Source organism: Puma concolor, chromosome B3 (assembly GCF_028749965.1).
Source record: "Puma concolor isolate L17-30 chromosome B3, mPumCon1.1.hap2, whole genome shotgun sequence".
NCBI classification, from domain to species: Eukaryota; Metazoa; Chordata; class Mammalia; order Carnivora; family Felidae; genus Puma; species Puma concolor.
In genome coordinates, this window is record NC_141672.1 from 56,308,146 (window position 1) to 56,380,234 (window position 72,089).

General features: G+C 36.0%; 1 long non-coding RNA gene across 1 annotated transcript; it reads left to right on the forward strand.

Moving 5' to 3' along the window:
• The first annotated feature begins 10,480 nt into the window (after window positions 1-10,480).
• Window positions 10,481-41,558, forward strand: LOC147579986 (uncharacterized). The gene is made up of 3 exons (XR_015251859.1): window positions 10,481-10,566; window positions 11,182-11,253; window positions 41,447-41,558. It is a non-coding gene; the product is annotated as an uncharacterized LOC147579986 (long non-coding RNA).
• Window positions 41,559-72,089: the final 30,531 nt, after the last annotated feature.

Consider the following 72,089-nt stretch of genomic DNA (forward strand, 5'->3'; position numbering starts at 1 on the left):
TTTATTATTTTCCTCCTTCTGCTGATTTTGGGTTTTCTTTTTTTTCTATGTGTAGCTTGTTTAGGTATAAGCGTAAGCTGTTTATTTGCAATTTTTCTTGCTTCTTGGTGTAGACCTATATTGCTATAATCTTCCCTCATAGAAGTGCTTTTACTACATCCTAAAGGTTTGGGGTAATTATGATTTCATTTGTTTCCATGCAATTTTTTATTTCTTCTTTGATTTCTTGGTTCACCCATTCATTGTTTAGTAGCATGTTATTTAACCCCCATGTATTTGTGCTTCTTCCAGATTTTTTCTTATGGTTGATTTCTATTTTCATAGTATGTGGCCAGAAAAGATGCATGGTATAACTTCGATCTTTTTGAATTTGTTGAGACTTGTTTTGTAACCTGATGTGCAGGCTATTCTGGAGAATGCTCCATGTGCACTGGAAAAGAATGTATATTCTTGCTGATTTAGGGTGGAATATTCTGAACATATCTGTTAAATTCATCTGGTCCACTGTGTAATTCAAAGCCACTGTTTCCTTGTTGATTTTCAGTTTGAATGATCTGTTCATTGATATAAGTGGGGTGTTAAAGTCCCATACTACTACTGTCTGATTTCCCTTATGTTTGTTATTAACAGTTTTATGTACAGTAAAACCTTGGTTTGTGAGCGTATCTCATTCCAGAAATATGCTTGTAATCCAAAGCACTTGTATATCAAAGCGAATTTCAAGAACCATTGCCTCAATTGTGATCATGTGACATTTGGCATCATGTACTACTCATATTGCAAGTCATCACTCCTTTATCAAGTTAAAATTTATTATAAATGTTTACTTGTCTTGTGTAACACTCAGAACACGTTACTTGCAATCCAGGGTTTTACTGTATTTGGGGTTTCTATGTTGGGTGCATAAATATTTACAATTATTATATCTTCGTATTGGATTGTCCCATTTATTATTACAGTGTCCTTTTTTTTGTATCTTGTTATAGTCTTTGTTTTAAAGTCTATTTTTTTTCTATATAAGTATTGTTACTTGCCTTTTTTTTTTTGACGTCCATTTGCAGTATAAATATCTCCATTCCCTCACTTTCAATCTGCCTGTATCTTTAGGTCTGAAATGAGTCTCCTGTAGGCAGTGTATATATGGATCTTTTTTTTAATCCATTCTGTCACCTTATGTCTTTTGATTAGGGTATTTAGTCCATTTGCATTCAAAGTAATTATTGATTATATATGTATTTATTTCCAGTTTGTTACTTCTTTGATCGTTTGTAGTTTTTGTTTGATTTTTGCTCTTTTACATGGTTTGTTGGCTTTCTTTAATGATATACTTGGATTCCTTTCTCTTTATTCTTTACAAATGTATTACTGGTTTTTGATTTGTGTTTGCCATTTGGTTTGTATATAGCCTCTTAGGCATCTGGCACTCCATATTAAGTTAATGGTTGCTTATGTTTGAACCCATTCTTTACTCCTCTTCCCATCCCCCTACATTTTAGGTTTATGGTGTCATATTTTCCTTCTTTTATTTGTGAATTCCTCAGCTGATTTTTATAAATATACGTATTTTTAATGCGTTTGCACTTCCAATTTTTTACAATCTCACTTATGGTCTTTACTTTCTACTCAAAGAGTCCCCTTTAATGTATCTTGTAAGACTGGTTTACTGGTGTGAACTCTTTGTTTTTATTTGTCTGAGAAACTCTATCTCTCCTTCTATTCTGAATGATAGCCTTGCTGGATAGAGTATTCTTGGCTGCAGATTTGCTTTCTTTTAGCACTTTGAATATATCATGCCATTCCCTTCTGATGTGCAAAGTTTCTGCTGAAAAATCTGCTGATATCCCTATGGATTTTCCTTTGTATGCACCTCTCTGCTTTTCTCTTATTTTTTCTTTCTTTCTTTCTTTCTTTCTTGTTTTCTTTTCCTTCTTTTCCTTCTTTTCTTTCTTTCTTTCTTCCTTCTTTCACTTATCAGTACTTTTTCTTTCTTATCAGTACTTTTTGCCATTTTAATTACTATGTATCTAGGTGTGGACCTCATTGGGTTGATTTTGTTGTGGGATCTCTATGCTTCCTGGATCTAGATATCTGTTTCTTTCCCAAGATTAGAGAAGTTTTCAGCTATTGTTTCTACAAATAAATTTTCTTCTCCTCTTTGTCTCTCTCCTTCTTTTGGTATCCCTATAATGCAAAAGTTAATATGCTCATTGGAGTCACTGAGTTCCCTAAGTCTATTCTAATTTGGCATAATTCTTTTTTCTCTCATTTGCTCAGCTTGATTACTTTCCATTACTGTGTTTTTCTGGTAGCTCCTTTGCTCCTCTGTTTCCTCTGGCCTGCTATTTTTTTCCATCTGGTATATTTTTAATTTCATTTATTGTTTTATCTCTGATTGGTTCTTTTTTTCAATCTTTTTTAAAAGGTCTCACTGATGTCTTGCACTCTTTCCTCATGTCCAGTGAGTATTTTTATGATGATTACTTTACACTTTCTATCCAACATATTACTTATGTCCATTACACATAGGTCTCTTACCGTGGTTTTGTTCTGTTCTTTCATTTAGGACACATTCCTCTGTCTCCTCATTTTGTCTATCTTTCTGTAGCTCTTTCTCTGTGTTAGGAAGACCAGTTACATCTCCTGTTCCATGAAGATAATGACTTTATGAAGAAGAGGTCCTATAGTGCCCTGTTTCCCCCACAGAACCTAGTGCTTCTGTGAGTTCTTGTAGGTGTGTTTGTGTGTATCCTGCTGTTGAGTCCTTGTCACTTGTTCCTTCAGAGCAGTTATCTGTAGAGTCTCTCTTTGCATGTTATGGGCAGTGTTTTATACCCAGCTGGGTGGGGCGATTTAACAAGATGTGTGCTGCTCTGCTTGCAGAATGAAACCTACCACTGCTGGAACTGAGGTCCCACAAATATTTGGATTGGGAGACAATTTGTTGGTGGGGGTTGCGCTGGTCTTTTCATGGAGGAGGTCTGCAGCACAGGGACTGAGGCAACAATAACTGGGAAGGGTGGATCCTTGGGCATATGGGGCTTGGTGAAAGCAAGTTAGGTTGTGAGTGTTGGCACAAAGCTAGTTCTTGAAGGTGGCCTCATGTTTATGCTGGGTGGCAAGGGAGGGAGATGGCATCTGCCACCTTCTTTGTTCCTGGAGGGGTCTCCCTGTAATCCCTGCCTCTCTGGGCCACACTCTGAGATGAGTAAATAACTTTCTCTCTATCTTCCCCTGGCAGACATATTTTAAACTGATGCTTCCATGCTATGTCTCTGGTGGCTGTTTGTTCTGTTTCTTTAAAGGTAGGGACTCAGCTTCCTAAAGTCCTCCACACTCTCCCAGTGCCAAACCAATGGATTTTTAAAATTCCAAGCTTTAAGTCCTGCTAGATGTAAAAAACTCACAAGATTTGACCCCTCTTGCTTTCAAAACATATGTTAGGAGGATTCATCTTCCCTACGTGGGCTCCCCAGTGTGATAGTTTGTTTTTCACCCTTCTCCATGCCATCAGCTCACTCCCAACCATAGATAGACAATCCATTTTGTCCCCAAACTGTGTCTTTGCCCTTCCTACCTATTTTGGTGTGGCCTCTTCTCTAGTGGAGTTTGTTCCTCCAGTCTTAGGATTATTTTCGGAGTTATTTATGCTAATTTGACTGTTACCTAGTTGTATCATAGGATGAGGTAAGCTTACGGTCCTCCTACTCCTCCATCTTTCCAGCCTCTCCATTTAAATAATTATTGATAGATAAGGACTTGCTATTGCTATTCTGTTTCCTTTCCCTTTTTTACTTCCATGGTTCTTTCTTATGCCATTACCTTTTTTGTTGTTGTTTGCTGTTTTTTGGGCTATGATGTCTTTTGTTATCACTTTGCTCTGATTTCTTTATCATGTTCTTCCATGTAATTAGTACAGGTTTATCCCTTTTGGTTACAATGAGGCTTCCATAAAATGTCTTAAAATTATAGTACCCTTTTTAGCAATGCTATTGAAATTATAATTTTTAAAGTGTACACTTTTACTGCCTCCCTTCACATTTTAGGTTATCAATGTTACAGTTTACATATTTTATACTATATATTTTCTAACAGATTATTGTATTTATGCTTATTTTTCCATTTTGTACAATTAATATGCAGTGCTATATTTGTTTTAGGTATATAGTAATTCAACAATTCTATGTATTACTCAAGGTTTATCATAATAAGTGTACACTAAATCCCCTTCACCTATCTTACCTGTCCCCTTCACCTTCCCACTGGTAACCACCAGTTTGTTCTGTATATTTGAAGGTGTCTGTCTCTTTTATTCTTTGTTCATTTGTTAATTTCTACATATGAATGAAATCATAGGACTTATTCACTTAGTATTACACTCTTTAGATTCATCCATGCTGTTGCAAATGGCACAATTGTATTTATTTTTTATAATTGAGTAATATTTAATTTGGGATCTGGGTATGTGTCATATGTATATATATGTGCATATATGTATATGAATAATGCATAGAATTTTTGAATCGTATACCTGAAACAGAGCACTGTATGTTAATTATAGAAAACCATGTTGTAAAAATAAGCACAGCTATAATTATATATATATAATATATATTAAATATATATCCATACATGAATGGATAAAGAAAAAGTGCAATATATATATATATATATATATATATATATATATATATAGTATATATTTGGGTTACTTCCATATCTTGGCTATTGTAAATAATGCTGCTACAAATGTGGGGCTACGTATATCTTTTCAAAATAATGTTTTCATTTTCTTTGGGTAAATACATACTATTTGAATTACTAGATCATAAAGTAATCCTAAATTTTTTGAGGAAACTTCATAATGTTTTCCACAGTGGCTGTATCAGTTGTATTCCCATCAACAGCATACAAAGTTTCCTTTTTCTCCCCATCTTTGCCACCACTGTTGTTTCTTGTGTTTTTGATTCTAGCCATTTTAGCAGTGGTATCTGTCACTTTGGTGTCTACCACTTTGACAGTGTGAAGTGGTATCTCATTGTGGTTTTGATTTGCATTTCCTTGATAACAACGAGTGACTTTAAGCATCTTTTCAAGTCTGTTGGCCATCTATAGGTCTTCTTTGGAAAACTGTTATTCAGGTCTTTTGCCCATTTTTTAATCACATAATTTGTTTCTCAGGTGTTGAGATGTATACATTATATATTTTGGATATTAACCCCTTATTGGACACATCATTTGCAAATATCTTCTACCCTTCAGTAGGTTATATTTTTCGTATTTTGATTGTTTCCTTCACTGTGCAAATGCGTGAGGTTTTTTTGCTTGTTTTGTTTGTTTTTGGTGTAGTCCCAGTAGTTTAATTTTGCTTTTGTTTCCCTTGCCAATGGAGATATGACTAGAAAAATGGCATAGACATACCTATGGCTGATGGCAAAGATATTACTGCCTATGTTTTCTTCTAGGAGTATCACAGTTTCAGGTTTCACATTTATGTCTTTAATTTTGGTTTATTTTTGTATATGCAGTAAGAATGTGGTCCAATTCCAGTTTTTACAAGTATATGTTGCTGTCCAGTTTTCCCAGCACCATTTGTTGATGAAACTATCTTTTACCCATTCTATATTCTTGCCTCTTTTGTAAAGGATTAATTGACCATAAAAGAGAATTAAAAGCCATCAGAACTGAAAAATGCAGTAGTTTTGATATATTTGCAGATATATATTCAAAATACTGAAAGAAATAACCAGCCAAGCCCAAATAGAAATGGAAGAAACTTAAATGCATATTACTAAGTGAAAGAAACCAATCTGAGGCAGCTACATACTGTATCATTCCAAGTCTATGACATTCTGGAAGAAGAAAAACTATGAAGACAGTAAGATATTAGGGGCTGTATGATGAGTAAACAACTTGATTTTTCTAAGAGTATGATAACCTTGCTCACACCCACAGTCTGACCATTTAGATAAGGACCTGACCATAGGATTCCCCAATAAATTCCTACTTTGCTTTTCTCAGGCAGCTTTTAAAAGTACCATTTAGGAGTTAAGCTGGAAAACTTGAATTCTACCCCAACCATCTTATTTTTTTTTTTTAATTTTTTTTTTCAACATTTATTTATTTTTTGGGACAGAGAGAGACAGAGCATGAACGGGTGAGGAGCAGAGAGAGAGGGAGACACAGAATCGGAAACAGGCTCCAGGCTCTGAGCCATCAGCCCAGAGCCTGACGCGGGGCTCGAACTCACGGACCGCGAGATCCTGACCTGGCTGAAGTCGGACACTTAACCGACTGCGCCACCCAGGCGCCACTACCCCAACCATCTTATAAGTAATAGGTGCTTGCTACCCTGCTCTGTATTTCCTCACTGGTGACCTGGGATGGAAGATTGTCTTACCTCCAGGTCAGTTGGATACCCTCACTTCTGGGATCTGTAAGTAATAAATCTAATGACTCTACTTTCTTTGTGTAAGTGGACTGATAATCAAAATAATACTGTGAATTTCACCTCCCTAAAGTGGGAGCTTGGATGCTGAGTAAGCTACCTACTACCCTCTGATGGGTGGCTTGTGTCTACTCATTGAGTAGCTCATATTCTGCATATTCTTTTTTTCAACGTTTTTATTTATTTTTGGGGGGACAGAGAGAGACAGAGCATGAATGGGGGAGGGGCAGAGAGAGAGGGCGACACAGAATCGGAAACAGGCTCCAGGCTCTGAGCCATCAGCTCAGAGCCTGACGCGGGGTTCGAACTCCCAGACCGCGAGATCGTGACCTGGCTGAAGTCAGACGCTTAACCGACTGCGCCACCCAGGCGCCCCATATTCTGCATATTCTTAATTTGATATACCAGCTCCACTTTCTCAATACAATTGGCAATGAGGAAGATAGAACTGTGGGTGCAGTTTGTACCCTTGTACAATTCCTTAAGGCTTCAAAAGGCTTAAAAACTTCGTTTACTAGACTGCTTAGTTTCTCTGACAAGAAACTGCTTATTGGCAGGCTATGGAATTGCTTTCTGCTGCTGCTGCCAGATGTTGCCATGAATCTCCACCCTAAATTGTCAGTTCTGTAAAAGGTCAAACTCTTCCAGAGACTAGCCAGCCAGTCCTAGTCAGAGGTAGGTATACATCCCATCAGTCTCTAAACAAGACCCTGTAAGGCGTCGGGTCTAGAGTTGATGGTTTTGATCATATGCAAAGGTCCTGGTATTGAGTCAAGGTGAGCAAACTGAGGTGATAGGACTCTGCCCTTTTCCCCTAGGTAGAGAATGGGAGCATAGGCTATCAGGTCCTGGGAGTCAAGGAAAGCTGCCCTTAGAATAGTCCCAGAAGAAGAAATTGGTTATTAGGTCCACAGTGTTGATGGTTAGGACCAGGTAGTTGAGCTGGGGGAGCCAGCCCTAACCCATAACAGAGGCAACACTACTCAGGGCAGCATGGCACCCCAGATGGGCAAATGGGGCCAAGGCATTTGTGGGGGGGTGCAGAGATCAGGAGTCCCACACCTGGCATAGTGCAAATAAACAAATTCTATTTAAAAGTGGGGGCCCTTGAGCATGTAATACCAGCTCTTCCCAATCCCAAGAGGAGGTTAAAAAGAAATAACTAGATTCTCAAAAGACTCATGTTCAAATGGCTTGGGCTATACTGAGCATCATGGCATATTAATGTGACAAATCAATGATGCTATGTTCTCATGTATTTTGGGAAATCCCCCAAGCCCTAAATTTACATTGTACTGGAAGAAGTGGATTATAATCCCTTGGAAGTTGATTGGGACACCCTAGAACCAGGGGCTACAGCATATGGATCTGGGAGGAGGCAACCTTTCTTCAAGGTGTCCTTGTTACTATCCATTGTACCAAAATGTTTGCTGATGGCTAGTCTGAATGAGCAATGGAGACATAGAATTAAACTAATAGAAATGCAAAGTTTGCTAGAATAGTTTGTATGAAGGGAAGGGGGAAAAGGGTGATAATCATCTCCTACAGGTCTTTGGAACTGGCTCTGAGCTGTTGCTTACAGTAGCTGAGATGTGCTAGCAAAGGGTGCTCCCAAATGTGTCAAGCCACCAAGGTATAAGAAACAGACATGGGGCACCTGGGTGGCTCAGTCAGTTAAGTATTTTAACTTTGGCTCAGCTCATGATCTCATGGCCCATGGATTCGAGCCCTGCATTGAGCTCTGTGCTAACAGCTCAGAGCCTGGAGCCTACTTCAGATTCTGTCTCTGTCTCTCTCTGAAAAATAAATAAAACATTAAAAAAAAAAAACAGACTCTGAGAAAGAGACTTCCTAAGCCTTCTGACTCAGAGGGATTAGGAGGAAGGAGCTCTGCTTGTCCTGACTTGGATTTTTATGACTTGGTCCCAGGCCCATATGTCCATCACATTTATTACAGCCAGAGCTCTCTGTAAATTGACAACCTTGGATAAAGTGCACTTCCTCTTATGTAAAATTAGGATGGTTCAATGTATATACCTTTTCGCTGAGCATCATGCTTCCACAGACCCTCAACCATTTCTAACTGAGAGGAGGCACCCTTGGGACCAGAATATAAACAGTTCTTCTTAAAGGGTACCCCTCCCCTAATTGTAAGGCCATGCTGTTATAATTCATAGAAATGTCAGATATTGTATAACAAACATTAGACTGCATAAATGCTATAGTTAGACATCAAAAAGAGACTTTTCATGAAGTCCAAATCTTCTTTGCTTATATAGGAAAATGGGCCCCATTGTCCCCTTAGCCAGGAACCCAACAGAGGGACCCTATACCATTTATCAGTCCCCACCAAGTGGTGGCATCTCAAACCAGCACCCTTCCTCATGAGATCATCAAAACTCTCTGTTTTGGCACTTCTAGAGATCAGAGGTCCCTAATGACTTAACCTCTGGATACCCCAAATACAAATTAGATGTTGTTCAGGCTCTGCAAGCAGTTCAGGAGACTGATGGCTCCTTTCCAAAGCTGGATACCATCACCCCTCCAGATGCACCAGCCTCAGCAACAGGATCTGGGATCCTCTACCCTTACTGAGAGACGTAGCTTCCAAGACCCCTGCCCTAGGGACTCAGCAGTGTTCTGAAACTTGTCCCTCCTTCTACAATCACCTATATACTTCCAATTATCCATTAGGACACACAGAGTAGATATTTTACTGCTCTCATTGACACTGGAAACTAAATTATATTGCTTCCTGGCAATCCTTCCAAACATAAACAAGTGGCACCCTTTAAATTACAAGGTATAACAGGTAGGATAGTAGAAGGCATTCAACTTCCCTTAACTGTCACTTTTGGAAGTCTTTATTAAAAATCTTTGAATGGTGGTGGCCCCTTTGACCCTACCTTTTCTGTTATAGGTATGGATGCCTTGATATACCTCCTTGCTATCTGGAACAAACCCAAATTTCCTGGCCTTGCCTGTGGGAACTGTACATTGAGAGTCCAGAAGACTTCTGCTCCTGATTAAGATGGTAAATATCCCCCAGTATTGCTTGCAACAAGGGACTAAAGGACCACAGCCCATAGGCCCATAATTAAAGGAAGGAGTCATAAACATACCATTTCTCCTTTGAATCCCTCCATTTGGCCAGTATTAAAGCCTGCCAACTGGTGCCTTACAGTCAACTACTGAGATGTAAATACACAAGGTACCTTTATTAAGGCTCCCATACTCAACATTGTCCGGTTGAGGATATGGATGGCAGCACCAGAACCAAACACAGTGGAGCCTACTGGAGAGCAGCAGCATGCCATCTTGCCAGCAGCTTCATGCTATTCAAAGATGGCAAGTCAGGACCAGCCTAGTTTTCTGAGCTTATGGCAGTACAATGGCTGTGCACAGTGCCTTTACCCATGACAGGCCGCTGGTCCATATTTTTACTGACTCATGGGTGGGAACTAATGGGCTAGCAGTATGGTCAGGTCAATGGCAGTGGGATGATTTTTACCTTCTAGGCAGACCCATTTGGGGTGCTGCAATTTGGAAGGATATTGCCCTGGCACCAGTCACAATTAAGGTTACCTGGTTTTTAGCACACACAAACACTTACACTGTCAGAGGCTGTCTTTAACCACAAGGTAGATTTCCTTGCTTCACTACTTGCTCCAACCACCTATTTGGGGCTCTCAGACAACCTCCGTGTCTGCTCCCACCACTACCACAGAACCACAGCCCATTACCACCCCTAGAATCAATCTATACTCAACTCCACCATTCCAGCCTTATACCGCTTACTCCATGCTGAATGGTCCCATATCTCTTTGGGCCATGGGGAACTGTTGCCATAATGGCCTGGACCCACAGCAGGGTCATTTTGCTTAAGGAAGCCCTTGCAAAATGTATTGTTTTGAGTTATAAATTAGGCTTCCAAACCCAATACTAGAAACTGCCTCTTCATTTTTTTGTTCCATTAATGCACCACTGTTTAGTTGATGGAAGGGTGATTTCATAGTGGCTCTTTTTTCATCAGCAGGTATTACCACTTTACCATTACATGTGTGGATATTTTCACCAGCCTATTGCTTGGTACACCCATCAGGAATACCTATGAGATCCAGGTAATCTAAGTGTATACTACCTCCATTTTGTCCTCCTGACATCATTGACTCATATCAAGGAACTTATTTTACTGTCCATGTAACAGCACTGGGCTCTCTTATAGAGCACCTGATGGAACTTTCATCTCTCATACTATACACAGGCCTCTGGCATTATTAAATGGCTCAATAATCTTTTAAAATCCTTGTTCCTTAAGTAGATTGACTCCTTGATGGACTTTCCTCGCTGCCGGAGGCAACTATCACTTTTAACTCTTGGCCCTATGGCCACCAATCTCCCTGCACCAACTGGCTTCATCTGGCCATGATGCCTATGATTATTATCATGGGATATCTGATGCCTTTATTTTATAGGATAATGTTATTTACATTTTCCCCAACAATTAATTTAAAATGCCTATCAGTTTACCTTCCAATATTCATTGCAACACAATCGAGGATGGGTGATAGGCTATGGCCCCATGGTCATAGATAGAGTCCTGGTCCATTAGAAAAACACAGGCCCGCTATGCTGCTGCTGGACCACACTTACCCACTTGATATGTTCCAGGTGAAATTTCAATGTATAGTGGCTTTAGTAGATAGTTCATTTCTCCTGACCTTATCTTCCCATAGAGAGTGGAATAATTGCAGCTGGCCCCACTGAAGGAATGGTGTGGATCTCTAAAAGGAAGAAGAGACACTCAGGTTTGTTGATACCAATAACATTAGAAGATGACAGCATGGTGATACAATTGCAAAACTTGGTCCTACTCCACTTTGGAGGAGGCCACCAATGAGCTGCAGACCCACCACAGCCCCATAATCACATGGAGTGGTCAAGAGGAAGGTACACAACTATAAAAATGAAGATGCTTGCTGCTGCTGGCCTTACTCTGTGACTTTTGTGCCATCTGGGTCATGGGGCTTCTCCTCGTACCCAGAGAAGCAACACTAGAAAATTATTGGAATCACACAGCACTTAGCTGCAACTTCACCCCAAGACTGGGGGATGGCCAGTGTAGGAGCCCAGCCATAGAGGGGCTGCACCTGATATGACACCAAGCGTGGATACTACCTGGACAATTTTAAATGGAACCAATGGCACAAATGCTTAAAGACCACCAGTCCTGTTCAAATGGTCACTGACTGACCTCTAGGCACTGGCCATTATATTGCTCTAATTGCAACCCTAATTGGCTGATAGGCTTATGTATTTCAGACTTATCTCTGCTAATAGAGAGCCAAATATTAGATTGTCAGGAAAATATAAATAACTTTTCTTTAAAACAGGACTGCACATGTGCTTCCAACCTTTACTATTTATGGATAGAAACCTATGTCATAGAGTAGAGCACTATCTAATCATTTGTGAGGTGAACACCTGAGGACCCCAAAATTACTTGGAATTTTACATACCAGAAAATGCTCTTAATGGTGCAAGGAAACCTTAATCAGGGCATCCCACATAGTAAATGCTCCATCATTTTTAGTTATTATCAATATCATAACTGTTAGACTCATCTACAGAAAAGACTTAGAGAAGTAAAGTAACTTGACCAAGTTACTTTACTGTGACCCTGTTAAACCCCTTGATCCCTCCCTGGGAGAGCTATCCCTCTCTGGGATGGCTTCCTCCACCTGTGATAATGCTGGAGATGACAGCAGGACATAGCAACACGGATAACACAGGACACAAAGATTTAGAGAGATGACAATACCCTGGCCCACAACATCATAAGACACATCCACATCCACATGCTGCCTCTACAGCTTTCTGCAGTAACAGAAGTGACATGGTGGTTGATGATTGCTGGACTAAATGCTTGTCTATCTAAATTCTCTGCTGATGACCCCTTTGATTGGCATTTCGCAGAGTTGACTATGTGTTTACCCCAGAACTCCCTTGTTAACAGTAGGTCTTTCGGCTTGAGTGTGGGGCTGTACCATGATTGCCAAACTGCTCTGGGCTATACCTTTGAGCTTTGGAAGGCCAAGGGATGTGTTCAGTCTCACAACATTATGCGGCCCCTTTGAACATTCCACTTAGCTGTTTGACTTCATCACATTCCAGTAGATTGGCCTACAATATGCATCCTACTCCAAGTTAGTAAATTTAATTTCTGGTGGGAGGATCCTTCCTTGGCAGTGTATGCTACCACTACCACAGCATAACATCCTCCAGGATCACAACAATAAGGTCACTTCCCTACACCACCCTTCCCTCTGGTCACTAATCATGATTCCACAATCCTCCCATTCAACCACTTAAATAGTCTTAATATTTTTATACAATGGGCAGATATCGAAGCTCATTTTGGGAGCCATAGTAATTACTGGGGATGTTAGCAAGTTCAACAAATGCCATTTCCTGAGTTAGTGGCCCACACAGCTTAATTTACTGACCTTGTCCCCATTTGCCCCAAAGAAGGCAATCCATGCATTTCTGCAGTTTGCCTGGTCACTAGGTATGGTGCTCAACTGCTTTTATGTGGACACTTTGCAATACAGTACGTGGCACCTGGAGGGAACCCCCACATGCCATTCATAATCTTCCATATCTGCCCAGGCACCAAACCACATGGATGAATATAGCCTACACCTCATCCCAAGGAGCATAATCTCTATGGTCCTGGGCATCCAAGCCTAGCCATCTTGTGGTAACCCCAACTTATTTTGGCTTCCCTAATCACACTGTCCAGTGCTTTGGGGCTGTCACACATGTATAATTCACCACATGTATATGTTTGCTTCTGTGCCAGGCCCCAGAGAGTCCTGCCTGTTCATAGCAATATACTTTAGTTTTTCTGAGACTACCCATAAAAGCCACTGAACATAACCTCCAGCCCATCTCGCTTTCTGACCCCTCATGTCAAATGCATGCAGTATTCATCTTCATTATACTAGGAGTAGGTCTGCTAGTATCTCTTACAGGGACAGCAAATCCACCAACAAATCATGAAAACAAACACCAACCTGTCAGCCATCCTGGCTGAACATATTGGGCTGTTACACCAAAACTTAGCCTTAATGCAACAACATGACCCTTTGCACAGACACTTTTGGATAACTGTTTAGCTTTATATTACTTATTGGCCTAGGAAGAAGGTGTATGTGCTGTAAAGTGTACCCCGTGCCACAAGCATATTAATGATAACGTACAAATTAGGACATATTTACAAAAGATGTCCTAACAGGGGAAAGTATTCCATGATCTTACACAAATACCTACCATAACCTTATCTTTGTGTCTAGACCTCAGCAAGTGGAGAGATGGTTACAGACAGCATTTTATAGTCATTTTTTACTTTCCTCAAATGTTTCTTGTGCTGGGTGACCAAAACTCTGCCAGTGTCTTTTAATATATCCACCAGAGAGTGCCTATGATTTTCCATAAAGATTAATGACTAGGCTGAGTTGCTGCATTTTACCGTATAATAACCCTGTTCACACCCAGAGTCTGGACAGTTAGTTAAGGATGCTCCCTGTAAGTTCCTGCTTTACTTTTCCTGGGCACCTATTAAAATAATCACTTAAAGTCAAGCCTATGAAAAATTAGTGACCTCCAGAGAGGAGAGTTCAAGATGGCAATGAGGAAGACCCTGAACTTACCTCCTCCATGGATACACCAAATCTATACCTATTTATAGAGCCCTTCTTCCAGAAAAAGTAAAAGCTTACTGAACAGCTCCTGCACAACAAAAGATAGGGAACACATAAGGAACAGCAAGAGAGATGGAGACACAGTAATGAAAGGAATCCCCATCCCCAGTGCTTTGAGCTAAAGTGGGGAGGGATAGTACTAAGGGATTATGAGATTTGTCTGAAGCCATAGTTTAAAAGGACAACTGGAATATAAAAGAACCAGCCCTAAAACCCTGCCAAATGGTGGAACTCGCTCTGTGTTAAAGGGCTGGCAAGTGCCATGGTTTACGTTCCCCTTCAGCCATGCCCTAGGCACTGATAGAAGAACACAGCTGAGCCTGCAGTGCCTTGCCTGGGCCCCACAGCCTCTTCCTCCTTCAGCCCAGTGGTGGTCCCATCTGCCCCCTGCGGGCATTCCTCAGAGGTGTCTGTCCATCTGGGCCTGACATTTGGTCAGCAACTTCAGCACAAACAGGTGCCCTGCTAGCTGCCTTCCTGAGGGCAAGTTTAGGGGAAGGACGGAAGAGCCAAGCCCCTGCCCAGGCTGCTAATCCACATTCCTCGTAGATGTAAAAATCCTCAACAAACGATTAGCAAACCAAATCCAACAAAACATTTAAAAAAATTCACTACAATCAAATGATTTACTCCAGGGATGTAAGGGTGGTTCAGTATTCACAAACCAATATCAGCGTAATGAACAAGAGGACATTAACAAGTCATTTTTACTTTACTCAAATGGACAAAAACAGAATAGACAAAAAGACATTAACAAGAAGAAGGACAAAACCATATGGGCATTTCAATAAATGCAGAAAAAGCATTTGACAAAATTCAACATCTGTTCATGATCAAAACTCTCAAAGTAGGTTTAGAAGGAGCACACCTCAACACAATAAAGGCTATATGTAAAAACAAAAACAAACAAACAAAAAAAAAAACCCACAGCAAACATCATAATAATGAAACTCTGAGAGATTTCCCCTGATAAGGAACAAGACAAGGATATCCACTCTCACCACTTATATTCAACATAGTACTAAGAGTCTAAGCCACAGCAATCAGACAAATTGGTGAGAAAGTAAAACAGTCATTATTTGCAGACACCAAAAAAACTATTAGAATTAAGTGAAATGGCAGGATACAAAAATCAATGTATAGAAATCTGTTGCAGTTCTATACACTAATAATAAAGTAGCAGAAAGAGAAATCCACTTACAATTGCCACATGAATTCTAAAATGTGTAAGGAACTGCAAAAGACCCTGAAGAACCACAGCAGTCTTGAAAAAGAGCAAAGCTGGACGCATCACAATCCCAGATTTAAAAATATAACGCAAACCTCTAGCAATCAAAACAATATGGTACTGGCAGAAAAACAGACATGTAGGTCAATAGAACAGAATAGAGAGCCCTGAAATTAACCCATGCTTACATGGTCAATTAATCCACAACAAAGAAGGAATACAATGGGGAATATACAATGGGGAAAAGAAATCCTCTGTAATAATTGGTGCTTAGAAAGCTAGACTACTTTCTGACACCATGCACAAAAACTTAAAGACCTAAATGTGACCTGAAGCCATAAAATTCCTAAAAGGAAACATAGGCAGTAATCTCTTAGACATTATATTTATGAATATAGTAATATATTTATGAATATTTCTCCTTAAGCAAGGAGGTAAAAAAGCAAAAATAAACTATTGGGAAACACAATTTGAACAGTGAAGAAAATCTATGGAATGGGAGAAGATATTTGCAAAGGATATATCCAATAAGAGGTTAATATCCAAAACATACAAGAACTTATACAATTCTACATGAAAAAAATAACTGATTTAAAAATGGGCAGAGGACCTGAATAGATACTTTTCTAAAAAAGACATACAGATGGCTAATAGACACATGAAAAGATGCTCGACATCACTCATCATCAGGGAAATGCAAATCAAAACCATAATCAGATATCACCTAACACCTCTCAGAATAGCTAATATAAAAATTATAAGAAATAACAAATGTTGGTGAGAATGTGAATAAAAAAAAAGAACCCTCATGCACTGTCAGCAGGAATGGAAATTGGTGTAGCCACTCGAAAATAGTATGGAGACTCCTCAAAAAATTAAAAAAGAAATAACATATGATCCAGTAATTCCACTGTTGTTATTTACCCAAAGAAAATGAAAATATTAATTTGAAAAGATATGCTACTCCCATTTTAATAGCAGCATTATATACAATAGCCAAGATAGGAAAGCAATTTAAGTGTCAAGCCATAGATGAGTGGATAAAGAAGTGGTACGTACATGTATGTATACATATACACATATACAAACACAATAGGATATTAGCCATAAAAAGATGAAATCTTGCCATTTGTGACAACATGGATAAACCTAGAGAGTATTATGCTAAATGAAATAATGTCAGACAAATACCATATGATTTCACTTATATGTGGAATCTAAATAACATAACAAATCAACAAAAAGACCAAATAAAAGCAGAAATAAACCCATAAATACAAAGAATAAACTGGTGGTTGCCAGAGAGGAGTGGGGTGGGGGAAGTATAGGCTTCCAGTTATGGAATGAATAAATCACAGAGATGAAAGTTACAGCATTGGAGACATAGTCAATAGTATTGTAATATCATCACATGGTGATTGATGGTAGCTACACTTATGGTGAGCATGGCTTAACATACAGAGTTGTTGAATCACTGTTGTACATCTGAAATGAATGTAACATTGTGCATCAACTATACTTCAATAATAAAAATAAATTCACTTTGCCCTAACTACCTTACAAGTGATATGTGTGTGCCACCTCATGCTATAGCTCCCGTTTTCTCCAGGCCTGGGATGGAGGATTGCCCTTCCCCCAGTTAATTTGTGCCCTTTCAATTCTGGGATCTGTGAGTAATAAGTCTTGTGACTCTACTTCCTTTGTGTGAACATATTGAAACTGTATCTTCAATCCAAAAGACCCTGTGGGTTTCACTTCCACAAAGTGGGAGCTTGGGTGCTGAGGGGGGCTACCTGCTGCATCCTTGTGGGTCGCTTGTATCTACTCATGATCTGCATATTCTTAATTTAATATACCAGCTTCAACTTCTCAACATAGGTCGCCAGGGGTTGGAGGGGGTAGGAAAAATAGAGCACAGAGAATGTTTAGAACATAAAAACTCATCTGTATAATACTGCAATGGTGGATACATATTTGCACAAATCCAATGAATGTACAACTCCAATAATGAGCCCTAATGTAAACTAGGGACTTGATGAGATAATGACAGGTCAGTGTAGATTCATCAGTTATAACAAATGTAACAGTGTGGCATGGGATGTCAGTATTGAGAAAAAGTAAGCATGTGCAGGCACAACAGGCAAACTCACTGTAATTTCCACCAAATGTTTCTGTGATCCTAAAACTGCTCTAAAAATAGATTTTGATCACTTAAAAAATTAAGGGATAGAAAAATACATACTATGCTAACACCAATAAGGAGAAAGAGTAGTTATATCAATTATAGAAAAAACCAACTTCAGAATAAAAAAAAATATATTAGCAATAAAGAGACGCGTTCTAAATGATAATTCTCCCCAAATCATAACAACCCTTAATGTGTTTATACCTCACCACAGAGTATCAAAATTTGTGAGGCAAAAGCTGATAAAACTGCAAGGAGAAATAGAGGTTAACACTATTACAGTTGAGATATCCACATCTCTCTTTTAGTAAGTGATAGATAAGCACTCAGAAAAATCAGTAAGGAACGAATTGACCTAATCTAAACAGCAGTCTTAACTAACTTGATCTGATTGATATTTATAGAATACTCCATCCAACAACAGAATACACATTCTTCTCAAGCTCCTGTGGAACATTCATCAAGATACAATGTAGTGGGCCAGAAAACACATCCTAACATATTTAACAAAACAGAAATCATATAATGTATGTTGAAGACCACATGGAATTAAACTAGAAATCAATAAGAAATAAGAAATCAAGCTAAAAATCCCCAAATGTTTAAAAATTTAACAGCACAATTCTAAATAACACATAGGTTAAAGTCTCAAGAGAAATTAAAAGTATTTTAATCTACATGAAAATGAAAATATAACTTACCTATATTTGTGGAATGCAGTGAAATTGCTGCTGAGGGAGAAAGTTATAGTGTTAAACACATATTTAAGGAAAGGAGAAACATCTAAAATCAATAATCTCAGTTTTCCCCTAAAGAAAAGAGACAAATAGGGTGGCTCAGTGGTTAAGCATCCTACTCTTGATTTCAGCTCAGGTCATGAACTCGAGATCTATCATGGGATAGACCCATGCGTTGGGCTCTGCACTGAAAGAGTGGAGCCCTCTTGGGATTCTCTATCTCCCTCTCTCTTTCTCTCTCTGCTCCTCCCCTGCTAGCACTCTCTCTCAAAATAAGTAAATAAACATTTTTTAAAAATAGGAAAAAAAAAACCAAAAATACAGTAAGCCTAATTATAAGAAAGTAAGCCATATTACAAGAAAGGGAAACTACAGGCCAATATTTCTCAAGAATATAGATGTAAAAAAAACCTCAACAAAATATTAGCAGGTCAAATCCAAGAATGTATAAAAATTTATACATCATGATTAGCTGATCTTTATTCCAGGTTTACAAGACTGTTTCAAAATTTGAAAATCAAACCACACAGTACATCAGACTAAAGAAAAAAAATATATGCTCGTATCGATAGATGCAGAAAAAGCATTTGACAAAATCCAACACCCATTCATAATAAAAACTGTGAACAAGCTAGGAATCGAGGGTAACTTCCTAAACTTGATAAGTAACATTAAAAAAAAAAAAACACTATAGCTAAGGTCACATTTAATTGTAAGAAACGACACTTTTTCTTTAAGATTGGCATTAAAGCAAGGTTATCCTTTCCCAACACCCCTATTCAAAATTGCACTGGAAGTCCTAGTTAGTGAATGAGACAAAAAGTAATTGGAATTTATGGATTTGAAAGTTTGACATAAAGCTACCACAGATGACATGATTATCCATGAAGAAAATACCAAAGAATCAGTAAAGAAAACTTCCTGGAACTATTAAGGGCATATCACAAGGCTGCAAGATACAAGGATAACAACAAAGTCAATTGTCCTATATCCCAACAATTAACAATATGAGCCACCAAATAAAGCAGTATGGATTATAACCAGAAGTATAAAATTAATATCCATGAGGGAATTAAAAGCAAAAGTGAATTACTGGGACCTTATGAAGATCAAAAGCTTCTGCACAGCAAAGGAAACAACCAACAAAACTAAAAGGCAACCAACGGAATGGGAAAAGATATTTGCAAATGACATATCAGACAAAGGGCTAGTATCCAAAATCTATAAAGAGCTCACCAAACTCCACACCCGAAAAGCAAATAACCCAGTGAAGAAATGGGCAGAAAACATGAATAGACACTTCTCTAAAGAAGACATCCGGATGGCCAACAGGCACATGAAAAGATGTTCAGCGTCGCTCCTTATCAGGGAAATACAAATCAAAACCACACTCAGATATCACCTCACGCCAGTCAGAGTGGCCAAAATGAACAAATCAGGAGACTATAGATGCTGGAGAGGATGTGGAGAAACGGGAACCCTCTTGCACTGTTGGTGGGAATGCAAATTGGTGCAGCCGCTCTGGAAAGCAGTGTGGAGGTTCCTCAGAAAATTAAAAATAGACCTACCCTATGACCCAGCAATAGCACTGCTAGGAATTTATCCAAGGAACACAGGAGTACTGATGCATAGGGGCACTTGTACCCCAATGTTCATAGCAGCACTCTCAACAATAGCCAAATTATGGAAAGAGCCTAAATGTCCATCAACTGATGAATGGATAAAGAAATTGTGGTTTATATACACAATGGAGTACTACGTGGCAATGAGAAAAAATGAAATATGGCCTTTTGTAGCAACGTGGATGGAACTGGAGAGTGTGATGCTAAGTGAAATAAGCCATACAGAGAAAGACAGATACCATATGGTTTCACTCTTATGTGGATCCTGAGAAACTTAAGAGAAACCCATGGGGGAGGGGAACAAAAAAAAAAAAAAAAAAAAGAGGTTAGAGTGGGAGAGAGCCAAAGCATAAGAGACTGTTGAGAACTGAGAACAAACTAAGGGTTGATGGGGGGTGGGAGGGAGGAGAGGGTGGGTGATGGGTATTGAGGAGGGCACCTTTTGGGATGAGCACTGGGTGTTGTATGGAAACCAATTTGACAATAAATTTCATATATAAATAAAAAAAAAAAAAAAAAGGAAAAAAAAAAAATATCCATGAGTCCGTATTGAAACATTTTTTGTAAAATAGATACTTGGAAGAAAAGAGATAAATTTCTTATGTGGAATAATTTTTAATAATTTATGCAGATATTCTGCCCTCAAGGAGGTGGAGTTTAACCCTGTAACCCTTAAGTGTACATTCTACATACTGACTTCATTTTTTTTAAATTTTTTTTTTTTTTTATTTTTTATTATATGAAATTTATTGTCAAAATGGTTTCCATACAACACCCAGTGCTCATCCCAGTGCCCTCCTCAATACCTATCACCCACCTCCCCTCCCTCCCACCCCCCATCAACGTCAGTTCTCAGTTTTTAAGAGTCTCTTATGCTTTGGCTCTCTCCCACTCTAACCTCTTTTTTTTTTTCCTTGCCCTCCCCCATGGGTTTCTGTTAAGTTTCTCAGGATCCACATAAGAGTGAAAACATATGGTATCTGTCTTTCTCTGTATGGCTTATTTCCCTTAGCATAACACTCTCCAGTTCCATCCATGTTGCTACAAAGGGCCATATTTCATTCTTTCTCATTGCCACATCATACTGACTTCATTTTAAACAGTATGGTATGAAAAAGGAGAAAAAATAAACTTGAGGTGTGGAAACCTGGAAAATAGTGCTTTAGTCAGAAGATCAAAGTAAACATCTATAGTATTAAGTCACAGTGATCATATGCACTCATGATATGCTGTGATGAAATGGCACTTTTTCTCTGTGGTTCTCTTTCCCAAAACCTATAACCCTTCTAATTATGGAAAAAAAAAAAAGAATCAGACAAATTTCAGAGAAAACCTAAAATTAAATAAATAAATAAATAATCTTCTTCATGTTTATTGTAAAAACTCTAGTACGTCTACATGCCAAAAGTGCAAGCCAATGTTATGGTTCCTGTATTAATTTCATAACTATTCCCTGTATTATTGGAAGCTTAACTGTTTAAAAAGTCCCATAAAAATCTAATTTGGCAGTGTTGAGGGGCTCTATATGTTTAGAATTAGAAAGCTTTAACATAGTACCCCAGTTATGGCTGTATTTTTGATTACCTAAAGTACCTACACTGTAAAACTACTGTATATAATACACTTCTGGTTACTTTCTAAAGCATTAAAATATTTTGGAATATAATTTATGTTAATAGAATTTTGAAGCCCTTCACTTGTATTTGCTTAAAATCAATGAGTTGTTACTGTCTGGGTGATAATTTGGACATATTCTTGTATATAGATTATTTCTAATAGATGAAACAATTTATTACTATATTACACTATTTTTTATTTTCTTTACTGTTCAAAATAACGTGATTTTTTATACTAGTACCATTTATTTCCTTTTATGTCAACATTTTCCCCAAAATGATTTAGCACCGTTTAAGCATTTATACTTCAGGTTAGGTTGCTCAGTTTAGTTATATGCTTTAAGGAAAAATATTTTTTAAATAATATTTTATAAAATGCATTTTCCTTTGTTCCATAAATTATTTAAACCTTGTTCTAACATTTCTAGAAACTGAATGTTATTTAAATGTGTAAACTTTAAACTTCGTTTGAATGTGTATTCACAGCATATTTGTATCACTTCTCAAGTGATATTTTATAACACATTTTGTTTTTCTGTGACGTCATTAGAGATAACATTTCTCCTACCTATATTATATTTAATGCTATGATTATGTGTATTTTGACAAGAAATATGTTTTTGCTCAGGAATAACGATTTGTTTAAAAAATAAAAACACTTTAACTGACTTAGATATCCATCAAAATTTATTTCACTGATGAATACTACTCTCACATTTTCTTAAGTCTTTCATCCTTATACTTCAGATGATTTGTCAAGTCTTTATAGGGGTTACCATTCATGCCGTCAACATGTGAACTCATAGAAGTAGGGTCTTAATTGCTAATTCTTCCCTGAATTGTTTAGGTTTGAATCCAGCTTTAAGTACCCCATTGTAAGTCATTTCCTAAGAGCCCACATTGACACACCATGCTCAACAGAAAAATGAGATCTTTAGGGCTTAATATTACTGTTTGAAACATACTAGTTTAAATTCCATTTAAAGAATAAAATAAGGATTAAAGATCATTGCTCTATCCATATGAAACGTGTTAAGTCAAAGGTTTCATCCTCTTGAGCTCTAATCAAAATATTTAGTGGTGTCCAGGAAATTAATTTTCATCCTTCCTGAAAATATTTTCATGCTCAAAGCTTAAAATCAATTGAATGATGCCAGTAAGCCATTTTGAAAACTCTGCTTAGAGAGACTCAATATGTTTCATTTTTAAAACAGCAGAGATTTTTAAGCATAGTTAAAAAATACAGATACAATTCTGTCTCAAAGATACCTTAAACTCAATTATTCTTTTGTAGGCACAATAATGCTTCCTAACCTCCAGTTTGTCCACAACCTAATTTCTGGGAGTTGTGACTATGTTACCTTACACTGTGAAAGAACTTTGCAGATGTGATTATGTTGATGACATTGATATGGGGAGATTACTCTGGATTCATCCAGATGGGTCCAATGTAATCGCATGAATACTTAAAAGCTGAGAAGCTTTTCTGACTATGGTATGATTATGGAGAAATGGACAGAGAGATGCAATGTTGCTAGCTTTGAAGATAGAGGAAGGGGATCACCATGGAATATAAGGTGTCGCTTAAAAATTGTAAAGTTCATGGAAATGGATTCTGCACTAGAGCCTCCAGAAAGGAACATGGCCCTGTCAGTACCTTGACTTTAGCCTACTATGACTTGTGCTGAACTTTTAACCCACAAGACTTTCAAAAATAAATTTGCATTGTGTTAGGACATGCAGTTTATATAATGTTTTAAATCACTAGTAGTAAAGTACCACACAGCCCAAAATAGGATTTATGTCTCTACATCAAACTGCATCCTTTCATACCGTTCTTTTCCTTATCAAGGGTATTTCTATATATTTGATATTTATTTCCTCCACTATCTTGTAAACTTCATGAGGGCATGACCAATTTGATCAACAGTTTTCCCTAGATGACCTTGTGTAAGTCACACAGTATTGCACAGACCTCATTTGCCTTATCAATATATCTTATCTGTGTGAAATCATGAGCCTGAAAATAAAAGTTTCTTTAAAACCTAAGCTATTTGTTTACCTATTAGGGAAATTTACTGAGGTAAGAATGTATATTTCTGTATTTCTCCCTATTCCCTACTCCTTCTCATTTCCAAGCGTATACCCATGCCTTCTGCATTTATGTTAGGCATTTTTGGCAGAGCAGAAAGCAGTAGTTGCCTGGAGTTTTTCTTCCTGATTTTTGTAGAAATCTAAACTTACCAAGGGGGGTGTTCTGGAATATATTCTTGTACTTCCAAGGGCAACAGGATAGGGAAAGAATAAAATTTCCAGAGATAACAGAGAAGTAAAAAATTGAGAAGGGGGATAGAGGTGATGGGAGAGAGAGACTAATGTACACATACTGTGGCACATATTTGGGGGAGCATAACACTTGGGAGGAAACAGAGGGATGACTGTGTGATGTGTCTTCAGAGGCTGAATTGTGGGCACTGAAGTCCAGAAGTCGGCCAGGAAATGACAGAGCTTATAGCCTAGATGGTTTTACAGACTGTACAATGGACATCTCAGTAGGAGCCAAGGTGGACTACTATCCAGCACAGATTCTTCCTTGTTACCATGGCTCTATGTCAAATACTACAACTTTAGGAGAATCTCGGTTAACAGATTGAATATCTCACCCATCTGGCAGAACAAGGACTCAGAATTAGAATTAAACTGATATCAAGAAAATAACAATATATCTAAGACACCTGAGCAGCTGTATTAAAAATCTATATTAAATGGAGGATTGCTACATACTGGCTATGAAGTATTTCAGCACTCAACTTGCATATCTATAAGTGATAACTCTGATGAAATATATTGTAATGACCTCATTTTCCTCTAAAAAGATGACTAAAATATATCTAAGGATCCGGTCAACTAAACTAGACTATAGAAGGTCACCTGGGTGGCACAGTAGACTGAGTGCTGGACTCTTAATATCAGCTCAGGTCATGATTCCAGGGTCGTGAGATCGAGCCCTGCATCAGGCTCTGCGCTGAGTGTGGAGACTGCTTAAGATTCTCAGTCTCTCTCTCTCTCTAGCTTTCTTTCTCTCTCTCTCTCTCTCTCTCTCTCTCTCTCTCATTTTCTCTTTCCCTCTGCTTCTCTCCCCTGCTGGTGCTCTCTCTTTAAAATAACTATCTAACTAACTAACTAAATAACATAGACAATAGGAAACTACTACATATAGTAAAGAGTTAAGGAATGAGATTTTGAATAAGCAGGATGCTAGAGTCAGGTAAACTTGTAAATGTAGGTAATAATTGTGAATGAAATAAAACACTTATTGGAGAGAATAAAGAAATAGCAACTGTAGTAGCTGTATCCCATTCACTTTGAGGGCAGGAACTAGGATCTGGGTTAGCTGGATTGTGTTAAATACTTTGAAGAAAATGTTATTAATAATGTGTAAATCAGGTTCTTAGGGAGATGGATAAAATAAAGGAGACACATAAGGTAGGACTTTCATAGAGAAGTATTGCTACTCTCTAAACATTTCAGAAAAAAATTACTGAATTTAGTAAATAAAAATTTTTGTGATAGTATATATATATATTATTTTTTAAAAACTGAAGCAATATTTAGAAATATTTAATTTTAAAGGAAAAAAATTAAAAGCTCTCTGTGGTAGCACACCAGCAAAGATATTAGCCTGTAATGATTTCTCCTTCCAAATTGATTTTTATGTATTCATGCTTCATAGCTTCCGTTGTTGCCTGAGATATCCAATTCTAGTTGATTACCCACTATCAAAAAGTGTTTTCCAATAATTCCCATATGATCTAAACTTTCATTAACTTCAAATATAGTTTTTATTCTTGAATGTTGCCCTTTAAAAAAGAGTTGTCCAATTCATCTCCTTCATAACTTTGAGAAGCATATTCTTCTGATTCTCCCTATCCACTGCCACTTCTGAATGAAAAGCCCTAAAGAGTTTCCAGGAGCATAACACTTGGCTATTTATTCAGGGATGGCAGGTGTTTCTTGTGATGGTCTGGGTTCATATCCTTATGATTCACTCCAAATATGAGCATTTCCAGGGAACTTACGGGAAGCATTCAAACTAGGGTCTGTTCTAAGGAGTGTCCTTGTAATATATTAAATAAAAAAAAGTAGAAGGTCGGTGGTGTAGTTTTAGTTCAATGACCACAGCCTAACTTAGCAGGAGGCAGGATTATGATTTGCTGAACTCAAATCATTCTCCTACCAGTTACGAAGAAACCCATGACTGAGTACCAGAGCAAATAAACAACGTTTGTCATTTTATTACAACTGTCACCAAAAAGCTTTGAGAAGGCTATCACAATCATTGGTAGCCACAGTTAAGTGATATAATACAGGAATAAATTGACATGTCACATAAAAAAAATCCCTGTAGGGAAACTCAATAAACTAATTTTCTGGGGCACTTGCCTTCTGGCTGGGAAGACATTATTATACTCAATTGTAAAATGGGGGTACGTAATGAATTATGCTTCTAAATATTTATTTTAATTTGTGTAGTGTATACCAAGTGAATGACGTTAGGCAGTATATAGATGATGGAACAGATATAGATTACTGGTAATATCCTGGAACTCTTTCTGATGAGAATGAAAATATGTTCACAGCAGAGGGGGCAACATTGAGTAAAATGGTACATAGAATATTTCTGCTAATTAGGAGCTAATACCTAATTCTAGGTATTTCTGCCAACGTAAACCTTTCCTAAAATTTTCTTCACCATTAATTTCTTGCTAAATCTCCTTATTTACTAGTCTTTAATTAAACTATGCCATTTTTTTAATTATCTAGATTTCTTAAGCTGGCAATTGTTATAATACACATTTGTAGACTGGTGCTCATATTCAGCTCTGCCACAGTGGACGAACAAATGTTGAAAATAGGTACCTGTTCTTTCCACCGACCCTCACATGTCTCTCACCAGCAGTCACAGTTCCCCAGATGCACTGCATCTTTTCACATGCATCCGGCAACCCTTCGGGACTCTACATCCGAGTGCTCTGGCATTACACGGCATCTAAAGAATATATCGCTGTTTCAAATAAACTTCAGTAGGGGCATAACTCTAAATGCCTTGCTTTAGTGAAATCCACTGGATGAAAAATAAAAGTGAATGGACATAAAAAGGTAATTCCTGGATTGTGTACTAAACATTTCTATGTATTCAGATAAATCTGCTCCTTTAAATTTTTTGCTCCAGAGTCTTTCACCAAGAATTATAATTCTCAAAATAGTCTGACTTCCTGTACTCCCACTTTAAGCACTAGGCTGTATAATAACAAGTAAATTATGACTCTTCTGTGTAATCATGCCTAATTTTTTGCATGAAACATTTTATTTTGAAAAGCCATTTCCTTTAAGACAGAACTCAGAAAATGCACACTTAATACTACATCCAGTTTGACAACAACAAAAAATCAAAGACCTTTTTCATATATTGGAAATCCCTTTAAAATTGTAAGCATGATATAAATGTCCATGTGCATATTTGTATATATATTTCTTTTTTTTTAAATTTTTTTTCAACGTTTATTTATTTTTGGGACAGAGAGAGACAGAGCATGAACGGGCGAGGGGCAGAGAGAGAGGGAGACACAGAATCGGAAACAGGCTCCAGGCTCCGAGCCATCAGCCCAGAGCCGGACGCGGGGCTCGAACTCACGGACCGCGAGATCGTGACCTGGCTGAAGTCGGACGCTTAACCGACTGCGCCACCCAGGCGCCCCTGTATATATATTTCTTATCAACATTCTCTTCCATGTGCTAATAGCTTTGCAAAATCTTGTATATTTTCACTCTCCTCAAATCTCCAACAGCCTCCACTCCTCACCTTCTAGTGATTAATTTCATTTTAATGTCACTGAAACTTCGACATTTTGTCACAATCAAATGTACCAATGTTCTGTCTATAGTTGTTTCATTCCTGTCCCATTTCCACTCACCAGAATTCTTGGCACAGGTCTTCCTTAAAGATCTTCCTTTTCCACTCACATGCAGTGATCAGACCTCCAAAACTCAGTACACAATGACAATAGATACTGATATATTTTTAATGGGTGAATTCTTTAGATGTAAGTAACGGTAGTTCAGGTAGTACAGTACTAAGTCAGTGCAGTCTCTTTGATATTATTTTCTTGAGCCAAAAGTAAAGAAAAATGAAGCCAGTGCATCGTTCTGGAAATGTCTCTAGTGTTTCTTAAAAACCTCTTCCTAATGTGACCAGAATTAAATACATAAACACACACACACACACACCTCTCTCAAAATGCATACTTTCTTTTTTAAAAAAAAATTTTTTGCATTTATTTATTTTTGAGAGACAGAGAGAGACAGTGTGAACAGGAGAGGGGCAGAGAGAGAGGGAGACACAGAATCAGAAGCAGGCTCCAGGCTCTGAGCTGTCAGCACAGAGCCCGATGTGATGAAGGGCTTGAACTCATGAACCGTGAGATCATGACCTGAGCCAAAGTCAGATGCTTAACCGACTGAGCCACCCAGTCGCCCCTCAAAATGCATACTTTCTGTAAACAGAAACAAACCAGCAAAGAAAACACACACATACACCCCCCCCCTCCACACACACACACACACACCAAGCTTTTGGGGTCAATCTGCCAGTCTAAACTAAAATCATCATTTGGAAAAAAAATGTTAAAATATATTTACACTAAAAAATTGTCATATACATTTCATTACTGGAAACAGAACATGCCCCTCTTTCTTCGGAGTTATCTAAAATATGATAGATGGACTTGACTTATATTTAAATGTATTCACAAAAGTATTTTTAATGGAATAGTGGTATAACTCCCCAAAGGCAAATCCATCTTTCCCTCTAAAATATATGCCACACTTCATGATGAAGATGATAATGAAGATCATGCTACAAGGATAGCTGATATTCTCTAAAATGGTTAACTTTATTACCTCCAAATACTTAAGTATAGCTATTGAGTAATCTTATGAAGTTACACAGTGTAGCATGATATTCAATAAATAACTATAAGTAGATTTATAAATTAACAGTATGATAAGCAAAATATAGACCAATTAGATAAACAATCATAGATTAAATACACATAAAAGCTCTGTGAAATTTCTCCCAGACCTGTATCCTTATTTCACCCCTTTCTGTATTACCATTTCCTCAGTATTTGCTTTGATTTCTAAATATTTTATTCACAAATAGTCTTTGGTTAAATTAAAAACATCACAAAAGGAAACTTTCTCTAGATAATAAATTATGTCCCTAATTATAAGGAAAATATAGATGTCACTACAATTAGACAATTTCATCCAACAGTTCATGTTGAACAATTTCTGTAAGCCCATAAGCCACATAACTTTTATAATATTACTTGATATCTAAGCTTCTGAACTAAATTAATACTCAAACTGAAAACTCATTCTTTTCACAATAAGAATTCACCTGTGCAAGGTTAACCAGGGGCTGGGATAATATTTATTACCTGTAGTTTCAAAATCATATTACTTTATAGATATCACTCAACTATTTTATATAATTCCTAGCCACTTTTGGAAAAAGTATTTTTTTTGTTTCATGAATGTAATAAAACATTATTTGTAATCACGTATATTTTTAAAGTTCCATTGCAGTTGAGAGGCTAATGCAGAACTATTTTTCATGAATAAAATACTGAGTAGCAGATATTATTATTTTTTTCCAGAAACCATTATCCCCCTAACAGTTGCAGTCACAAATGAGTTTGAGGTTTTCCCTCTCCCTCTTTTTTCTATTCAGAGTAGGGAAGCCAATTGAAATTTTAAGGGTAAATTATAGATAGTTTAACAAGCCCATTTTTGTAGCCTATTCTTGTTGCTAGTGATTGGTTTAGTATGGGCATGTGATATCATCCTCGCCAATGAGATAAATAAAAGCATCTGTTGAGAGATTGTTTGAAATTGTTCCTTTAGTCTTACAAGGTTCAAAAGAGGTAATTCCTCTTTGTCTGATGGACATTGTCATATCTGTATTTTATGTGTATAACTGTATCTGTGATCTTGTGGTTATAGGAGCTGCAACCTAAGGATAAATGTAACCTGTTGAAGGTGGCAGGATGGAAAGAAGGTGATAATTTGGGACCATGATGATGTGATTGTGTTGTTAAATTAATCAATTCTGGAGCATACTTTTTCTTGAATCTTATTATATGAAAATGAATACTTCCTTATTATTTGAGCCTGTGGAGTTGGAGTTTTCTTGTTTTTGCAGTCAAAACATTAGAATAGGTATATTAATGTCTTCATTCCAAATTTCACATTTTATTTTCAATCCCTATATACACTGCTCCTCTGAGTTTTAAAAATATGGCATAATAAATTCTATATATGAATATATAACCAATAAAAGCAACTACTTCCAATTTATATTCAAAGATTCAGATTCACCATACCAGAATATAAATTAAAACTATTTACATATATGTATATAGAGGTATCTGGGTGGCTCAGTTGGCTAAGCTCCTGGCTCTTGATTTCACCTCAGGTCATGATCTGACATTCCTAAGTTCCAGCCCCACATCGGGCTCTGTGATGTCAGCACAGAGCCTTCTTGGAATTCTCTCTCTCCCTCTCTCTCTGCCCCTCCCCTGCTATTGTGTGCATGATCTTTCTCACAAAATAAATAAGTAAACAAAAAAATATAATAACATTATATATAATAATCATATGCAGGTATGTGTAATAATTTAGGAATAATTTTTAAAATACTATGAGGAATAATGCAAATTTAGTCAATGACACTATAAACTACAAAAATATATTTGAATTTCTTCCAAATATCTTGCACAGAGTATATACAGTTAACCAAAAAAAGCAAAAGCAACTTGTTTATCAAAGAAATGTGTATTTTGTTTCTGTCTTTGAGAGGTCTCACATTTGTAAGGATGTGAGAGGATCAGTTGCAGCCAATTCATGATATTTAGTATAAATATTTAGTAATTTTCAATAAATAGTACCCATTTATTCCTAAGACATTATATATAGTCTTACATATATAGTAGTGGTTAAATGATCTACGTTAAATGCAGCTCTGCAATTCAAACTCATTGACTTTGGACTGAAGGCTCATTACTTAAATCTTCTAAGGTTCATATTTCTTATTTCTGAGATTGATAGAACAATATTCCTATATCTTAATTGGCTTTTATGATATCTAAATGATAATTAACATTTAGTACACAAAGGATATATAATATGCAATAAATATAAGTTATTCTGGGATGCATAATGGCTCTTCAGTTATAAATTTGGTCTTTTGTCATTTTTTTCATGTGATCATCATAATAAAAATAAAAATCCTTCCTACAGACTTTTAATTTCTGATTTCTTTTTCATATGTAAACCCATGTCGTGAATTTAGTTTGTGTGTCTAGTAAACTATTTTGCTTCCGTATAAAATGGGTTCTAGTACAGAGAAAATCTTCTATACCCACAAAATATTATCATTCACATTTAAATGCCAAGGATTCATAAAATATTCTGTGAAAGATATAATTTAGATGTTTTGAAATTTTAAGTGTTGAACAGTGCAAATACAAACACTTTTAAATTGTGATGTTAGACACCAGATGAGAATTTGACCTTCAGTCAATTTTCTGTTACTTTTCTCTTGGAAACATAGAAGTAGAGCATTTCTTATGGTAAAACTGACCACTATTAGGAACATTGCATCTGGAATAAAAGAATCATAAATACCTGGTAGGAAGCCATAGTTTTGAACAATCCTGATTGCAGTGACTCTTGCAACTGGCCTGTCCACTGAAACCTGAAAAAAACAGCAGTGGAATTGTTACAAGAGATATTAACTCCTGTAAGGAATGAGTATTAACCCAGGGTGACTTCTGTACCTCCCCAGTGTCAGTTTCCTTTCATTCCCTCATCTATGACCAGATGACCTATTATCTGAAGAACCAAAGCAAATAGCTTGTGTTTTCTGTGAATCTCCTGTCAAACATGCCTATGACATCCTGTGAGTCTACATGTTTAGTGAGCCCTAAGAAAACTCCCACGGGCATTTCAGTGTGATATGACAGATATGTTCCTTTAAAAAATTCACAACTGGTTATTTCTTTACCAGAAATCTTAAAAACATCTCCAACACGAAAAGAGAATTTCCAATGACATAAATGCTATTAGATATATCATATTAGATACTATATATTCCTAAATTATCTTGGTAGGAACTGAAGAAAGACAAACAGAACAAAGAGGGAGACTTTTACTTCCAGTTAAGTGATGTAATGTTATAAGAGATTGCTTCCCCTTATAAAAACAAAGAAACAAAAAAAAAGTGAAAATAAACCAAATAGATTACCTAATTATAGTAACTTTTTAAACCCATCAGAAGGCTGATGATGAAATTAATTAGAAAAATACAAATGAATTTTATTCAAAATATTAAGGCCAACTTTTGGAGAGAAGGGTCTTATGGCTGTTTTCACTGGTAAAGTGGTGGGAGAAGAAGGAATCCTGTGCAACTAGAGCTACAGAGCAGGTCTGCAACCACCTCCAAGTCTTTCCCATTAATCTCCAATGAATATATAAGTTATATGCTGAAAGCTAGGCCAGGGTATGGAAGCTGAGAGACCAGCACATGGGGCACATGGGACTTTTCTAAGTATACAAACTGTATCCTCAAATACTGGGGACGGGTGAGCAAGACAAAGAGAGATCAAGCAAGGGCAGGTATCAAAAGGCTAAGAGAATTCCCCAACATTCCTTAAAACTGGACATAAATGTATAAAACAAAAGAGATCTCCAGAGATTTCTTATTTCCCTCTTAAAATATGAGAAGCTAGTGGTGAACTGAATCTATCAACCCGTCAGAAGAAAGGAATACTGTCTATTAACCTGTCAGAAGAAAGGAAATACTTCTTTTTAAAATTTATTACAAGGGCACCTGGGTGGCTCAGCCAGCTAAGTGTCCAACTTCAGCTATGGTCATGATCTCATGGATCATGAGTTCGAGCCCTATATCAGGCTCTGTGCTGACAGCTCAGAGCCTGTTTCAAATTCTGTGTCTCCCTCTCTCTCTGCCCCTCCCCCATTCACACATGCTCTCTCACTTTCTCTCAAAAGTAAATAAACATTAAAAAAAATTAAAAATAAAGAAAAATAAAATTTATTCCAGAACTTACTGATATTTTATGTACAATACCTAGCATATCATAAAATTTTTTAAGTCCCATGAAGAGTCCGGAAAATAGGACCTAAGATGAGGAAAGTAAACAGGCAGTAGAAATAAACCTAGAGATGACCCTCATATTGTAATTTTCAGACAGGGAACTTAGAATAAATGTAAAATTATACAAAAGTTTCCTGGAAAGGTGTATGCAGTAGTCAAGTTTCCCCAGAGAAACAGAACAATGAATGATATATATCTATAACAAATATATGTTGATTTAATAAATACTAATTTGTATGTACACAATTACTACATACATATCTCAAAGGAGATAAAAAAAGAGGAGATTTGTTATAGGAATTTGCTCACATGGTTATGGAGACCAAGAAGTCCCATAATATGCCATCCACAAGTTGGAGAATGAGGAAAGACTGTGGCATGATTCTGCCAGAATTTGAAAGTCTGAGAATTAGGGAGCTACTGGTGTAAGTCCCAGAATTTGAAGGCCAGAAAACCAGGGGCTCTAATGTCCAAGGGCATGAGGAGATGGAAGTCCCAGGTCAAGGAGAGAGAGAGACAATTTATCCTTCATTTGCCTTTTTATTCTATTTAGGCCCTTAATGATTTGGATGATGCTCATCCACATTGGTGAAGGCAGATATTCTTTACTCAGTCTACTGATTCGAGTAGTATCTAGTATCTACAGAAACACTCTCACAGACACACCCAGAAACAATGTTTTAGTAGCTAACTAGAGCATCCCTTAGCTTAGTCAAACTGACACATAAAATTAACCACCACATATTACACTATGCATAAACAAGATGAAAATTTCAGCAGAAACTATGAAAACCAAAATAAAAATGTCAAAAATAAATATATGAATACACTGTAAAAAATGATCTTCGAGTGGTTATTAATCTTCTTTTGGACTCAACAGAGGAAAGATCAATGACCCTAAAAATAGTAACAGCTGAAACATAAAGATAACGAAAAGTGAAAAAGTATGACAGACTATCTGGAAATATAAGGAACAATATTATGCATGTGTGTGGTTATTGAAATACAAGATAAAGGGGAGAGAGAAAAAAGGACAGAATGTAGAATGTTGTTTGAAAAAGGGACAAAGGTTTTCCAAAGTACACGAAAAATATTACAGAGATCCAAGAAGATTAACTTACCTTGAACAGAATTAAAGTAAATAAAATCAGAGGTTCCAGGTAGTCAGTTGGTTAAGCATCCAACTCTTGATTTCGGCTTGGGTCATGATCTCTGGGTCACGAGATTGAGTCTCCATGGGGTTCCACACTGAATGTAGAGCTTGCTTAAGATTCTCTCACTCCCTCTGTCTCTGCCCCTCCCCTCCTCTCTCTCTTTCTAAATAAATAAATAAATAAATAAATGTAAATAAAATCAGATGAGGTACATCATTCTATCTACTCAAAAGCGAAAACAGAGAAAATATTAAAAACATCCAGAGTCCAGGAAAAGACACATTACATACAGGGAAACAATAATAAAGATGATGAATATTTCTCATCAAAAATAATGAAGGCCAGAAAACAAAAGAAAAGACTTTAAAGTGTTCTAAAATGGGGGAAAAATTAAACAATTTTACCCACAATTCTCTCTAGGGAGAAGCATCATGTAGATATGAAGACAAAATAACAATATTTTCAGAGAGACTAAAGCTAAGAGGTTTCACCTCCAAAAGATCTGCACAAGAAATACTGAAAGTTCTTCAAACTGAGGAATGTGATTACAGATAGAACTTTGACTGCAGGAAACAAATAAAAAGTAAATATCTAGATAATCATGAAGAACCTTCTAAAAGTTAACTTATGCACAAAATCATAACTTTAAATGTGTGTGTACATATGCACATATGTGTGTGTGTATATATATGTATATATAGGTATATATATATGTGTATATAGATATGTATATATGTATACATATATATACACACACACATTTACATATACATTTTTGTATATGTATACACATTACTATTTTAAGGAAATAACATGTGGGATTATTATGTAGAAAAACAATGATAGATAAGAGCTCAATGAGGAGAGTAAATGGAACTCTACTATTATAAGGTTCTTAGAGTGTTCATAAAGTCAGTCTAGTAACATTACTTGAAAATAGACAAGTTAAAATGCATACTGGAATTGTTAGGGCAATTTCTAGAATAATCTAAATATCTTTAAAAAATTTATAGAAGACTTAATTGAAATACTAAAAAAAAAAATTAATGAACAAAAAAGAAGGCAGAATATAAGAAATAAAAAAGAACAGATAGAAAAAAATAGGTGACACCTGACAACATAGATTTAACTTCAGGCATATAAACACTTACATTATGTGTAAATGGACCAAACACTTCCATTTAAAGACAGATTATCAGATTGGATTAAAATATTAGGTGCTATTTAAAATAAATAATTTTTTTTAGGTTTAGTTATTTTGAGAGAAACAGAGACAGAGAGTGAGCAAGCACAGCGGGGGAGGGGCAGAGAGCTAGAGAGTCCCAAGCAGGCTCTGTGCTGTCAGGGCAGCGCCCAATGCAGGGCTTGATCCCACTAAGCATGATATCCTGACCTGAGCCAAATCAAGAGTCTGCTGCTTAGCCTACTGAGCCACCCAGGCACCCCTAGAAAAAACAGTTCTAAATTATGAAAACAGACCAGTTGAAAGTATAATAATAGAAAACTACATTCTATGCAAACAGTAAACATAAGAAAACTGGTGTGAATATATTAATGCTAAATTGAGTAGACTTGAAGGCAAAGAGATACACTAGAAATAAAGATATTTTGTAAGAGATGTAATTAAATTTTGTCAAAAAGTCATAACTACATTATATATGTATATATGAAATATAAATAAGTAAATAAAGAACTTCAACATATAGAAAGATGCAATTGACAGAAATACAGGAATAAAAAAAAATCCACAATTATAGTTGAGAATTTAAAAAAGAACAAGAGGGGTACTGGGTGGCTCAGTTGGTTGGGCATCCGATTTCAGCTCAGGTCATGATCTCACAGTTCGTGAGTTCAAGTCCAGTGTCGGGCTCTGTGCTGACAGCTCAGAGCCTGGGGACTGCTTGGATTCTGTGTCTGTCTCTCATTGCCCCTCCCCATTCACTCTCTGTCTCTCTGTCTCTGTTTCTCTCTCTCTCTGTCATAAATAAACATTAAAAATTTTTAAAAAGCTTGGGGCACCTGGGTGGCTCAGTCAGTTGAGCATCCGACTTGGGCTCAGGTCATGATCTCACGGTTCGTGGGTTGGAGCCCTGCATGGGGCTCTGTGCTGACAGCTCAGAGCCTGGAGCCTGCTTCAGATTCTGTCTCTCTCTCTCCCTCTCTCTGCCCCTCCCCCACTCATGCTCTGTCTCTCTCTGTCTCAAAAATAAATAAACATTAAAAAAATTTTAAAAAGCTTAAAAAATAAAAAGAATGAAATATGGTTATTACACCGCCCAAAATCTTCAGTTTGGTAAAAGAAGTAATACATATCAACTCAACATCAATTTACCTCAGAATATGATAGTGCTAAGCTAGAGTTACAGAGTTTCTGTCTGGAGGAGACAGAAATAAAGTAAAAATCTGAATTAAATTTAAGTTGGATGGATGTGAGGATGAGTGTTCTAGATAAAGACAGTATTGGCCTTAGCAAAAACACAGGGTAAAAAAAAAAATCAGAATGCATTTGCAGCTTTACTACTACTGTGATCTGCAAAGAGAACAGAACATGTGATAAGGAGTGAAATTAGAGGTGAAAAACATATTGTAAACAAATATATCAATTTATTAAGGAACCACACATGTATACATTTATTCTGCATGAATATGACAATTATAACTTGCAAATTTCTTCCACCTCAAAAATAATAAACAATGTTCTATGTTTATGCTAAATCAAATTGAAAACATAAAAAGGACACAAAATTATGTTAGGCAATACATTAGAAATGAAAATCTACTTCCTAGAGTCCATACTAATATGACACTTCAAGAGATCTTTTTAGACCACTGAAATAAATTTCTCCTGTAGAGCTAGAAATGATGGTGAACCGATTACCAGGTGTTTTCATATTTTGTCAAGTCCTCTGTATTCATCTGTGAAACAACTTATGTTTCCAAATTATTGATGTTAACAAGTAACTTGACTTAATCAGAGTTTAAAGAACTGTGAAAATCAGCAAATGAGCCCTGCTAACATAAGACTATAAACTAGAAAAAAATTGCCAAATATTTTTTTTTTAATCTGGAAGATAGAGTAACAAGACAGTTAAAGGTGATTTATAATTCCTCATTTCTCAAGCAAGAGAGGGATTTTCCAAAAAAAAAAAAAAAAATTCTTGTATAACTGAGTATCACATCCAAAGGATTTAGTCATATGAAAACAACAGCAGGAACCTATAGTGACTGAGGTCATATTCACCACAGGGGTACAGGGGAGGTGAAGCTTAAGGGGGGGGCAATCTGTATTCAACTCATTATCATCATCATCATCATCATCATCATTATTCAGTCTTAACCTCCAATCCGGAGAAGAGTAATAGTAATGAGAGAAAGATAGTGAGAGAGGTGTTAGCTCCAACTGAGAGATTGTAGATTATGTGACTTTCCTGTAGGCATTTTTTTTTTATCTCCTAAACAATAACGACTATACATAAAGATGCCAACGAAGCAGAAGACAAAACACACTTGGTAACAGGACGTTAGATTCTGTAAATCCATTTGGAAGCTGTGGCTTAACTCAGTTCCTCTTCCTTCACTCATACAATCCTTAAATCAACCTCAGCTTGACTATGACAGCCCCTTCAGAAAATGAGTAGTATTTACAAAGCATTCAGTAGAGCCTTTATGAACGTGTTTTTACAAAGGGAGGTAAGCAAAATTAGAAGACATTTGATAAATACATAATCTATGCCTATGACAAACATGTCCTCTACTGGGTATATATAGAAGTGTGTAAGATGTGATAAAGATTCTCATGTGCTATAGGGATATCACTACTGTGGGCATTTGATAATTCTTGGAGGTTTTTCGTGGACTAATCAATTTAATATCATTGTGGTGTTTTAATAAATATTGACAGAGAACAGAGGCGTGTCAATGCCAGACTATCCAGATGGCACTAAGTAAACATACAATCTATGTCAGTGGCATAAGAAAATAAAACAAAAATGTATTTCCTACCTACCTTGTGCTCTGCTCTTCATATGTTACTTCAAGTTATTATTACAACATTTTATGAGTTAGAGGTTATTTCTATTGTATCAATAAGGGGATTGAGAAATAAGGATTTACTTGTCCTGTTTAAGACCACACGACTTGTAAGTGGATAAACCAGGATTTGAAACTAACATAAATGAGTGTCTAAAACCATTATTATAGCTTGGAATGGAATTTTCTGATTATTTCAGGCTTGAGGAAGACTCAAGAGATACACTTAACTGTATAGTTGTTATGGTGAGGATTGTGCCATTTGCCAAGGTAGAGCATGGAGGAGGAATAGTAAATGTCAGGATAAAAAAAATCAAGTTTGGGGGCGCCTGGGTGGCGCAGTCGGTTAAGCGTCCGACTTCAGCCAGGTCACGATCTCGCGGTCTGTGAGTTCGAGCCCCGCGTCGGGCTCTGGGCTGATGGCTGGGAGCCTGGAGCCTGTTTCCGATTCTGTGTCTCCCTCTCTCTCTGCCCCTCCCCCGTTCATGCTCTGTCTCTCTCTGTCCCAAAAAAAATAAATAAACGTTGAAAAAAAAATAAAAAAAAAATAAAAAAAATCAAGTTTGTATATATAGCAAGCTTGAGATTTTCAGAGTTCAAAAGTGAAGACTGCTGGAAGTATATTGGAAATATATGTATTACATTTAGGAAATATGTTATCAGAACTTCTAGAAGGCAATTAGTTAATATTAATATATTAATATACTTTGGTACATGGCTGATGTAGACCTTATGGAAGTTGGTGAGAATGTCAATAAACAGGAAGAATAACATAATGGGCTTAGAACACAAGGACAGGAAATTCAAAATAATGTATAGTTTGGTCAAAAAGGAATCTAGAAAATTCAGTACTGGAGAATGCAGTACCACAAAACATACCAAAAGTTAGAAGTTAAGGGCTATTAATATCTGTCACATGTTATCAAAAGTTCAAGTGTGTGAGATTTTTAAAAAAAGTATCATTGAATTGGTTTTCTTGAACAAGTAAGAGGAATGTCAAACAAATAAATATACAATTAATTTTAGTGTTCCTGAATTTCAAGGCTAAATGTATTGAAGCGGGTTGATTTAATTTGCAGATTAAAAAAAGTCAATGCAAAAGAGAGAAAGGCTAGGGATGGTAGAGGTCATATAAGTCATCAACCCAAAGAAAATATCTTCACCTGTTTGAGTCATGGCTCTGATTACACCAGAGTTGTGAAGAGTGCTCATTTGTTAGAGTCTATAGGACTTTTAAGACTCGTACAAAGTTGGCTCTAACTGAAATTAACTATTTCCAGAGAAAATAGTTTGCTCTTAGAGGTAGTTGTGAGTAAATGAATCCGTGATTCATGAGATGACAGAGGCATCTGTTTGAATCTAGTGTTGCTCTTTCAAACGGAAACAAATATGACTTCTCATAAAGATATAGTTTTAAAAAGTCACATGACATTAGTATAGAAGGTTGTGTGTGTTTATTAAATGGTTATTTATTTGATATAGTAGGTTGGAAAAATAATTAAAAACTGGAAAGTTTGTCAGAAGATAATCAATTGAAAACTTTCTCAAGTTTGAAAGAAGCTGACAATTGAGAAAGTGTCTCTTGACTATGTTCCTGTGTGTCACCACATCATTTTCTAGGCTGTGGTTACATTTTTCTGAAAACATGCCACTTCTTAAAGGAGTCACTCCCTGGGAAATTTCACCTGCTGGCTTAGATGCTCTCTGCAAAGGAGGGATGAAGCTCTTTTTTACCTTTATTTACCACAGTGTGTCTCAACATTTTTTTTTTTGTCACCCTCCACAAAGAGACTTTTGAAATATTTTTTTTTCTAATCGCCCCCATGAACTGTCAATATCACAAATATACTATTTTTTATGTGCTGTATAAATGTCTGTGTGTTATACATTTGAAAAATAATATTCCTTTTTGCCCTTATCCAAGAGCAATTTTTGGCCCTTCAGGAGTGATTTCGTGCCATTAAGAATTCATGATGTGACTCATACGATAACCAATGTGTGATGCCTTGGTGCTCGTGAGTCATTAAGAAGGCTTTAAAATTAATCAGTACTCATAACAGTTTTGTTTTTAAGGAGCCAGGTCAGATGCTATCTTGAGCATAGTATGACATATAAAATCAGGAAAACAAACTTTAGCATAGCCCCCTCAACATTTGGAAGTGTTGGTTTAAAAACTTCTTGTATGTGATGCATCATTGTGAAATGCAAAGTGTTAGGAAATGTAATCATACTTACAGGAGTTTAAACATAGAATGAGATGTATTTTTTTTATAAACATAAGATCTAAGGTAAAATAAGCAAATTATTTGTTCAAAAATACTTATTGCACACTGGACATTCAGTTGGAGCTAAAATGGAAACAGGCTGATCTCAAGGAGACTATCTGCTAAAGACTGAAAGAGCAGCCCAAATCAGGTTAGTAAAGGTCAAGTTCAAACATAGAGCAAACTATAAGGATTTAAATTGAAAATGCCCACAGGCAGACCAGCTGGCACAGGGGACAATTGGCAGGCTATAACAAGTCTATAGGCATGGCAGATTCTGGATCCCGAGGTGCCAGAAGTGAAGAGAAGCAGGCATAAAATCTGTTCCACATAAGAAAGCAGTTGGCAAATGTCAAATGAGAGAAGTAACTAGTGACAATTTCAACAAGGCAGGCTGGGTTACATCCAGGTGAGAGAGAGAGAGAGAGAGAGAGAAAGAGAGAGAGAGTGTGTGTGTGGTGTTTGTTTGTTAGGAGGAAGGGAAGATTACGGAGAAAACTGCTACTAGCATAAGAGATAAATAAATGAAGACACGGCTTGAAGAATAGCGCAGTCAGATACCCAGGCACACGAATCTGGGTTAATAGAAGCAGAGACCTGAAGGAAAGGAGTTTAAGCATTAGATGTCTACAAACTAATGCTACATAAGAAAAGACAAAGGAGACATGTGGCACTTAGCACCAGTGTAACAACCACTGATACAAGACCAGAGACTACCTTCCTTTACCTCTTGTTTTATGCTTCTTATCATTAAGCATCTGAAAGGTGGCAAATAACAGATCATCCAAAGGCAGAGAGTTGATGGTAGCCATTACTTTAAGAGAAGACTTTGCTGGGCGTCCCGAATTCTAATTCCCTTTATCATTCTATCATGTCAGATCCCAACAATCAATCACTCCTTTTGTTTTCTCTGCAAATGCTCTCAAATTAAGCAATAGTGTTAGAAACAAAACAAATGAATTATGTTGGCATATAACTCTAAGTATCAGGTTCAAATGGACTAATTTCCCCATGTATGACAAGCTCACTAATTTCAGTACCATCCCAAATATAAACCTAGAGTTAGAAATCTATTTTATATACTCCACAGTACACAGTATGTTATGGTTTTTGTAAAAATAATCCCACTTCTGTTAAATGTTTTATGTTTGTCTTCTCTAATAGATGTCAGCTACTTGAGAACAGGGACAACACCTCTCTGGTTTACAGCTCCTGGTCCAGAGCCTGCAACATGTAAGTAATTATCTGTGACATGACAGAGTGCGTACAAGTAGAAGAGAACAATATTGGAGGAGTGAGAAGGAAAGATGGGGAAAATAAAGTGGGAGGGAGGGTGAAACAAAAAGTATTTCTTTCCCTCAGAGTATAGAGAAGTTTCATTTTTTTTTCCCTTAGAACTTGTAATTTAGTGGGATGATTTTTACTTTTCCTACTAAATAAATACTGGTAGTAAAATATTTATCCTAGGAGTGCCTGCATGGCTGTTGGTTAAGTGTCCAACTTTGGCTCAGGTCATCATCTCGGGCTTTGTGAGTTTGAACCCCCAATTGGGCTCTGTGCTGACAGCTCAGAGCCTGGAGCCTGCTTCAGATTCTGTGTCTCCCTCTGTCTCTCTGCCCCTCCTCCACTCATGCTCAGTCTGTCTCTTTCTCTCACAAAATAAATAAACATCAATTTTTTTTTAATATTTATCTTAGGAGAGCCTGGGTGGCCCAGTCAGTTAAGCATCTGACTCTTGATTATGGCTCAGGTTGTGATCTCACAGTTCGTGGTTTTGAGCCCCATGTTGGTCTCTGTGCTGACAGTGTGGAGCCTGCTTAGGATTCTCTCTTTCCCTCTTTCTCTTCCCCTTTTCTGTTTGTCCACTCTTTCTCTCCCCCTCCAAATAAATAAATAAACTCAAAGAATATATAAAATAAAATAAATGTGTATCCTAATTTCTGTTTTATATATTCTAAATGTCTATTGCAAGACTTACATTACAAAGAACTATTTTTTTAATAGCATTAATGAATGGGGGAAATACTATTTAATTATTTGAGAGTCAAAGAAAACATTTGGCCAGATGTTATTTTTTTCTTCCCGATTATATAAATTTTAAGAAACGTCTCCAAGTATATAACAATTTAATAAATATAAGAAGCTTCCCAATATGTAGAGCCATTATAAAAAATAAACACCTAATGGAGAAATATCAATAGAGTAATAATATTCTGTAGGACCATAAACGTAATCCCATTTTATAAGGCTGCTCCATGTTTTAATTAAACTCTTATAGAGTGTTGTAAAGTGTCTTTATTTCTATAAAGAAAACTTAATAGGCTCTTATAGGATATGTCATGTTTGGTTTTTTTTTTTTTTAATTTTTTTTTTCAACATTTATTTATTTTTGGGACAGAGAGAGACAGAGCATGAACGGGGGAGGGGCAGAGAGAGAGGGAGATACAGAATCGGAAACAGGCTCCAGGCTCTGAGCCATCAGCCCAGAGCCTGACGCGGGTCTCGAACTCACGGACCGCGAGATCGTGACCTGGCTGAAGTCGGACGCTCAACCGACTGCGCCACCCAGGCGCCCCAGGTTTGTTTGGTTTTCTCAGAGGCCCTAGAACACCCTTGCCCACCCCAGATGATCACTGCTACAGACAGCAGGCTCCTGTGGGTCTTGGACCCTTAGCCACTGAAGCATGTTCTTGGCATTCTAATTTGGGGTTTAGAATACAATTTCATAATATAAAATTATCTGATAGGGTAAAAGCATTAATCAGTACTATATTTTATATTTTTTAAGGATTAAATGAGGCATCTGTGGCTTAACTTCTATGTACTAATCACTACTATCTATTTTGAGAAATGGATTCAGGGTTCCAAAGATCAATTTATAAATGATTTTTTTTTGGCAGAAAAACCATTTGTCAATTGAGCTATATCCATAGTTGCCTAAAATATACTTTTTCACACATTGTGTATGGCAGTCTCGTTAAACCCAAGCATACTATTGCTGCCTCAAAGAAAACACTAACTCTCAGTGAGTCTGGCAAGGCTTTGCAGTATTCTATCTAAGCCAGCTTGCAAAGCCTCAAACAAGTATATATGTCTGTGCTTAGGCAGCTTTAACTTAGATCCCTAAACTTGTTTCAGACTACTTCTTCTCCTCTGTGTCAGAGTACATTTAGTAAAAACCAAATCTCTGGCTGACTCTGAGCAAAACTCTTCTAGGCTGTCCTTTGTCACTCTCCTGGGGATATCCAGGTGCTTTAATGGCTGCTTAACCAGACAGATTTTTGGAAATGTGTTCTCAGCATCACCAGTGTTTTTTCTAGAACTGTCTTTCTTTTATCTCCTGTTTTTGTGAGCCTGTTTGATAATACCAATTTCCAAAACCAAACATGTAATCTATTTTACAGGTACTTTTATGGACTGGGACCTAAAGAATGATATGCTAATTTGGCTTCCTTTTGGGAAACCTAAAGCAGTTTTTTTCCAGCTGTAGTACACAGAACTAGATAACACTGGTAGCTGTTGTTCGAGCATTACTTTTGTAAATAAAAGTGATATCTATGGTTGAAACAGATGTTGCAAATTAAAAATCGAAGTAACGCCTTTTGTTTCTTTATATATGTTCTATTATATGACAGTATATAACATTCCTGATAAAATTGTTTATGGGAAAAGCTAATTACTTTTTTTAACATTTAATGTTTAAGAAAGAAAATATGAAGTTTAAACCAGGAGCAGGAAACTGGAATAGCTATATACTTCTGTAATGTTCAATGTATTTTATTCTTTGTATCCATTGTATTTGTTTTCTTTTTTCTTAACAAATATCTGATGTAAATATTCTGACAGAGCTTTTATTTGATACAATTATATAAATTACTTAGTAATATATTATTGGAAACAATTCTTTTCAAAAAGGAAATATATTTGCCTAGGCCTAGTTTAATATACTTGGAATGACTGTTTTGAATAAATCACTTTTCTCTGATTTCCAAAAAGGAAAGAGGAAAATGGCTGCATAAAGTTGAATTGTAACTCTCACAATTTCCTCTCTCCTCAGGACTGCATTAATATCATGAATATAGATGATAATATTTCATTATAACTTGTATCAAACTTGCTAGAGACCAGAACTTAGTTATTCCAACCACTAAAAAAAAATAATTGGGTAATGTAATAGAGGTGCTAATTATCCCTACAATCGTAATCTTACTACAACATATAAATGTATAAAATTCACATGTTGTATACCTTAAATTTATACAATGTTTATGTCATATATTTCAATAAAATGTCATTTTGGGGGGAAAAAACCCATGGTATCTAGAGGTAGTATGGTACAATGAAAAGAGCCTTAATTGGGTAATACTCTGGCTTTGTCTCTAAGCAGTTGTATGACTTTACACAAATCACTTTAAGCTTTCTAAACTTTAGTTTTCTTATCTACAACATAACTTTAGTGATATATTACAGAGTGATTTAGAGGCTCCACTTAAACAGCCAGCATTAATTATGTTAGATTAATATGTAATAAATACTAGCATCTCTTTTCTCTTGAATTATTGTACTTATTTATTGGCATGCTAGGTACGTTGCTTTGCTAATATTAAACTACAAGCCAAATTTTTATTTCATTTATGTGTGATCATCACACATACACATACATATACATACAGTATGTGTATACACACACACACACACACACACACACGTACACACACTAAGGAGCTATAGGTATTCTTCCTCTTTGTTATGATATCTGCCCAAGTACTTATCTTCCATTTATTGTTCTTTTCTTCTTACCCTTGGAAAAACAGCAATGAGTTTCAAATGAGTAATTCATCAAATAAAAATATTTTATTTTTAACATCCATACATTTTTAAATATTATCGATGGTTAAGTGTGTTAAATATCTGGGTCAAAAGAAGTGTGACTTACTATTTTATAATGGACTTTGCTGAGCTATCTTGAAGAATTTGAAATATGGTTTGATTATTCTTTGAGATCTCTATTGTCAATATTTATCATAGGTTATTATAAAGTAACACCTAATAGGTTGATATAATAGGGAGCACTTTTTGTACTAGAAAACCTGGCAGTAGAAAACCGTGGAAATTGTGATACATTTATCAAAACAATAAGGATATGCTCATACTGCTTTTTAAACTGAGTATTGGAGTATTTACAAATAATACTCAGATTCATAACTTAAATTTTTTTAGTGTTTTATTTAGTTTTGAGAGAGAGAGAGACAGGGGCGCCTGGGTGGTGCAGTCGGTTAAGCGTCCGACTTCAGCCAGGTCACGATCTCGCGGTCTGGTTGTTCGAGCCCCGCGTCAGGCTCTGGGCTGATGGCTCAGAGCCTGGAGCCTGTTTCCGATTTTGTTAAACGTTGAGAGAGAGAGACAGAGCACAAGCAGGGTAGGGACAGAGATGGAGACAGAATCTGAAGCAAGCAGACTCCACCGTCTGAGTTGTCAGCACAGAGCCCAATGTGGGGCTCAAACTCACGAGCCATGAGACCGTGACCTGAGCCGATGTTGAATGCTTAATGGACTGAGCCACCCAGGTGCCCCTCAGAATCACAACTTTTTAACTTATACAATGTAAGTAGAAAAGTGTTGCCAAACTATTTGGATTTTAGAAATTCTCTAGGAATAAGTTAATTTTAACTAATTTGACCTGATACAGAATCCAATGGAGAAATTTTGTCTCTTTAGCTCTGTACCAGTTATGACAGTGGCTTAAGGAAGGCTTTACTCAGATAACAGCGCTTGTGTGGACTGGCCTAATCAGGGATAGTTTGAACAGCAGCCTCTATCTTTAGAAACATCAGATTCAATGCCTAAAAATACCCAAGTTGATCCTGAACTAGAAATTATCTTAGTAGGAAAAATCTCCAGGTTAGGTTAAGATGATAGTTCAGCAGTGCTAATTCTTATGAAGCTACTTATTCTAAGTCCCTATGAGTTGCTCCATTTGTAGCTTATCCATATATATATGGATCCATATACATGCATATACATCCATATACATCCATATACATACATACATATATATATGTATGTATATGGATCCATATATATATGGATTTTGTACAATGAAAGCTACCATAGATAAAGTGACTATATAGGTAACAGAATGACAGATTATATGTAGTGATTACAGAAAAATGACTATCTAGAATACATCAATAACACATACAAAGTAGAAATAAAAATATAACAACCTAGACATAAAAACAGGCAACAGATATACACAGAAAAACAAATGCCAAAGTCTAATGGGCACAGAAAAAGATGCATAAACACACACTGAAAATGCAAATTATAATGACATATGATTTTGCACCTATTATTTGGGAACAAACCTAAAAGATGGAGTGTTCCAAATATCAAGTAATATTTGTGGGATAGTGGAAATGCAGAATAGTGCATCCATATTAGTGAAACCAAGTATGCACATTTTATACTTGACCAGGGTGGGCTCACTGATATTCTGAATATTAATAATAGTATGCTATTTTGGTCATCTTTTCTGTGTATGTGTGTGTATATATACACAAGTATATAAGAAACATATACTTTCTTATGTTCAACATGTTTTTGAGATGAAATAACAGCTTTCTTTTATTGATGATATTGATAAATTCTATCTTATCTTTTTATTTTCTTAGTTTGGGTCTAGGTAGAAGTTTTTCTATTTAATTGATTTTCTGTTTTCTCTTTATTATTTCCTTTGTTATTCTTAATTTGGTTTAATTTTCTCTCCTCTTCCTAGCTTCTTTTTTTATTTTTTTAATTTTATTTTTTTTAATTTACATCCAAATTCTGTGTGTGTGTGTGTGTGTGTGTGTGTGTGTGTGTGTATTTTTAACCATTACTGAGGGTAAATAAGGCAGATTTTTGTCTAGAGAATATTTTGACTTCTGGCTTGTCTTCTCACCTTTTGACCTTTTACTTTACTTACCTTGTCATTTGATAGCTATACATGTGTAATTCCTGAACACATCTTATTTCAAACATATTTCCTTGCTCCAATTTTCTCTTTATATGTGTCGTGTAGGTATAGAATTTATTCTGATTGCACATCTCTGCTCCAATATGACTACATGCCCAGATATTTTCCTTCCTCTCAATAGTTACTGATTTCTAACTAGTCTTTTGTCATACATGATTACAGTATTAGTCACTAGAAAGAGAGAAGCTGTAATATATATACGTACATGAGAAGCTCACACCAGGGATGTCTGGTTGGAATCATCAATGCAGAGGCAGAGCCATGAGCTCTGGAGTATGTCTGCCAGCTGAGGTGTCAATATTTGTTCTGTGAAGTATAAATAGACACCACAATAAATACAGGTCACTTCAGGTTTTGCGGAAACAATATTTCTAAAATTTTAGTTGCTGTTTTTTAAAAAAAGAATACAAAATTATAAGTACAAAATCACATGTTAAAATACTCATTTAGAATTAGAAAAAAATCACTACAAAATAGAGTTTAAGAAAAAAGTTAATAATTTACCACAAACTTGAAAATACCTAGAAAGATAGCCTAATGCTTGTGATAATTAGCTGCCTGACATACCACTCAAACACATTTTTTTTTTCTAAAGATTTGTATGTTCAATCTTTGATCACTTCTTCATATATTCTTGTCAGGAGAGAGCTTCTGGTCCGACAACACTTTAAAGAGAGCCAAATCCTCTGATTACAATTTTCACATATGACTACTAGAAGAATTTTTCCAAAGATTAGCTTCTGGCGTTGCATATTTAAAGATGGTTTTTCTCATATATATTTGGGATTAAGTATCACAGAGCTCTTTTATATTTAAATATTTCTAAGATTTTTGTCCTGTACTTCTCCTTAAGTCTAATGTGTTGGCACACTGGGTGATAGAAATATTCATGGAACTACCCAAAGCAATCTACCCATTTAATGGAATCCTTATCAAAATACTACCAGTATTTTTCACAGAGCTAGCACAAACAATCTAAAATGTGAATGGAACCTCAAAAGACCTCAAATAGGCAAAGCAATCTTGACAAAGAAAAACAAAGCTGGAGGTATCCAATTTCAAGCTATATTACAAAGCTGTAGTAATTAAGACAGAATCGTATTGGCACAAAAACAGACACAGGCATCAATGGAACATAATAGAAAACCCAGAAATGGACCCACAACTATATGGCCAACTAATCTTTGACAAAGCAGGAAAAAATATCCAATGGAAATAAGACAGTCTCTTCAACAAATGGTTTTGGGAAAACTTGACGGCGACATGTAGAAGAATGAAATAGGACCACGTTCTTATACCATACCCAAAAATAAATTCAAAATAGATGAAAGACCTAAATGTGAGACAGGAAACCAGCAATTTCTAGAGGAGAACATAGGCATCAACCTCTTTAACCTCAGCGGTAGCTGAAATGAAAAGCTTCTGCACAGCGAAGGAAACAAGCAACAAAACTAAAAGGCTACCAATGAAATGGGAAAAGGTTTTGCAAATGACGTATCTGATAAAGGATTAGTATCTAAAATCTACAAACAATTCGTCAAACTCAACCCCTAAAGTAAATAATGCAGTTAATTAACAGGCAAAAAACATTAATAGACACTTTTCCAAAGAAAATACTCAGATGGCCAACAGATACATGAAAAAATGCTTAACATCACTGATCATCAGGGAAATAAATATCAAAACCACAATTAAATACCACTTCACACCTGACAGAATAGCTAAAATTAACAACACAGGAAATAAGAGATGTTGGCAAGGATGTGGAGAAAAAGAAATCCTTTTACATTGTTGGTGGGAATGCCAACTGGTACAGCCATTCTGGAAATCAGCATAGAAGTTCTTCAAAATGTTAAAAATAAAATTACCCTATGACCCAGCAATTGCACTACTAGGTATTTACCCAAAGGATACAAAAATACTGATTCAACGAGATATATGTACTCTGATATTTATAGTAGCATTATCAACAATAGTGAAATTATGGAAAGACCCAAAATATTCATTGACGGATGAATGGATAAAGAAGAGGTGGTATGTATATACAATAAAATATTACTAAGCCATCAAAAAGAATGAAATCTTGCCTTTTGCAAGGACATGGATGGAGCTAGAGTGTATTATGCTAAGTGAAATAAGTCAGTCAGAGAAAAACAAAAATCATATGACTAATCATGATTTCACTCGTATATGGAATTAAAGAAACAAAAGAGATGAACATAGGGGAAGGGAAAAAAAAGAGGGGGAAGCAAGCCATAAGAGACTCTTAACTATAGAGAACAAATGAGGGTATATGGAGAGGAAGTGGGTGGGGGATGGACTAAATGAGTGATGAGTATTAAGGAGTGCACTTGTGTTGAGCACTGGATGTTGTACATAAATGATGAATCATTAAATTCTACTCCTGAAATGAATATTATACTACATGTTAACAACAACAACACCAACAATAAAAGGAATATTCATGGAACTGCTTACAATTACTATATTAAAAAAAAAAAAAGCAGCAATGTACCACATAAATAGATCTCACTGAAGTCAAAACTCAACACCCTGTAAGCTAGACCCTACCAGAGGCCATGCCAATGCCACCCAATAGAAAGAAAACTGTGATTAAGAATAATTTAGAGTGTAAAAAAGATTGATTTCAACCTTTTGCAATAAAATGATCTTACTTTTCCAAATTGTACAAAAACACACAAAGATGTTAATACTTTGGAAATTCTTCCTACATTGTAAGTGAATAGTCCTAAAGCTTAAGTGTTATTAGCCTCACATTATATCTTTTTTCTTATTAAATATAAATTGTCTTAATGCTCCCTGGAAATGGGAAAAACAAAGACTTTTGTAATAAAAATTTTAATTGGCAGAAACTTGTGTGCCAAATTTTGACAATATTGAAGTTATTGGTGTGTTTAATAATTGCAATATCTGTAGAAACTTAAGGATAGAAATTTTACTGTAGTACAGAAGTAGTAAACAGAATTTGGTAAAAGGGAAAAATAAAATAGAGAGGGAGAAAAGACTTTAAAGGCCTCATGTTGCTTGGACTTGTTTTGCTTTGTTTTGAATTAGACTGACTTGAGTCTATCTAATTGCGATGAAAGGAAAATAAAAGCTATGGAGAAGTTTAAATGTAAAGGTTAATTGATAGCCTGAGGTTACTGAAAAAGTAGAAAGATAAAATATGAGAAATGATCAGTTAAACTTTAATAAATGATCCCATTATAATAGAAAAAAAAAACAAAAGAGGATGAGGCTGATAAAGGATTATTCATTATACTTAATTATGTTATGACTTTTTTCTACAATAGGAAAACTTAACTTTATGATCACAAAGCATACAAACTTCTAAATGGTAAATACTAAGGAATTGAGTAGGATCTACCTCTTTTACTAATCAATAATTTTAGAACTATTTAAGGAATGTGGGAGTTCTTCATTTACACCCAAATACAATTGTGACACTTTAAACAAAGATTTTGTGAAAAGCACATGTAAAATTAAATTTTTAAAAATTTTAGAAAATTGTGGGTTTATATGCAGTTATGCAAAACAATACAGAGATGTCCCATGTACTCTTTACCCAGTTTCCCCAGTGATCACATCTTGATAAACAATAGTACAATATCATGACCAGGATATTGACAGTCTAAATACAAAACCATTTCATCACAACAAGGCTCCCTCTCTTGTGCTATTCTTTCATAGCCAAATTCCCATTCCTCAACTTTCGTCAACATACTCCTCCTCAACTTTCCCTCCTCCCCCCAACTCCAATCCCTAATCTCTGGAAATGACTGTGTATTCTCCATTACTGTAAATTTGTCTTATCAATGAATGGACTCCTACACCATGTAACCTGTTGGTATTAGCATTTATTCACGTTGTGTGTACTAGAAGTTTCTTCTATGACAGACTGTTATTCCAGGGTGTGTGTAGACAACAGTTTATTTAACCTTTCACTCACTGAAAGTCACTTGGATGTTTCTGTTTGGGGGTTATTGGGAATAAAGCTACTATAAATGTTTACATACAGATTTTTGTTTGAACATATGTATGCATATACTCTGGGATAAATGTCCAAGTGTGCGGTCGTTGAGTTGCATGTGTGGACATATTTAGTTTATAACTTGCCAAATTGTTCTTCAGAGTAGCTATACCATTTTATATTCCACCAGCAATGCATGAACAAGTAAGTTTGTCTGCATCTTTGCCAGCATCTGGTATTGTCACTATTTTTTAACTATACTCACAGATGTATAATGACATTTCATTATGTTTTTAGTTTATATTTCCCTAATGGATGATATTGAACATCTTTTTGTGTGCTTACTTGCCTTTTGATATATAGTCTTTTATGAATATCTTTTCATGCATTTTGAAATTTTATCATTAAAATGTTCTTTATTATTGAATTTTGAGATATTTTTATATAATTTAGATAGTCGTCTTTGTTTGGTAAATTGTTTTCAAGTAATTTCTCCAAGCCTATTTATAGCTTGTCTTTTCATTCTCTTAACTGTGTTCTGCAGGGAAAAGTTCTGAGGTTTTGTGAGATACAATTTATCATTTTTTCCTTGTATGGAAAGTACTTTTGATGTCAAGTCTAAGAACTCTTTGCCTAGCCCTAGATACCAAATATTTTTCTATTTTTTATCCCCTAAAACTTTTATAGTTTTACAATTTACATTTTAAGTAAATTACATTTATTTATTTTGACTTAACTTGTGTGTACTGTATAAGGTTTAGGTCAAAGTTTTTATATTTATTACCTATACATATGCAGATTCTTCAGCATAATTTGTTGAAAAGCTGTCTTCTTTCCACCAAAGAGCTTTTGTACCTTTGTGGAGATCTATTTCTGAGATCTCTGCTCTGTTTCACTGGTCTATTTGTTTATCCCTCCATCAATACCGCACCATCTTGAGAAATGCAAGTGTATAGTAAGTCTTAATGTTAGCTAAAGTGAGTTCTTCTACTGTATTCACTTTCAATGTCATTTTAGCTATTATAGTGTTGTGTCTTTCCACATGATTTTTATAGTAAGTTCCTGTAGTCCACAAAAGCCTTAGTAGGATTTTGACAGAAATTATATTAAAATTTAGATTAATTTGGGGAGAATTGGTATCTTTACTAAGTTGTCTCCAATATATGAAGATGGTCTATCTTTCCATTTTCTTAGAACATCCTTGATTTTCTTAATTTAATAATTTCAGCATAAAGATGCCACATATGTTTTTTATGATTTAAAAAATTTTATACCTTGATATTTTGTGCTCTTCAGAATATAACTGCTGGTATATAACTGCTTATTAATGTTTCTTTTAAATAAATAATTCATGTTTCCTGGAAAATTAGACAAAAAAGAGTCCTCTTAATCCTATCACTAGAGAAAAACACATAACTGTGTTTAAGTGTGTGTGTTTGCATGGCACATATAACTTATTTTAACAGAAATGAAAATATGTTTTATAACCTGTTATTTTTGTTAGTTTTACTCGTTATATGAAGTCCTACCTTTTGACATAATTGCGTATCTAATGGTCGTTTTACTTATGGGCTTGTAGAGTCCTGGAGACTTAAAGTCCCCCTTTATTCTAGTAACAAAACAATGAAACAAAACAAAAAAGCACTGTCTATAACTAACAGTGATTAAGATTCTAGGTATCTCAAACTGATTGGGGAAAATAAACTGAATCCATAAGTAGTAATAGCAAACAATAACACTAGTAGACTCATACATATGTGCCAGGCACTGTCATAAGGGCCTTAAAAATATTAATTTATTTAACTCTTAAAACAGTTGTATAATGTAAGAACTATTAATTCGGTGTAATGGAGAAAAAAATGGAAGAACAGGGAGGTTAAGTAAGTTGCCTTAGCTTACACAGCAAATGAATGGCAGACTAGTTTTTCCACACAGACCAGCTTGCTCTAGAGTCTTTACAATACTAGATTGACTTTTATATGTTAATTTAATATTTATATGTTTCTATATGTGGGAGGATAAAACTTTATGACAGAAAGAACCATAAAATATTGGACTAATTTCTATGAAATTCTCAAAATATTGGGTATCATTTATAATCATTTAAGTGAATTCTTGGTCACAGGTATATATTTGCTATATTGCCTGCCTGAAAGCTAATACCTTTGACAAGGTACAAAAAACACATCTGCGTCGGGCTCTGTGCTGACAGCTCAGAGCCTGGAGCCTGCTTTGCAGTCTGTCTCCCTCTCTCTGCCCCTCCCCCGCTCATGCTCTGTCTCTCTGTCAAAAATAAATAAACATTAAAAAATAAATTAAAAAAAACATCTGAAAATGGAAACAAAATCCAATGTTATTCTCTAAATCTTTCTATCTAGTCTCAAGTACTAATTTTAGGTTCTTGGTTAGTAATATCACTTCATATAAGGTACTAGGACACAGTTTAAGAGTAATGGTTAAGGGGCGCCTGGGTGGCGCAGTCGGTTAAGCGTCCGACTTCAGCCAGGTCACGATCTCGCGGTCCGTGAGTTCGAGCCCCGCGTCGGGCTCTGGGCTGATGGCTCAGAGCCTGGAGCCTGTTTCCGATTCTGTGTCTCCCTCTCTCTCTGCCCCTCCCCCGTTCATGCTCTGTCTCTCTCTGTCCCAAAAATAAATAAACGTTGAAAAAAAAAATTAAAAAAAAAAAAAGAGTAATGGTTAAGATATCTCCTTTGCAATCATACTAATTCTATGTCCCATAAGTGGAAGGATAAAGTTTCTAATGTACTTCTGCAAAATCAATAAGAAATAAGGAAATACGACCATGATTTTGTCTACCATGATTTGGATTTTCTAAAGAGGAAAAGGACCAGGGACATATTAGAAAATTAAGTACTGAGCCAAGCTTACCTCACTTTTTTTTTTTTTTTCTTTCTGGAATTATAAATTTCTTTTTAAATTTTTTTTTTGGTGTTTATTTTTGAGAGAGAGAGAAACAGTATGATCAGGGGAGTGAGGGGGCAGGCAAGGGTGACACAGAATCTGAAGTAGGCTTCAGGCTCCAAACTGTCAGCACAGAGCCCACTTGGGGTTCGAACCCATCCACTGCGAGATCATGACCTGAGCTGAAGTTGGATGCTCAACCAACTGAACCACCCAGATGCCCCTGGAATTATAAATTTCTGAATTTGAAATCTAACTGTGCTATTTGATTTGAAATATAAAATGGAAATCTGTTTGGAATTGAACATCTATATAGGTTTTTAAAATTGTTGTGATATCATTGTGTTTTAAATTTTTATTTCAGTACGTTCATTGTTTTTTTTTAATTTTTAATATTTATTTATTTTTGAGAGAGACAATGACAGAGCATGAGTGGGGTGGAGGGCAGAGAAAGAGGGAGACACAGAATCTGCTGAGCTGTCAGCACAGAGCCTGATGTGGGGTTCAAACTCGTGGACTGTGAGATCATGACCTGGACTGAAGTTGGATGCTTAACTGACTGAGCCACCCAGGCACCCCTCAGTATGTTCATTGTTAAAAGAAATGTGATTGTTATTAGTTGGTCTTTTATTCTGTCAACTTTTAAACTTATTTATTAGTTATAGAAGTTTTGTTTTGTTTTGATTTTAGCAGATCCCTTGGATTTTCTATGCAGATAATCTTGCAATTGGCATAAGTGACAGTTTTATTTCTTCTTTTATAACATGTATGTATTTTATTTCTTTTGCTTAATTGCAGTGGCTAGCTTATCTAGTCTGTGTTGAATGATTTTCCTCTGAAAATACTGACATTAGATGCGGTAAGGTTTTTTGTTTGTTTTAGATGCTCTTTATCAAGTTTAGGTCCTTCTATTTCTAATCGCTGAGGTTTTTATTTGTTTAACATCATGAATAAGTTTTGGACTTTGTTGAATGCCTTTTCTTTGCCATTTAATATGTTCATGTGATTATTCCTCTTAAAAAAAAACTGGTATGGTCAATTACATTGATAGATTTTCAAACTGAACCTAATCTACAAACCTGGAATAAATCACATTTGGTCATGGTGTATAATTCTTTGTATACACTGTTTTAAGTTGTATTTGTTAATATTTCAGAATATTTTTACATTTAAATACATGACAGATGTTAGCCTGCAATTTTCTTTTTCTGTTTTTCCTTCTTGGTTACAAGATAATATGGCCTTTTGACATGATTTTGGAAGTGTTTCTTCCTATTTAATTTTCTGGAAGGTTTGTGTAAAATTGGTTTTAATTTTTCTTTAAATGTTTGGTTGATTTCTACAGTGGGCAATTGACATTAACATTTTATTTGTAAATTCAATTCACTTAATAGATACAATACAAATCTAATTATCTTTTTCATTTTAGTTTTTGGTATTTTGTGATTTTTGAGGAGTTGCTCCAGGTCTTCTATATGCGCTGGGTTTATGAGTATAGAGTTATTAATAATATTCCCTCATTATCATTTAATGGCTAAAGAACCTGTAGTGATATTCTCTGTTTCACACCTGATGGTGGTGATTTGTAACTTCTCTTTATTTTTAGTCTTGTTAGTGCTTCCCTCCGCCCCCAATTTTACTGATTATTTTTAAAGAACTCGATTTTTATTTATTTTCTCTACTGCTTTCAGGTGTTCAATATTGTTGATTTCTGCTCTTTATTATTTTTTTCATCCGCTTTCTTTGGGCATATTTTACTCTCAGTTATCTAGTTTCCTCAAGTAGAAACTAAGATGATTGATTTGAGATTTTTCTTCTTTTCATTTCTTTTTTTTAATGTTATTTTAGAATTTATTTTTCAGGGGGAGAGAGACAGACAGACAGACAGACAGAGACAGACAGAGCAAGCAGTGTAGGGGCAGAGACAGAGAGACACAGAATCTGAAGCAGCTCCAAGCTCCGAGCTGCCAGCACAGAGCCCAGTGCAGGGTTCGAACCCATGAAAAGTGAGATCATGACCTAGGCTGAAGTCCAACGCTTAACCAACTGAGCCCCCAGGTGCCCCAAGACTTTTCTTCTTTTCTAATGTAAACATTTAATGCTACAAATTTCCTTCTCGGCATTGATTGAGTTCATTTCACATATTTTGATGTTAAAAAAAACACTTTTTTTGCCATTCTTTGTGATAACTTTACTACTGCCAAATTCTTTTCATTTTCCTTCATCTGAGAATGAAAAAAAGTTCCTAAAAGATAGTTTCCTCATAAATGAACTGCATGTGCGGCAATTCTTTCTGCCCTATTCTTTTCTACTTCCTTCAGTCCTTCATGGTTTCAGATGAGAAACATACTGGGAGTCTCACGCAAGTTAGAAAAGACAGATCTTCTGAGAGTCACTTGCCACTGGGCCTTCCCATCAATTCCTCTTGCCTCTTGTGCCAGACTTGCCTCATGTTACAGGCTGGACTCTCATTTGATCTAGGGGAGAAATGAGTCTACCTGAACTGCCTACTATTGTGAGACTTGGGGTCAGGAAAAGCCTGGCTTAGTTTAACTTCTTTTGTTAGGTGGGGGTCACAAGACACTGCCACTGTGTTGTTCCTCTAAGCCTGGAGTCCCAAACCTGTGCAACTTTTTTCTTCTATCTTTTGGAATTCTCTTCTGATTTTTCTCTTGAGTTGTTTGCAGGTTTTGTAGTTGTATTTTGTGGGAAGGAATAAGAAGAGACAAGTCTATACCATCTGGAGAGAATCAAAAGTTAATAACACATTTTGATCTGAACTTATTTGCCACTGTAATAGTTATCAGCTTAATTTATTATATTTTATTTGTACTTTTACTTCTAATATTTCCAGAATATATGATATAAAAGGATAAGGGCTTTATTTTTATTCACTGGTCTCTTTCTATTTTCTTGAATGATGCTAAGCATATAGAAGGCATATATTTGCTGTGAATAAATATCAATTTTATATTTCACAAAATTAATGAAAATCAAATGTACTATAAACATAAGTGAAAGTTGACTTTTTTCTACCTTATTTAGTGAAAATATCATTTAGGTAAAGTTCTTATTATATAAACCAATACATGAAAAATACCTAATAACAATAAGATTATTACTTCATTCACTTTTCCTTTAGAACAAGCAGAAACTTCATTGAGAATATGATACTGACTTCAGATAAATGGACATCCTGGGGCATTTTAAAAGTGAAAATTATTGCTTATTAACCCACTTGCTGAAATTATGCAAATTTCACATTCCTGGTTACATTTATCCTATTATTGTATTGTTGTTGCTGTTGTTCTTGTTATTTTGATATTCCAGGAATATTCCAGTACAGAAAGACAATATTGCATGGAATCTGGAGGAATCATAAGGCTTTTTGCTCCTTTTTCATGAAGCATGGTTTCTGTACCATTCCAGGAAGATGGTATTTCTGACACATTCAATCTTGTCATTATTATTCACCAAATGTGTCCACCAAAGCTCATTCACATGCAATTAACATGCATGTACACATACCTCTACACATTCACACAGATATATGAACAAGGAAATAAAGATATAGATTTTCTTTAACAAATACTTGTGTGTTAATAAGAGATCATATATTTATAAATTATTAGCAGTTTGTTCAAAGTAGCCAAAATACGGGTACTATGAGTTTTAAGCTCTCTGATCAGAGATTTTCTGCTGATGCTATTTTTGTTTACAGATTCATAGACATAATTGGGAACTTTGAAATGATTTAGTCCCATCCCATCATTTATAGATAACCAAAGGTAGAAAGGATAAATTACCTACTCACAGCTTCTTAGCTTGTTAGTGGTAGATCTAGAAGTTTGTTCTCTTCATGACTCCCATAATACAATGAAGGGAAGCATATTATTTATGAGGTCTTACTACCTGTATTTTCTAGACAACATTTTCAAAGGGAATTGCTGAGTATCAAAGCTGTATAGTTTAAAGAAATAAGTATAAAGTAAATTTATGACTTCCCTAAGTTGGAGAGAGATATATGGAGCCTCCTGTCAGTAAGAAATGAAGTAAATATAGGTTACATACTTGGCTCAGCAAAGTAGCTATACTTGATCCATTAAGCAAATATTTATTGAGTGATAAGTATGTGTGAGACACTGTGCTATTACTTTGAATATAAAGATAAGTAAGATAATTTCATGCTAAGAGTAACCTGGAATCATCAAGTTGTTTTACCCCAAAACTGTGGCTGTCCCCGATGAGCTGTGTGACTTGTGGTAAACATCTTAATGATTGATTGCCTCAATTTCCTCTTCTCTAAATAAGGATAATAATAGCATTTATGTCATAAGATTGATATAAATGGAAAATGTAACAGAGATAATGCATTTAGCACAGTACCTAGCAAAAGTAGCCATTCCAAAAATATTAACCACTATTATTCTTTCAGATTCCATTTATCTGTCTTCAAATTTAATCCATGTTCTGTCCTAATGTCACATTTTTCCTCTGTTGTTTCTATCTAAGAGACACTACATAAAAGCCGTACCATAGTTACTGAATAAAAGCAAATGAGATTTGAAAATAGAATGCAGCTATTAAATTTTCGAGGTTTCTTAAAAATAAGTATTATCATGCCAATATTTGTGTTTTCAACATAAAAAAAAAACAGTGGGGCAATGTTAACTAAAAACCTTATTTTAACTAAAAACAACTAAATTAACAATTAACTACAATGAACTAATTAACAATGAACTAAAACAATATTTCAATTACAACTATCCAGAGTTTCTTTGTTTAAATCACCTTTATAACCTGAAAAAATAATGTCTTTGTAAATCATAATTGTTTAAGGCACAACAATTTTTGAAAACAACACATGTGCACAAATATAGAATATATATTTGATTTCCGAAAGATGATGTTGCATTAAATACAGAAACAGTCACATAGAACAAGTAGAAAGAAAAGTGGTGAATATTTGGAAGAAAAAAGATAAAATGAGAATAATAAGGTTAAAATGAAGATAATGAAAATAACAAAATATTCATTGAGGAGAATCTAATTGTAGCATTTCAATCAAGAAAAATAGGTGCCCAAGCAATTAATACGCTCACTTTAAACTAATTTCTCTTAATTTTTATATTTTTTAGTAAGAAATGGATGGAATATGAATGTAGGAGACAAGTTGGGGGTGGAATAATAATATATATAATACTTGTATCCAATTGTCATCATTACAAAAAAGAACATTTAGAGAATAAAAATATACGTATATTGGAATAGCATTGACATTAAATTTTCACATTATATATATGTTATACATACACACATCATTTTGTGAGCATGAATGTATATAAATTATTAAAACAGGGCATAGACATTGCAAGTATAAAGCAAATGTTCTTGTGGGAAGTATTAGGCACAGATGGTCCCAAGACAGGGCAGAACATCAAATAAGTGGATCATCTCTTAAGAGAAATTTTTAAATAGTTAAACATTTAAAGGTTGCATAAAAAATTGCATTTTGGAATAGAAGTATTTTGTATGCTTCATTTCATACCTAAGTAAAGACCTAATACTTTTCTATGGCAATGAGAATTTAAACAATTGGTTTTGTTTTTAATTATTTGACATCAAAAATATTTTCTGTCTGAAAAAGAGTTTAATTTACCTGTTGAAGAAATAGTTCAGTGAGATAGATCTCAGGTTCTAAAGCCAATGGACCTGAAACACTTACATGTGAGAGCACAAATGGGGGAAACTAACCATCTGTCCCACCACCCCACGTAAGAGGAAATACCATATCTCACCTAGCCAATCAGTGACAACAACACGAAAACTTGTAATGGATTGTACAGGTCCCAGAGCAGAGGACAGCTTTTGGGCTGCAACAGATACAGTGTCAAAATATGAGAGAAATAGAAATTAGACAAATATTATTCCTTTAATGGGAGTTTTTAAGTCTATTGGGTGATTGCTTGATTAATTTTAGTTTAATGTTTTTGAGATATAAATGCTTTTATTTAAGTTTTCTTTAAATTCCAGTTAGCTAACATACAGTGTCATATTAGTTTAGCAATTCAACACCTGCATACAACACCCAGTGCTCATCCCAAGTGTCCTCCTTAATCCCCATCACCTATTTCACCCATCTTCCTGTCCAACTCCCCTCTGGTAAACATCAGTTTGTTCTCTACAGTTAAGAGTCTGTTTTTTGTTTGCTCCTTTCTCTCTTTTTCCCTTTGTTTTGTTTCTTAAATTATCAAATTGTTAATTTGATTTTTGCACTGTAGAAAACACTTTTAGGTTTAAAAATGAAAAAAATGAGAGGGAAACAAAAACCTGTGTTTTTTTTTTTTTTTTTTTTTTTTTTTTACTTTAAGAGCTAAATAAAATAATGAGAAAGAAACTTCAAATTCCCAAATCCACTATTCTCTGATCATTTTGACCTTGTTCTTGCCCCCCCTCTTTATGTCTTCTGACAAAAACAAAACAAGCAAAAAAAAAAAAAAAAACACAGAAAAATATTTGTGCCAAGGAACAATCATTTTTCACAGAAAAAGTTGATAAAATAAATATTTTGCAGAGATTATTTTATTTTTTATTTTTTTTAAATTTTTTTTTCAACGTTTTTATTTATTTATGGGACAGACAGAGACAGAGCATGAATGGGGGAGGGGCAGAGAGAGAGGGAGACACAGAATCGGAAACAGGCTCCAGGCTCCGAGCCATCAGCCCAGAGCCTGACGCGGGGCTCGAACCCACGGACCGTGAGATCGTGACCTGGCTGAAGTCGGACGCTTAACCGACTGCGCCACCCAGGCGCCCCAAGATTATTTTAATATTTTAGCTATTAGAATCTTTTTTTGAGAGAGAGAGTGAGAGAGAGAAAGAAAGTGCTAACAAGAAGAGGGGAAGATGGAGGGAGGGAGGGGGAGAGAGAGAGAGAGAAGGAGAGAAACAGAGAAGGAGATAGAGAATCCTAAGCAAGCTCTACACTCAGCATGAAACATGACACAGGTCTTGATTCATGACCTGAGCCAAAATCATGAGCAGACATTCAACTGAATGAGCCACCAAGGCAATGCAGGTCTTAGAATCTAATAATAATAATGAATATAAATAGAGAAGAGGGTTTGAGAGAGTATTTTTGAGTTTTTTGAGGGGGGGCAGTTGGAGAGGGAGAGAGAGAATCTTAAGTAGGCTCCATGCTGTACAATGTGGGGCTTGATCTGTGGGATCATGACTGGAGCCAAAATCAAGAATCAAAAGCTTAACTGACAGAGCTACTTGGCACCCCAATTTTTTATATCTATGTAGAATGAATCAAAGGAAGAGGTAATCCAAACATTTATTTTTTTTTTACTCATTCAAAAATTATTGAGGTTTTTTTTTAAAATTTAAGTTTATTTATTTATTTTGAAAGAGACAGAGACAGGGCAAGAAGCAGAGCGGCAGACAAAGAGAAGAGAGAGAGAATCTCAAGGAGGGTTTGCACTGCCAAGCAAAGCCAGACGCAGGGCTTGAATTCATGAAACTCTGAGATCATGACCTGAGCCAAAACCGAGTCAGATGCTTAACCCATTGAGCCACCCAGGTGCCCCATTACTGAGTTCTTAATATGGGTTAGTTAGTGAGGTGATACAACCTTTGGTTTCAGTTCTGATATGTAAGGAGTTTGAAAACAGTCACTTCCATATTACAATTCACTCAAAATGGATTAAGTAAGACTTGAAACCATAAAACTACTTGAAGAAACATACTGTGTAAGCTACTTTACATCGACCTTGGCAATGACTTTTTGATTTGACATCAAAAGACAAGACAACAAAAACAAAAACAAAAACAAAAAAACAATTGGGACTACATCAAACTAAAAAAAAAAAAACTTCTGCACAGTGAAGGAAACAACCAATAAAATGAAAAGACAACCTATTGAATAGGAGAAAATATTTGTAAATCATTTATCCAACAAGGAATTAATATCCAAAATATAGAAATGACTCATAGACTCAACTGCAAAAAAAAGAAAACAACAAAAACAAGTACAATTTAAGATGGGTAGAGGATGTAAATAGACATTTTTCCTAATGGTCAACAGATGGCCAACAGACGAAAAAGATGTGCAACATCAGTCATCCCTAGGAAAATGCAAATCAAAACCACAATGAGATTATGACTTCACACTCATCAGAATGGCTATTATCAAGAAGTCAAAAGAAAACAAGTGTTGGTGAGGGCATGGGGAAAAGGGAACACTTGTTCACCATTGGTAGGAATGTAAATCAGAGTAGCCACTCTGGAAATTAATATGGAGGTTGCTCAAAAATTAAAAATAGAAACATAATGCAATCAGTACTTTCACAACTGGGTATTTACCCTCCCCAAATTAAAATACTAACTTGAAAAGATATAGGCACCCCTATGTTTATTGCAGCATTATTTATAATAGGCAAGATGTGGAAACAACCCAAGTATCCATCCATGGATAAATGGATAAAGAATATGTGAGATACACACGCACGCACACGTGCACACACACACACACACTAGAATATTATCCAGCCATTTGTAAAATGAGATTTTGCCATTTGTAACAACATGGATGGATTTAGAGGGTATTATGCTAATTAATAAGTCAGAGAAACAGAAATATCGTATGTTTTTACTCATATGTGGAATTTAAGCAACAAAAAGATGAACACAGGGGGAAAAGGAAAGAAAAATAATAAAACAGAAACAGACCCATAAATATGGAGAATTGGTGGTTTCCAGAGGTGGAGGATGAACAAAAGAGGTGAAGGGGATTAAGAGGTACAAAATTATTTGTGAAATAAGTAAGTAACAGAGCTGAAAAGTACAGCATAGGGAATATAGTCAATAATATTGTAATAACATTTTATGGTGATACATGGTGACTACCATTATTATGGTGAACATTGAGTAATGTGTAGAATTGTCAAATCACTATGCCATATACCTGAAACTACTATAATGTTGTATGTTAACTATACAATAGTAAAAACTTTAAAAATCTTTGATGGGCACCTGGGTGGCTCAGTCAGTTAAGTGTCCGACTTCGGCTCAGGTCATGATCTCGCGGTCCGTGAGTTCGAGCCCTAAATTGGGCTCTGTGCTGACAGCTCAGAGCCTGGAGCCTGTTTCAGATTCTGTGTCTCCCTCTCTCTTTGATCCTCCCCCTTCATGCTCTGTCTCTCTCTGTCTCAAAACTAAATAAACGTTAAAAAATTTTGAAAAAAAAGCTTTGAAACATTTTGATTTAGATAGAAAAATCTTATTTGCAGATTGAAAATGGAAAAAAAAAAGGAAAAGGAAAGCATGTTCACATGCCTTTGGTTGATTCGGTTATGGCCTGACTTTCCAATAGCTTTATTATTCAGGCAGTATGTCTAAGGAGAAATAGACATTTATTCCAACTTTGTTTTCTCTACTTTGACAGTTTCTTTCTCCTTCTTTATGGATCCTGCCAAGTTACCTACAGTTGTTTCTAAACCAAACCAAACTAAAGCAAAAACAAAAACTGTTGCTATTTATCAACACATCTAAGAAACAGTTTGTTCTAAGTAATGGAAATACAATGTGAACAATCTACACTCAGGTAGGTTACATTTTACTGAAAAAATCAATAAATAAAATAAGCAAATGAGTAGATGGTAGAATGAAATGTAGTGATAAATATAAAAAATGAGTAATTATTCCTCTTGGTATATAGGAAAAAAATTAGTGGTTAGTGATCACAAGAACGTAATGATTATATAAACTAAGCGAAGCTAAGTAACCACGGACTTCTTTCCATGGTTAGTGAAATAGTGATCTACATACTGGAGTATATGTACTCCTAGAAAAACAGAATTTCCAGAATGTTTTCAGGATGTATTTCTTAAAAGAATCTGGTTTTAGATCCTCAACTGAAATACTTTCTCTACCTAAATATGACTTTCTCCCTTCTTTTCTTTACTCCATCTATCTTAGAATTAGAATTCACAGTTAAGAGGGACATGTGGTAGAAGGAGAAAAGGAAGAAGTATTCCTTTTTGGCAGAAAACTAACCTAATTTAGTTGATAGATCTGACAGTGAGGATTGGCTGTACTGTTGGTAATACATGGTAAATATTTTCCATTAGTTGAATGACTTGATTTGTAGTTCCAAGATTTTGATAAAAACATGTTCAAAGCTCATACATAATATACAAAATGTCATAAAATTTATGCATTGAAATTGCTTAAAATTTTAGATACTATACTAATTTTGAATTATACAGGGCAATACACATATTTTTAATAAATTAAAGATATGTTAGCATATCTTAGGACTAAGACATTTGGAGAACATTGGCATTGAGGGTACAAACATCAAGGTTAGTAATGCTAGACATAAACTTTATTCATTCTTTTTTTTTTTTTTAAGTTTATTTATTTATTTTGAGAGAGAGAGTGAAAGAGGGGCAGAGAGAGACGGGGAGGGAGAATCTCAAGCTGACTCGAGGCAGGGCATGACCTAACAAACCAACTGTGAGATCGTGACCTGAGCTGAAACCAAGAGCCAGACACATAACCAACTAAGCCACGCAGGCACCCCTAAACTTTATTCATTCTTAAGAAAGACTATTAACAGTTAATTTGATCTCATGCCTTTGTGGGTAATACTTCATTTAAATGTTTGAACTTTTTTTAGTCAAGATATGAAATAATCGAAGTTTTCTAATTTTTTGCAGTTTTTTAAAAATGTTTATTTATTTTTGAGAGTGACAGCCAGACTATGAATGGAAGAGGCAGAGAGAGAGGAAGACACAGAATCTGAAGAAGACTCCAGGCTTCGAGCTGCCAGCACAGAGCCCGACGTGGGGCTTGAACCCATGAGCCGTGAGACCATGACTTGAGATGAAGTTGGATGCTTAACTGAGTGAATCACCCAGGTGCACCCCCACACACCTCTTTTTTTAATGTTCTACAGTTTTCTAAGGTTGGCTGTTTCTGGCTAATCCAATAGGACACACTCATAATAACTTGGCATAGGAGGTCCTACTGACCTTTTCAGTTTCTTTAAGGACAATAATTAAAAAGGGTTTGCTGCTCTAAGTTCTTAAAAAGAACCTGAATAGTACTATATGATATCTAATGGTATTGTTAAAACATAGACTTTTAAAAAAATGTTAATTTATTTATTTTGAGAGAATGAGAGAGCAAGCAGGGAAGGAGCAGAGAGAGGGAGAGAGAAAATCTCAAGCAGGCTCCACACTGGCAGTGCAGAGACTGATGTGGGGCTCGAACTTACGAACCATGAGATCATGACCTGAGCCTACCAAGAGTCAGACACTTAACTGACTGAGCCACCCAGGTGCCCCGAAACATAGATTTTTAAGAAACTGTCCTCATTTAGGATCATTCAGATGATCCTAATGGCACAGTTCAGAGTAATTTTCAGCCTCTTCCTTTTCTTCTTTGCACTGGCTGCGGTTGTGCTTTGCCCAGATCTCCCCGTCCTCTTAGGACTAAAACACTGACCCCTCCCCCACTCCCTGGAGCTAACAGCTCAAATCTGAGCCCCCAACCCCATTGCTCTGAGCTTACTGAAGGACACTCTCAAAGTCAAGCTCAATGACAGGTTCATGCCTAATTCTGGACAGTTCCAAACCACCATTCAGGCTTCTAAATTCCTGTGGTATCGGGTAGCCTTTGTTGAGACTATGTAAACTTTTTCTGCCCAATCCTGCTTCCATTTTCCTGCATAGGGCTGATGCCTAGTGCACTCAGAAATGAGCTTTGTACACACACAGGTGTACCATAAGATTTGTTTCCAGGAAGTCAAACCCATGACATTCTCTTCATTCACATTCTATCAGTCATTAAAATATGCCCTGTTATCTCATATATAGCTCCAAAATCTCTTACTTTCCATTCTCACTGCTACAAAGCTACACCAGATGTTTACCTGACTTCTTCCAACTGCGTTGTTCCAACTTGGTTCCATTTATTTCCTCAGTAAACCCACCCACAAACTGCTATAACTTATCTTTCAAAATTGTGAATCTTATCAAGCCTCTACCTGCCTCAAAATCGTGCAGCATTATTTTATTTTTAAAGAAAATCCAACTTCTTTTTTTTAAATTTTTTTTCAACGTTTTTTATTTATTTTTGGGACAGAGAGAGACAGAGCATGAACAGGGGAGGGGCAGAGAGAGAGGGAGACACAGAATCGGAAACAGGCTCCAGGCTCCGAGCCATCAGCCCAGAGCCTGACGCGGGGCTCGAACTCACGGACCGCGAGATCGTGACCTGGCTGAAGTCGGACGCTTAACCGACTGCGCCACCCAGGCGCCCCGAGAAAAATCCAACTTCTTAAGAAGATATACTAGGTTCTATAGGATACAATCCTTCAAATTATTCTTCTCATCTATATTTCAGCAATCCCACAAAATTTGTAATTTTCTGTATTTAATGTTATTTTATGCCCTTCATTGATTTATACATGTCCTTCAGTTTGGAATTACATTTCATTTTTGTGTACTTCTAAACCGATATGCATCCTACAAGGATCGAGTCAAATGTTACCTCATCTGGGAAGACCTCTTCAGGAAGTTTGCCTCTCCTCCTAGGACTGGTGCATATATTTACTACATAACTTATTGCATTATAATATTTTTTTTACCTTTTGAATTCAACTGTGATCTTCATGCACACATATTTATTTATCATAATAAAATAACATTAATAACATAAATAATATTGTTTATTTTTTCCATGGTATCTGATTCTGAATAAATAATAATTAACCGCATTAATTGAGTTGCTGGTGGGGAAAAAGCATAGCAATTCCATTTATGATTATGCAGGATTTGGGGGAAACATTGCAATGATTCTGTACCAGAGGGAAGAGTATTTTAAACAATTAATAATCTAATGCTTAACTACTATTTTGCATTTATTAGAAAAGACTATCAGAGATAATCAAGAAATATAACACATGGTTTTACCCTAAGGAAATGTATAATTTGAGGAATTAAATTATAGAGAGATTAAATATTCTAAATATTCTAAAAAATAGAATATGTCCTAAGGTATGTAATGTATGTACGTATGTATGTATGTGTGTGTGTATGTATGTATACATATATATTCTTAACTTCAAACAGAGTCAGACAAGGCCTTGAAATCTGCAGGAAAAAAGGAAATAACTATAATTATTAATCAATTACAATGTTCTAATTTAGTCTACAAAACACCACTTTGAGTTAGCTATTTCCTTCACTTGTAAGGGAATTGTACCCACTAACACTGGCATTGAATAGCTTTAGGAACTTGAACCAAGTTCATGTAACTGCTGAATCAGGAACTTTCTTTCACTGATAATCTAGCTTTTCTAAAATTCACTTCATTGAGTCCCAGTTTAGTAAATGATACCTGTATTATAATTCAAATTATTTCATCCTTCTAGGAAAACATCTAACGTTTTGTGGGCTTCTGGTCTCTGACTACCTTTCTTCTTGCTTTTTGTCCTAATATGCCTGATCAACCAAGAATGTCTCTAAGGTGTTTTGGTAATTAAAGAACATATCATTATACCAAAACCAGATGTAATGGCTGAGGAATTACCCATCTGACCCAGAATCTATTTCTCTGAAAAGTTATTGGACTGTTCCAAAATATATATAAAACCATAACAACAACAATAAAAAAATTATAAAATTCCATAATGGAATCTGGCCAACTATTTGCTGCCAACAGCACTAGCATTGAGGACATGCCTCAAAACAGACCCTTTGACAACAGTAAATAGCCACACAGTTGTGTGCTCAACATAAAAGGAGACTAGCGTTGGGAGATACAAGTAAGGAGATAATCACAATTTTGACATGTTGGAGTGAACCAGTGATGATTATTATGTGGCCAGTTACTGGAAATACATAAGTATACTGTTATATCAGGGCACTGCCACTTTGTATCCTTATAGGCAGCAATAATATCTAGGAAAAGGCTGTTCAGAGAGAAAACTGAATTGTGTATGAGGAAAAGCTTCCTTTGGAAAAAAAATAAAACATGTTTTATAAATACTTAGTATTTCAAGTCTACTGGTTTAGGTCTATGTTATTATATCATGAACAAAATTGCAAACTTATCAGACCTTATTACCTTGAGAGAAAACACATAGAATGAATATAAACATTACACAGGGCCATACGATCAGCTGCAAAGCAGAGGGTGACAATAAGTCTGTATTTAAGAACTTGGCATTTAAAACTTTCCCAAATTTTTATTTTATTTTATTTTATTTATTTAAATATGAAATTTATTGTCAAATTGGTTTCCATACAACGCCCAGTGCTCATCCCAAAAGGTGCCCTCCTCAATACCCATCACCCACCCTCCTCTCCCTCCCACCCCCCATCAACCCTCAGTTTGTTCTAAGCCTTTAAGAGTCTCTTAAAACTTTCCCTAATTTTTAAAGTGCTATTCATAAACATTAGCTATAGCTTTTTCTAAGAAATTAATATTTTTGAATATATCTTACCTGAGTCTTGACAAATATGCTTAGTTTGTAAACATCAGTAAGAATAAATCATAAATAATTGAGCAAGATTAAATACTGTTCAGTGCAGTGAAGTGAGTTCAGGGCCACTTTACCTATATGCTGGAATATTCTGACTTCTTACACAGGTCATCCTTAGCTTTACTGCAGTGAAAATTACTATATGCAAAGCCTTGTAGATGGAAATGCAAATTTGTGTGTTTAGGTGTCTTCCTGTTAATCCAGCTGGAAAACTTTATGTCTAAATTGTTTCCTTAATATAAACTGTTATGTCTTGCCTGGGGGAGATTTCCAGCTGATAGTGGTTGATACCTATTGCATAAGTAGTGCAAAGAGCTTAAGAAGGGGACATCTTAATTAGAATTCATGTTTTGTGTGTAAACATTGCTATTCCTGCTTCCAAATTGTTCTTACTTTTCATTTTAATCTTCTCCAGATGTCAGGCAGGAGAGATATATCTAATATAAGTTTTACCCAATGGGAGAAATAATAGAAGTAGATTAATAGAGACATCATAAGAGCATTAATTTATAAACATAAACTAGATCCATTTTTGTATAGGCCTAAATTTTGTCTCAGAAGTAAATCTTCCTTGCTTCACAAAAATGAAAAATATATATGCATGTTTTTATATTTTCCCCTCGTGTCCATTTTCTTTATTTCACTAATCAATTTATCTATGGCAACTCCAATTTTAATGTGGAAATTTCAGGCATCTTAAAAACTGACAATTTTAACAAGCATTATAAATAGAATATAGTATTTGGTTTCTGTGAAGATAGAGGCTTGTGAAAGCACTTTAGTAAAAAAGATACAGTAGAAATTTGAAATACTGGTTCCAGTGTGAAAATTTCAATCACAAAATTTACTACATTTTCCACTTCTCTGCACAATGAAACTTTAGCTAAATTGCAAGAAAATCTCGAAAGAGATAACAAAACTTTGAGTTTATATTGATGTTATATAAATGTCAGTTTGTAGTGACAAAAATACCCTTCCTTCAGTTACTTCTACTCCTGCTTGGACAGTGATAAATTTAGGATTTTGCTTTACTTTCATAAAAACTGACTTGTAGGACGCATGGGTGTCTCAGGTGTTAAGCATCCCACTTAGGCTTAGGTCCTGATCTCCCGGTTCCTGGGTTAGAACCCCTCATGCTGACAGCTCAGAGCCTGGAGCCTGCTTCGGATTTGGGTCTCCCTCTCTCCGCCCCTCCCCCCGCTCGCGGTCTGTCTCTCTCCCTCTCTTAAAAATAAATATACATTAGTGGGGAGGGATGCCAGTGGACGTGAACTCGGCTGCCTTCCACCTGTGGCAGATCCTCAAAGGCACCGGCTTCCACGGTTGCATCCGAAACCTGTACATTAACAACGAACTGCAGGACTTCACCAAGACGTGGATGAAGCCAGGCGTGGTGCCAGGCTGTGAGCCCTGCCGAAAGCTCTACTGCCTGCATGGCATCTGCCAGCCCAATGCCACCCCTGGGCCCATGTGCCATTGTCAGGCCGACCCCGGGGGGGGCTACACTGTGACCAGCCGGCTGATGGCCCCTGCCATGGCCACAAGTGTGTCCACGGGAAATGCCACCCAACGTTCTCTCCTACAGCTGCCAGCGCCAGGATGGGTACTCGGGGGTCTCTGTGCAACCAGGCTGGGGCACCTGTAGACCCCTGCGGGGGCCTGCAGTGCCTGCATGGCCACTGCCAGGCCTTGGCCACAAAGGGGGCACACTGTGTGTGTGACCCTGGCTTTTCAGGCGAGCTGAATGAGCAAGTGTCCGAGTGCCGGGGAGACCCCGTCCGGGACTTTCACCAGGTCCAGAGTGGCTATGCCATCTGCCAAACCACGCGCCCGCTGTCGTGGGTGGACTGCCGGGGCTCGTGCCCAGGTCGGGGCTACTGCCAGGGCCCGCGGCTGAAGCTAAGGAAGTTCACCTTTGAGTGAGTAGGGCCTGGCTAGACGGGGAGGGGTGAGGCAGGCAAGAGGGCACGGCTGCAGTGCAGCCAGGTGGCCCTCAGTGGGTTTGGGTCCGCAGGATGGCCCGCCGGTTCCTGGGAGGCAGGGCCCTCTGGCCCCACCCCACACCTGTCTCTTGGGGGGTGACAAGACTGGCAGCTAGGGGCGAGGTGGGAGGGCGTGGCCTGGGCTGCAGGCCGCCCTCTCCGGAAGTTCCTTGCACAAATAGGCGCTTAATAAATATTTGTTGAATGAAAAATTAATAAGTAAATAAATAAGTAAATAAATAAATAAAAATAAAAAATAATAAAAATAAATATACATTAAAAAAACAAAAAACAAACAAACAAAAAAAAAACAAACCTGACTTGCCATTGGGATCCTCAAGAAGTGTAACAGCAATTATAGACAGATGGATGGATATATACGTTGATGTACACTGTACATATAATATATAACATATATGTATAACATATAACATAATTAAGAAGATCTATTAGATTAAACAAAGAAACTTTTTTCACTTTCTCTTTCACCTATTTGAAAAGGATAAACAGAAAAATGTAATTTTAGATGCTTCATGCACCAAGTAAATATTTGTTATTATTATCAGAGTTAATATCACATAGATAATTTAATGTTGATTAAGCTTCCAGTTGGCAATGGGTTTTGATTTAGAACAACAAAATGGAACCGGCAGATGCAAACCCATTGATTTTTGGCAGCTGGAAGTTGAGCAGCTGAAAGACATGACATTTTGAAGCAGGGATGGAAGAACAAGAATATTTGGCACACAAACATGGACTTTCTGAGTCACTAATGGGTAGTATAAACACAATTTTAGGGTTGATAGTGGAATAATAACTATACACATCTCAGTGCTAACCTTCTAAAATCAAACTCAACATCTGCAAAGATTACAGACACTACTTTGGAATACCCTCTAAATGAATTTTGAAACACAGAGAAGTAGTTGTCATTTTTAAAAACACTTAGGTTTGGAATTCGACTCAAAATGTACACATAAGCAGTGTCTTAAGGTTAGATGCTTAGCAATAACATTTCCATGTTTAGGAACAATCATAAACCTAGTAGCCAACCACAGAATGAGGTAGAACATCTAAAATTTTGCCATGAAATTTATTAAAGGAATACAGCTAATGTATTATTTCCTAATCAGAGTTTCATTAATTCTCATTTAATACGTAGGTATCAGCTTTCAGATCATACCAGAAAGCCAGAGTGAGACTCTTAGGACAGGCAAATGGCTTCCTAGCTGACAGTCTTGATATTGAAAGAAGAACAAGTAAATAAAAAGTTATCCTGGAATAATATTATCACATAGTAAAAGGCTACAGTTTGTTAATGAGACTGCTGAGTCATC